The sequence below is a fragment of the Humulus lupulus genome, chromosome 2 (genome assembly GCF_963169125.1).
Source record: "Humulus lupulus chromosome 2, drHumLupu1.1, whole genome shotgun sequence".
NCBI classification, from domain to species: domain Eukaryota; kingdom Viridiplantae; phylum Streptophyta; class Magnoliopsida; order Rosales; family Cannabaceae; genus Humulus; species Humulus lupulus.
In genome coordinates, this window is record NC_084794.1 from 102,652,111 (window position 1) to 102,724,199 (window position 72,089).

Sequence of the window (72,089 nt, forward strand, 5' to 3'; positions counted from 1 at the left end):
TTCGGTTAAGAAGCTTCTAATCTTTCCTAGGATCGTTATGCCTCGACCCTCGCTTGATTCCGACTCCTAGAACTCAAGATTTCTTCAAAAAGCCTTCAAATGGTAAAATGAGCTAACGAAGGAGAGAGGAAATGTTTTCTAACGTACGTTCTATCTGACAAGCTACTTCAAGCTTAAGTAACCTCAAATAAAACCTAGTGCTCGGGGTCCCAAAAACACCCCCGGGGACATTATAGTCAAAACTTCCAGAATTTCCTCCTGATCTCAATAACTCCCAATTTATCATCAAATAAACATTCTTATTACCCAATAATTGACCCCGTTATGAAAAAACCGCTAACTCATAATATAAGATCGTCTCATGCCGAATAGCTCGAATATATCTCCATAATAATGGAATCTCATCCACAAATTACAATATGCACCCATATATACAAATATGCCCTCAATGGCCAAATTACCAAAACATCCTTATAATTACAAATACACCCCATATACATGCATTTATCATCATATAATAGTATAGTTCACATTAACATGCATATAGTCATTAAATATCATAATAAATCAATTATGGCCCTCCCGGCCTCCTAATCAAGGTCCTAAACCTTATTAGGAAATTTGGGGCATTACACTGGTCAGGTTAAGTTATTGGTGAGTTCATTTGAGGATGTGGTAGTGGATGAGATGGGTGTGGGTTTGGATCATAATAAGGCCTAGAGTGTAGTCCATAATGTTAGGAAAACTTATACATGATCATTATTTATTTTCATGTAGATCTAATATTGAACAAGTTAATATGAGACCACCTAGAACATGTTTCTAAAATTGAATTCAAAGAGAAATAATAATAAGAATACTTACATTATATGCAGCGGAATAATAGAGTCCTTCCTTCAGTTCTGTAACCCTTGTATCCTTTCTGTCGCAGAGTATTACTGTAATGACCCAACTAATGCTCCATTCATTCTTAACTGAAAACATAAGGCTAAAACGTTAGCTATACATATAAACATAATAACTATAACATAAACACTTACATGGCGGTTAGATTCGGAGCTTGAGCATGTGTATCAAGGAGAACTTCATGCGAATGAGCCGTTGCTCTGATACCAACTGTAATGGCCCAACTAATTCTAAGACTTTGGACCATTAAAACTACTATACATAGACAATATTCTTAAGAAAACAAACATACGAAACATTCATAACTTTATTAAAAACTATAAAGTAAATGTTGAAATACATAAGTTTGGGGTATGGGATCCCATTGTTTGAAAAATAAAACATAACTTTAACTAAATTTCTTACAAAACTAAGTGTGGAAAATACATAGAAACATAATTAAAAAGACTGAAAATAACGTTGTCCTGGAATTGTTCACGTAGTCCATCGAATCCATTCTTCCTCAATACACAGGCCAAGCTACCACAAATCCTTCTGCCACCATATCTATTTTCCTGCATACATTAAAAATAAAGGAATGAGCCTAATGCCGGGCAAGGAAAATCCACTAACATATATATATATATATATCATAAAACGTAATCGTAAGACTATAACAAAAACATATACTATAAAACATATATCACAATTCTAACCCCTGTACATGGTAAACATTGGGGTTTACTAGCTAAGCAACTATAAGCCTCAAAATACATTGAGATTTGCTAGCTAAGCAGCTATAAGCCCCGAGAAACATAAAAGTATTGGGGTTTGCTATTTAAGCAACTATAAGCCCCCAACAACATATATATCATAACATATAATAACATACCATATTATAACATAATCATATCATATAAGCATATAATAACTATCCTATTTTCCTTACACTACAAGAAAAAATGCTTTTAATAACACCGAAAATGTGTTATCAAAACATACAATAACACTTTCTGATGTGTTAAGACCGACTATGTTATCGTAGGTCAGGGTACTTTACATAACACTTTATCAGTGTTATACAGATGTGTTATTGTATTGTCAACGATAACACAATTTCTGTGTTATTTTAATATATAGATAAGTGTTGAATTATGTTATTTATAGTCGATTATATAACACTTTTTTTGTGTTATACTACACTTTAGTATAACACTTTTTTTGTGTTATACTACACTTTAGTATAACACATTTTTTGTGTTATACTAAACTTTAGTATAACACATTATTTGTGTTATACTACACTTTAGTATAACACGTGTTATATTAGCTTAGAGAAACATAATCTTTTTTTTACTTACACATAACTAGGAAAACAAATATGAAAGTTGAAGCCAAATAAGGTAACATAAATAAATTTTTATTAATTACTCAAATGTAATTACAATATTTAGTCTACTAGTCTAGGCTTAAGAAATCATATTACAACATAATTTATGCCCAATTCAGATTCCTTTATCACTAAATACAAAACAAGAAATGTATACAAAAATTAGTGAAATACATTCTTCCATTCTTTGCATCAATATCTCGATGGCTTTGCAGTTTCTTTGAAAGTGTTATGCTTCAAAAACAGGTCAGTAAATGCCACCCTCAAGTTCTTAACCTCTATATCTAATTCACTTGGTGTCCTTTGCCTGCAAGATCCTAGAAAATGGAGTAGGATCCACCAAAAACTGAGATAAGTCTACAGATCAGTGCTTAAAGTATCATACAAAAATAAAACTGTAAAACCCACATAGCTCTTACCATTTTCTGAAAGTTTTTTCAAGACTACAGTATGTATTCCATCTTTTAGATACCACAAATTGTCAACAACAGCAACTAAATTACTTGTAACTAAACTATACTAAATTTCTATGACTAGAATGATAGTAAATGTAGAAGCAAATATTACATCCTTATGTTAATAAAACAGATCTAATGATCCACAGCACAAAAACCAATTGTTATCTTAAAAAATATAAACCAATTGTTATCCACAACTTAAAATACAACAAAAAAAATTTAGTCTCATAAGAAAAAGCATTCACTGCCCAAAATAGAGGTAGAGATTAGCTAACTTGTGTATATTTCAAAGCATCTATTCAAACCAATCACGTCACAAGGCATATGGAATAAACACCACAAGGCAAAACCAGAAAACTAAAAATAATTAGGAAGCAGCCAATATGGAATAAACACCACAAGGCAAAGCTTTACAACCTTAATTAACAATCAGAATACCTTCAAGACAGACTGCTTATTAGCTTTCTGAATGTTAATATTGGCAAGGAGAAGAATTAGATGTTCCCTCTGGTTGGCAACATTGCCTTCCTGGTTAGAAAACACATTATGAAAATTCAGAGAAGCATCAAAATATGAGCAATGCAGAAGAAAGAGCACATAGTCCAACCATGGAAAACATAAATCAGAAGTACTTGGCAAAAATGGCCTGAATGGACAAGTAAAGTCATATCTCAACCTTTTTCTAGAGATTGTCTAGTCAGAAGCTATCTCCTTTAACATCTATTTTTTTAAGAAAAAAAACCTCAGAGCCATAGATAGTTTTCCAAACCATGAAATAGTCTTAGGAAGGGTACAATAATCAAATTTAGAGCACCATAACACTAGCTGCGGAAATTATTGTTAACTGGACATTTTTTGCCTTTGAAAAAGAGAGTAATGAAAAAAATATTATTTTGTCAGTTAGGGACAAGTAAAGACAGCCATCTAATAGCAACAATGAAATAACAAAAGAACCATATTTTGCTCTCAGAACTGCAATATGAGTTTTGCTCAATACACCAGAGTATACGTTTAGTTCAAATATTGTTAGATATTAGATGTTTCATGACAACCATATATGTGATAATCAGGAAAACCCCACTCTGAACTTTGTCACAGTTGTCTCAAACAAAATGAAGAAAAATTTATATAAGTTTCATGCAAGTCAATACCTGAAATCAAGAATTTCAACATCTAGGAGTAATTATACACAATTATGTTAGGAAAAGAGATGCTTACCGCCCATGTAAAAAGAAGGCTGACTTTTGCCCTTTCCTTTCCTGTGTTCACCAACTGAAAACAGACAAAGTCTACTAAGTAACTTTCTAACAACAATATCAAATTCGTAAATTTATGACTAAAATATCATATTCTAGATCATGCTGAAATATTCACATACTTATTTAAGTTACACTTGAATAGAATTTAAAAATTAATAACAAAATCAATTCACACAGGAGAAAATACAAGGAATGATATTCAACATATAATCACACCGAACAACATACATGAGCAGGGGAATTAATTTCAATAATAAAGAAGGGCAAGAAGAAGCATCGTCTTTTTAAAAACTGTAATCAAAGGACTCATTTAACAATATACCCAAGTAGTAACCTGACACTCATTTCTCTACTTATGCTTGACATAAACGACTCAGCAGAAATTTTAAGCAACTTACTAATTGTTCAACATGGATCCAATTGTTCAACATGGATCCAATTCATCTTCCATTGATCCCATTTTCTGCATGAAGAAGTAAGCAATCCAATTCATGAATCAAGCTTTTGAAACTCATGAAACAACTTTAGTTACTAGTTCAGATCACATCAAACAAATTAGTTTCAAACACTACTATAAATAAGTAAGCAATCCAATTCACCAACATGCATTACTCTTTATGCATACTGTATGATATTGTATCTTAATGGTGAGCTTCATAAGAATCAACTATATGTTCAATATAATTTGACTAGCAAGTTTGAACTCAATTACCTGTACTATATGCCTTTGAGACAAAGTAAGTATTCCAACCAAGCGATAGTACAGAAACTTGAAAATGAAGCCAATACTTTGGAGCTTGTTTTGGTGATTGTCACAAGTAAGCTTGTGCATAGAACTTTCTCAAGTTCTTTGTAACATTGTCTAAACTTAAATACTGTGCCTTAATTCTAGTGTTCTTTTGACCTGAGTCAGTAAAAAATGCATCTAACTCGGTGTCAATAACAAAGGTTCACAAGAAACAGAAAATGAGACATGACAAGCAAATTTCTTTAGCTAAAAAGTACAGGGAATCCATGATTTTCTATTTACATGAAAAAAAAAACACAAAAACACATGTAATTCTACTCCAAACAATATAATTCCTCCCTTTTTCTCTCTACTTGATCAATAATCATGTTCTTCTTTTACTGAACCTTGGAAGACATTTCTTATGCAGCCTAGGATTTGATTTTGAAACCAAAAGACAAACAATCATTCATTTATAAGCTATTTTGGTTGTACAAATTTTAAATTTAATTTCCCTTAAAACCAAATAGATTATTAGATAGATATGCATGAACCTCAGATGAGATGAACCTCATAAGTTGAAAATGAAATTGCTATACAGAAACATCACCATCACTAGTAAACTCAAAACCAGAGAGTACATGATCACCCAAAGACTATGTTTAGTAAAAGGGTTGGAAAAAGACAAGCTTCAGGTCCACAAAAGCACTACTCCTCAAACAAGCCATAACTTGCTAACACTGTCATAGACCCATTACATTTTTCTAGGCCAAATTTACTGTCCATATTAATACTAGTCATAAGAATATCAAATTAAAATAGCATAGAAAGTAAGTTTTTAGGAACTACCAACGCAAAAATTTCTACAAATTCCTTAATTGATTACAAAATAACTACAGCTCTTCTCTCCAATTGAAGAAAAGTATACCTCTCTTTCTCTATATATACACAATATATATATATGTATATATTTATACAATAAAGCCTCTCTGAGACAAAATAGTAGCAATTACTGTGTCATTAAACATAGAGGAAGTATATAAGTGGTATATACTTTCCCCCTCTCCTTTCTTACAATGCTCATTATATCTCATCTCATGCAAGAAATTGTTGTCTTAGCCTAGAAATATATAGCTCACCCTCTAAAACTATCTTGAATACTTCATTAAATAAAATGGCTCATACAACATATTCTATTTGTCCAAGCTCATAATGTATATACAGTTTCTTTGCATCATTTTATCATACACTTGTGGGGCATTGACCATTAGTTAAAGAGTAACATAGACCACAGTTACCTTACACTACCTTGAACCTCAATACAAATAAACATTCCAAAATCTAACCCAGATAACAAATATGCTTCAACAGTTATATATATGCATAAGGACCTACTACAAGATAAAAGATAACAAATATTAAATAAAGATTATAATGGAGATAAGACTCCTCAATTAAAGAAAAGGGAGACAAGACTCCTCAAATAAAGATAGGAGACAAAACTCCTCAAATAAAGCATGGATGCAATTATTACATAAATTTAAATGTAATTATTTTTCATTCTTTTAGCCCAGGCCATTCATTTTAACATGCAACAATTGAAAGGGAAAAAAAAGCTATATAAAAGAAATTATTTATAAGTTACAATATCTTGTATGATGCAGGGCAAACCAAAATTTCAAAGAGAAATGGTGGCTTGTAACAAATCAATATTTTTATCCAACAACTTAACAAACTATCATATGTTGAATGTTCTTTCTGGAATTGAATTTATTTTCTTGTCAAAGCAAACATGCCTAGCTACCACCTTTATTCTCTTTTTTCTTTACTTAAGCTTTGCCCAACTAACTTGCATGATGAATTTATATAATAATGCACCCTTTTATCTCATTACATAAAAAAGTTTATAACTCTTACACAAGGAGAGACCAAATTGGGAATAAATGCTCCATAATCATAATAAATGCAAGTTGATATGCTACCTTATTTCAGAGGAATTGAAGAAAAAATATGGTCAAGCATACATATATATTAAAAAAATATTACCATGTAATTATGAAATCTAAGCAAGCCTCAAATTTTAAGTGATAATCAATCCATTTTGGAAAAAATTTAAGTGCTCAAGGAATACATTGTTGTAGCTAAACCCTTACTATCAATAATTAGATTCATATAGAGCATTTATGAGTACGTGAGTCAGACAAAGAAGAAAACAAAAAAATACAAGCACTTATAAAATTATGAGTCATTTATAGCCAATGATTAAGTCTTGGAAGGGAAATGATCACGAAAGACTACTGTACTAGTAAATCCTTAACAATTCAAACTTAGAATTGTTTAGAAGACCAAGCTTTTCTATTACTTGTAACATGCATGAGAACTAGATTTGCTAAGTGGCCCATTAAAATGTACTAACAAAACACACCCAAAACACATGCAGCTTGACAATTGCAAATGCAACAATGCTCATGTTTCATCAAATAACATATAACTATTGAGATAATTTATTTAATGAGAGTTACTGAAAAGTTAGTACTAACCAGCCCTTGTTCCTATTGATTCCATATCAGAATAATAAACATTATAATAGACATTACAAAGAAAGAAAATAAGTTGGGAAATCTTGTTCTCCCAAACAAAAGAAAGGAAAAAGAAAAGAAAAGAAAATTCAATTTGGTCCATGATTTGAACCAAATAAAAGCTCCTAGAAAAAGCCAATATTAATACCGATTGATTATGATAATACTAAAAATAATAATCAAATCAACCTCCAAACTTTATCTTCTCTAATGGACAAAAACTACATGATCAATTGTTTTCTGGGGAACAGTATATATTGTCTCAGTTTTAAAAAAAAAAAAATTGTACACTTCTCTTTCAAAATTAGACATGTGAGCTTCTTTTTGTTCCCCTTTTAATTAAAATTCAAGAACTACAGTTTCAAGCAGATCAACATAGTTATATTGCACTACGAGAACAATTAATAGGCTTTTATACGTCATCATTTGTAGAGTATCTTCAAAACGTCGCTTTTCACACAAACATGTGCATTAGAATAATCGACACAAAAATGCTATTATGTTCTGTTTTTAATTTGAAGGAATATATCAATAACTAAAGTACATCTAATATCAATAAAGTGCATCCACAAAACACAGATATAAGTTTGAAAAAGTAACACCTAAAACTTATGTTACAAGGCTTCATTATGTATCATTTTAATCATCATATTGTAAAACAATATAAGGAATGTAGGAAATACATCTTTTCATAGTAATTAGTAAATATACCATTTGGTCAATAGTAGCAGTATAAAAAGAAAAATAATGAGTTTTAGAAAGTAGGATTTAAAGTTCAGCTGTAGATACCTAGCACTAGTTGAGGATTCCCAATAAAGGAAAATAAGCCTTTAAGGGATAACAAATGAGAACTAAATAAGTAAATCACTCATCATTCATTATAAACTTACAAGCATGCATGAGAATCCTCCTCGTACATTTTAGCAGGCACTGTCATTCAATGTAGTATTGAAGCAATACCTAAAACAAAATAGACAGAAAAGTAATGCAATTTCAAGAGCATGGAGGAAAAATCTAACATTCACAGAGAAAAGCTTCCTTTGAAGATAAGTGTTGAAACCCCATTTCTCTAGATAGAATTTGAAAATGAATTTGATAACATGAAAAGAAAAAGATAATAATAATAATAATAATAATAATAACAATAAGCAACTAACCACGTGAGGAAAGTCTTGAACTATAGAGTCAAGAACAACATTGTACTTCTCCAAAGATCTTTCAACGAGGATATATGACTGAACATCATCTAAACACTGTAACAAGCAAGATCTAATTAATCAGATTGTACAAAATAAAGAATATGATCTTAATAACAACTTCTTTGTATAATTCAACACTTATATTTTAGGAGAGTCCACATAAACCCAGAAATACACTTATTTAGAGTGTGCTAGGCGGGAGGAAGAAGTGGAAGAAAGGAAAGGAAAGGAAAGGGATGGGATGGGGGTTATTGGATGGATTTGGGTAGGGTGGTTGTTATGGAAAGATTTAGAAGGGAAGCCATTGGGCAATAAGAAACAAAAGATTGCAAAAAGTAATATTAAATTATTAAATATATTTCCAGTTTGCACGAAAATTTGTTTGACAAATATATTTCCAGGGCATCCATTCCAAGATTGAATTAAATATATACAAAAACCATAAATAGGATCATACCGTGTGAATTATAAAACAGGGGTAAAAAAAAAGTTGAAAGAATGTATAAAAGGGGTAGTTTAACTCAGTTACAAAAAGAATTAATCAAGGAAACAAAAAGAAATCATGAAACATAAAGAATAAAACTATTTGCAAACAACTAAAACCAAACAATTTTAGAAAGGGGACCAAAGAAATAAATAAGTCTGTTGCATCCCATTGAGTCCCTAACCCTATGTATAGCCAATAATCCCATTTTATCCAACCAGTACTAGATTTCCAATATAAGCACCAACTGGGGCATAGGACTCCAAAGTCTATTAGGTACCAAATTTCCAGGCGGTATGTCCTGAATCTAAGCATGCACATTAGCCAATCTCAGTCTAATCATAACTATGATTTATCACTAGCTAGAACTTGTTTCAGGACATACAGTAAGAACTTGCACTCTTAACGATGGACCAATTCAACATCAAATACTAACATACAACACAAAAGTGAGCCCCAGTTGATTAAAAAAAAAAACAAATCTTTTGTCTAAATCATTATCTTGATTACTCAATCAACTCATTAGTCATGGAACCCAATAGTGATCTAAGACCTCTTTCTGTTTTTAAGGCCCTTGAGTGGGGACATTGGGAAAATATATAGCCACCAGACTATGGTAGCAACTAAAACCTTGTTATTAATGTACAAACACTTCTGTTACCCCCAAAACACAGGTAAAAATCACATCTTTTTCAAGGAAAATAGTATTAAGGAACAGAATGAAACATCTCTGAAAAATAAAAAAAAGATAAGTAAAAACTGCAAGCAATATTCATTTAGTTACTATATTAGGATTAATATGTACTCTCAGAAAATTATGTTTTTCTATAAGATGGATGCATGTATTTATGTGTTTATTCAACTAAGCCTCAATCAACGAAACTTAAACGAGTACTCTACCTGGACAAACCCATATAGGCCAGGAATGGACATAGCATTTGCACCAAGTACTTTTAATCCAAAGTCAACATGTGGCTGCAAAAAACATTAGAGACAATAATGAAAGAAGACAATACAGATTTTTTTTAAGACAAGACCTAAAAGAGTGCCACAAATATAAATAAGTAAACAAATAAATAAGAGTGCCATCAAATTATAGAACTCAAAACTGATTCTGTATATCTAACCTCTCCTCGAATGATTAGTTGCAATGAGAAATAACTACACTCATAATAGAAAGAGGCCATATGAATCACAATACTGATATGAAAACTTACCAAGAAGATTTTTATACTTCAAGAATTCAACAACTGAGCCCCAAAATTTAGTCTAATGTATCATCAGAGACAGCTTAATAAAAATTTATATATTTATATATATTACATCAAAACAGATATACATGCTTAATAACTTCAATTTAGCATCAAGATGACATGATTTTATGACAAATATAAATCAGAGACGTAAATATGACATGATTTTATAAATTCGATCAAGCACAGAACCATCTACACTGACAGTAACCATTTCCTGCCCAATGACAATTACATGAAGTTTTGAATAAGATGTACATTACCGAAAATAAGATTGCACAAGGGTTCAACAACTTTAAACCTCAGGCTGTGGATAGTCAGCTCTACTTCTGTGCACCGTAGTCAGAATGTCTCGAGAATACCCATTTTCCTGGTACAAATGGAAAAAGAAAAAGAGTCAGAGCACTAAAAATCTTACAGAAAGATTAAATTATCTGGGCCAGGCCTATGGCTACTAAAACTGTCAGTTAGTTTTCACTTAATTTGATCGGGTAAAATGGCATCCTTGTTAAATCAAAAACAAAATTTAGAGCTTTAGTCCCTTTGATAGATTTGTAACAGGAATAGTCCATGCATTATAGACTAATTGTTCCCTTTTTAAAAGTTTACCAAATTGGACTAGTATGCATTTTTTTTGTAATAAAACAGATGGAAAACTAACTGTACAACTTTCAAAATTCTGGGCATACACGTATAGAATTTATAATGAAAATAACATATAACACATCTCTTGTAAGAGTAAAATTAGAGTATGGATGTTCATCTCTTGTAATTTTCCAAACTAAAAAGCATACTTTCTGTCTTAATTATAGAATGAATCATGGACAATAATCAGCAGCTAGGTCAATCATCCTTGTAAAGTATCAGTACTAACAAACCAAACAACAAAAAGAGAGCTCATAATCAATAATTAGACTATAAAATTGCTTTAAAATAAATAATTATACAGTAAAGTTAATGAAAAATCCAAAAACTCACACAAACACAAAAATGAACACAACCCAAATCTAAAGGACTATTATTAATTAAAACTGCCATATTCAAATAATTTAAAATATGAACCTAAACTTGTATCAAAGTAAGAACAAAATAAGTGAGGAAAGAAAGGTGCGAATAGAGAACAGAGAGTATAGAATCACCTTGCTAATTTATTTATATATCAAGATCAAGTATCATAAATGTAGCTCAATTTTGGAAACAAAACTAACATAAACGCTAAAATCAACAACTGAGCTGAGCAAAAGTACCATGAACTCACCTCAATGCACGAAGCCTCATCCGACCCTCCAATCGATGACGACCCTCCCAAGAATTCGGCATCCGCTGCTTGAATCCAACGTGAATGGTCTGGAGTCCCGACTTGGCGAGGATCGAATCGGTCTCATTGCTAGCTCCACCAGCCTCCACCACGATCCAAACGACTTCGTACGGCACCAGCATCAGCGAGTGCATCAGACCAGTCATGTGAAGGGAGTCACCACAATGACGGTTCTAGGGTTCTTAACTCCAAATTGACGCCTCTGCTCCCTCTGAACCGTGTCAATAATCCGGTGCGTCTTCATGACCTCAGTCAGATTTGGATGCAGCCAAGGTCTGATTCGGATCCCGTGGCGGCCAACCACCACACGACTAGTACAACTACCAGTGAGGACAGTCCTATTCATCGGTAATTCATCACCGGAAGGATTCGAACAACGGAGGACTAGAATTTTGGGATTTCAGTGAGAGGTAGGGAGAGCTAGGAGTTTGAGGCTGTGGGGAAATTTCTGGGAAATTTGGAGAATTTCCTCTAGGAAAGTTTGGAAATTTTTTTAGAGGGGTCTCGGAGGTTCGGTAAAATTTCTAAATGTTCGGGAAAATTTGGGGTTTGGGGTTAGATAGATATGAGGGAGACAGAGAGTTAAGAGAGAGAATGAGATATGTACATTTAGAAAATGATAATAGCAAGTGAAATAATACAATATTTGGCACAATTATTTCATTTGCCGCCAATTATTTGTGCGCCATTTTTTTATGTCCTGCCAAATTTTATGTGTTTAGGATAACACTTTTTTAAAAGAGTTATACTTAAATGTTTTGGAAAGGGTTATTTGGTGTAGTGTTACCAAAACTGGGATATGAGAATAAGGACAGGATTTGGAACACGCCTAAAACCAACAATAAGAGAGTGAGTATTTCTAAAGAAAGGGATGATAAAGAAATGAACTAAATCACCAAGATGAAGCTTACTGAAAAGAAACCTTAAGTTCAAAGAACTTAAATACCTAACCAAGAATGGAAACAATGAGTTAGGATTTGAGTAAAGAAAAATATAAGAAACTAATGAACATATAGAAATGAACTAGGAATAGGAATACCTTTGAATGTACTAGAACCGAACTACACCTCGATATAGAAAAACACACTATTTATCTTACTTCTCAAGTGTTTATAAAGCTTAAGATGATAAAGCTTATACCCCAACCCAAGTGTTTATCACTCTATAGTAACCCTAGCAGCTTGAAGGCTCTGAACCCAGCTTGAAGAATTAAAGAAATGGCTGGGTAATAGGTCCTATTTATAGAGTTCAAGGTGTGGAAAGATCTTTTAGCTTGAATAAAATTAATAAATATTACTTGAAAAATATTTGAATATTCATTCAGCAAAGGCTTAAGACTCAGTCAAAACGTTCAGAGACTTGTCAAGAGGTTAAGTGTTGAAAACATAACCCTAGGGCCGATATATCGCCCATTGTAGGCGATATATCGCCTGGGCTTATAACCCAAGGGTTCATCGATGCGTTTGTGCGAAGTTCACATGTTTTTTGTATTCCCCGTGTGGCGATACATCAGCTCCTAGGCTGCAATATATCGGCATACCTGAATATTTTAAACACGTAATTGCACATTATCAACTTAATTTGAAATTATTAAACAAGTTTGACTGAGTAATACGAGATTCCATCAAGTTTTGGAAGGGTCTGGAGCTTCTAGAGACTTCTACTTTTGAATTATCTTCTTAAAAATGCTTAAATCCTCAAATAAACAAGGTTATGACAAATGTCATGCTATTAATGGTCTAGGAAGATTCTAGAGCTTTCTTGAACTTTCTTCTTATTCAAACTATAATTAAATCCTTAAATAAACCTGCATACGCCAAGTGTCATGTTCTTATTAATCCTATCTAAACCTTATAGTATAATAAATGACATCTCTATAATCAGCTATATTAATCAAACCTTATGTTATAATTAATATTCTTAAACTATAGGTTAAACTTATAAAATCTATAAGTGTTGCTACGAGTGTTCAACTAACTCCTGGCTTGAACCAGAATCCACAGTACTAAATATACTATAACTACTACGAGCTATTACTACTACTGTCTAACTAGCTAAGTAAAATTCTGGGACTCTACAATTACCAAGAAACTGAACCGATCTTCAATTTTCTTCACAGCCTTCCAAAGTATCCTTAGAATCACCTAGACTAGGGTGGACAATTCTCAACACATGAGATAGATACAGAAAGAAGAAGAGAAAAGAGTAATGATGCTTAGAAAAGGACTTATATTTAGAGAGAATCTAAAACCTATCTGAAACTTATGTTTCAAAAATATGAACTTATGTTTTCATCTCTCACGTAGCACTCCTTTTATAGACTCAATTAGGTCATTTATTTAATTAAAAAATCAATAAAATAATAGCCAATTAACAGCCCTAGGTCGAAATTATCACGGGCTTTAGGCCCGTGAAATTTCCCATTTGATTATAAGCCCGTTGGACTTAAGGCCTGTATTATTTTCTATTGATTTAATTAATTAAATAAATAAATATTTAAATCCTTTATCAAATTACTTATTTATAATTTGAACCTTGATTTAAACTTACTTATTAGATACCAATTTATCTTTTCTTCTCTAAATTGTATAACTCTGTGAAACTATCCAAAATTGACCAAGTCAACATTGATAATTAAATCAATTAATTGAGACTATCTAGATGATTTTATCCAAGGTACAGTGGGGACCATGGGCCTATGAAATCAAGCTCCAATAAGTTATCATAAATTTAACAAATAAATTTACTAACTTATTAATTCCTCGTGACTCCACTAAAGACTTGGAATTGAACTCTTGAATTCATAGAACGCTCTATAAGCAATATAGATACGTTATTAATTATACATTGTTACAACCATAATTGTCACTCAATCCTCTATAGACAGTCTACAATGAGATGGGACTAAAATACCATTTTACCCTTCATTGTATTTTATCCTTAAAACACTCAGTTCCTTATAAATGATATTTCAGTAAACTAATATTAATTACTGAAGTGAGATCTCTATCATTTAGCACCTTGAACCAAACTAAAAATAAACCATCGTTTCACTTCTTCATCAGAAGATATAGATGTTCATATCTATGATTAACACTCCTACTCAATTATACTACTGAGTTACCAAAATGTAAGTATGGGCTAGTCCGTAGGGTAAGCTGGTAACGAACAAGTGAAAGAACTCAAATATTACAATCAGTTAGAATACTAACTTCTCAGAATTGATATTGAATTGACCTATGGTAACCTATATGATATGACTAGAATAGATAATAACGGCATGTTTACTTATCCTATCTACTGTCAATATCGGTCCTGTCCGATATAACAAATACATCTGATCTTATCTACTTTGCTAATGATATGGAAAGAACATAACACTGCAATGTGTAGGTAGATCATATCGTAGATTGGCAAGTCAGTGTAAATCCTGTGCACTGACTAATCTTATGACTAACTTATTTTAAACATATAATTATATTATATTCCATTGTGATTACATCACTATAAATAGGATTAGCTATATTCTCGAGATTTAATTGAAGTTTATATTAAACAAATAATCATGAAAATAAAACAAGTGAGAAAAGTAATTGACCAAGTCAAAAAAAAATTTCTATTCTTTTATTGATAATAAAATGAGATTACAAAGAAATTGGGTTTTAATTAGGACATAAAAGCCCAACACATAAGTCAGTTGGTGAGGTGGGTGTTGAGGTGGATACTGTGGTTGTAAACCTTGGTTATTTTTCCAAGACAGGTTGGGGTGATTCTTCCACGCAGGAGTATATGTATTTGAGTAAGTGTTGGGTGCAGGTCTTGGAAAGTTACCAGTAGGTTGTGCCTATTCCAAAGGCAAATCATTCACATCTATTGAGAAACTAGCAGTGCTTGGGCATTGCTCATAAGAATGCAGACCCTCACAAATATCATAACTCATTACATTCTGTACTTGCATTACTTGGGCGACGAGGTTATTCTGTTGCAATTGCTTGGTTAGAGATGCCACTTGAGCAGTCAATAAAGCAATAGGATCGACCTATAGGACTCCTGCCACCTTCTTATTCTCACGCTCAGTGGGCCAATTGTAGTTATTCATGGTCATCTCTTCCCATAATTCATAAGCTTCATTAGTGTTTTTTCTCATAAATGCTCCTCCCGATGTTGCATTAATAATTGACCTTGTATTTCCCCCCAAATTATTGTAAAACATGTACACCAACAACCACTTCTCTATTCCATGATGTGGGCACTTCCTTTGCAACTCTTTAAAATGTTCCCAGCATCATATAAAGACTCCCCATCCAACTGATGAAAGTTATTAATCTCTCATCTATATCGGGCTGACTTCGTAGGAGGAAAATATTTACCAAGGAATTTCTGAGCTAAGTCTTCCCAAGTGACTATAGAGTTGGCTTGTAATGAATTCAACCAACTCTTAGCTCTATCTCTTAATGAAAATAGGAATACTCTTAATCTTACAGCATCGTTACTCACCCTGTTCATTTTGAATGTTGTACACAACTCTAAGAAGTTGGTAAAGTGGAGATTTGGATCCTCATTTGGTAATCCCCCGAATTGTACACAATTTTGTACCATCTAAATGATTGAGGGTTTTATCTCAAAATTATTTTCCTTTACAGTAGGAGGACGAATACTTGAATGTATCCCCGTAACAGTAGGGAGTACATAATTTCTCAATGGCGGGTCAGCCTCAGCTGCTACGTTATTCGCATTACCCAGATTTGCATTGTTGTTGACACCATTATTCACATTCTCAGCCATGGAAAAATACAACATTTTCTATATCTTTCGGTTTTGTCTGCACATTCTCTCAATTTCAAGATCTACTGGTATGAGTTCCTTTTGTCTACTTCCCCGCATATACCAATAATTCCTGAGACACAATACAATCACAACCTGTAGAGTCCAAGAACTTTACTTAGCTAATTGTTTAGTAGTATTATAGTATGTTTAGTATTATCTTTGTAACTGTGGATTTTTGGTTCAAACCGGGAATTATTTGGACTCTCATAGTAGTACTTATAGATTTTCTAAGTTTAACCTATAGTTTAAGAATATTAAGTATAACCTAAGGTTTGATTAATGTGACTGATATTAAGGATTATATTTATTATATTATAAGGTTTAGACATCAACCAATAGGATTTTAAGCACATGTTATGAATGGTAATTAAGGATTAAGTATTTTGGAGGATTAAATTAAATAAGGGTAAAGTTTGAATGTTATAGGGTCAGTCAGCAGCTTTGAATACGTTAAGGGCTTAGTCAAGGCTGTTTACTCCATTCAAACTTAGCTAAAAATGTGTAATTTCGTGTTTAATTATTCAGCGTGTGCCGATATATCGCAGCTATAGAGGGCGATATATCGCAGCACGTAAATACGGAAAACACGAAACGATGCACGGTCGCCTCGGGCATACTGGCCCAGGCGATATATCGCCTACAGGGGGCGATATATCGCCTCCTCCAGTATGTTTTCAAACGTTTTTGAATTCATTTCCTTTCAGCCATTCAAACTCCTTCAACAGTCCAGCATCTTTTGAACGAGTCTTCAGCCTCTGCTGAACGATTATTCAAATGATTTTCACCTAAAAAGCCATTATTTTTATTCAAGTAAAATCAAGATATTTTCATTCCCAAAACTCTATAAATAGGACCTAGTACCCAGCCATTACTCACCATTTTCTCTAAGTTCAGAAGCTGCTAGTGTTAAGTGAGTGTGAGAGTATAAACACCTGGTTTGGGAAAAACTATAAGCTTAAACATCATAAGCTTATCAAACACTTTGGGAAGTGAGTTCTATAGTATTTCGGTGGAGGTGTAGATTGGTCTTTCAAGTCTTTGAGGTAACCAAAACTCTTGTTCCTTTCTGTATTATGTTATTTTCTTTCTCATAGTCTTCTACTCAATCTCTAACCTTAATCTTCATTTTGGTTAGGGAATCTAAGTTCTTGAGCACATAAGTTCGGTAAGCATGTTTCTCAAATGGTTCAGTCGTTCCATCTCTTTCATTTCATCTCCTTTCTTTAGACTCACTCTTTCTTATGGTTTTAGGAGTGTTCCAAAAAGTCCCAACTCAGTCCACATATCCCGGTAACTTTGGTAAGGAAAATAGGCTAGAATCAATATGTTATGTGCTTATGTTATCTATATGTTTTATGTTATTAAATGTGTTATGATATGTATGTAGGCTTGGGCATATGACCCATATGGCTAACAAGACCCCAAATGGGTTATGGGCATATGACATACTTAGCTAGTAGGACCCCATTAATTCCATGGGCATATGCTTGTTTAGTCTATGGGACCCCAAGTAATAATGACCATTATAATAAGTGTATGTTATATGTATTATGTTAAGTCTTTATGTTTCTTATGAAATTATGTGTATGACTATGTGTTAGATTTTCCTTGCTGGGCATTAGGCTCATTCCTTTCTGTTTTATGTGCAGGAAAATAAGCTTTAGAGGCGGTAAGATTCGTGACGCTTAGAGGATGTGTATCGATGGTGAATGGAGTCAAGGGGCCAAGCGTTATTCGATTCGAGGATGTAGTCTCATTTTATATATATATTTTTTATGGTTTTACATGTATTTTCCGCATTATTATGTAATGTCTTTTATTTTAAATCATGTTTTGTTTTTAAAGACAATGGGATCCCAAATCCTTCTTAGTATTCTATTTATTTGTAAGTAACTCTTATTTTTACAAGTTACTCAATAAAGTTATGGTATTTTCGTAAAAATGTAAGTTTTATGTATAGTTTCGTTAATGGTCCAAATAGTCTAGAGCAGTGGGTCATTACACAACCCAAATGAGTACTTAACGTAAAAACCAAAGTAGAACAAAAACACAATTAATTTTGATATTAGATATTAGTCCCTAGCAACGTCGCCAAAACTTGATCGGTAAAATATGATGCGCAAGTATACACAATCGATTCAAGTAATATAAACAGTAAATAAGAATCGTTCCCACATAGACTATATCCCAATTACCAATAATTGCTTTTTACTTTCTACTTGGCAAGTAAAATTAAGATGAATAAATCTAACTACAAACACAATTCAAATAATTGTAAACAAAACAATTAATCAAAGGATAAAAATCAATAATAAGAAGACATAGGGTATTAAATTCATCAACTTTTAATTATATTAATTTTACTAATCACTTTTAAATTTCTTTCTTCCTATTCTAATAGTAGGTTAACAAAAATTGATTCCTATTCTTTTTCAAAATATAAGATCTCAACTTATATAGCATGTTTTCTACATCTCTGTGATAAACTTAAACACATAGTAGGCATTAAGCATAGAAACCTAGATGCTACACAAGCCATACAGGTACTTTCATCAAATATGTAACCTATGTCTATATAACGATAGCATATTCAATTCGCATCTTTAGAATTTTGAATCAAAATCATAAATTAAGCAAATATTGATAAGATATTTACTAGCATTAAGCAAACATTATATAGATTAGAATAAAGAAGAAGAATCAATATAACATCATAATAACATTAAATAAAAATCCAAGAGACTACATTAACCCCTAGATAGAGGCTTTAGTTCATACCAGACATGACTAAAACAACAAAATAATTATTCATAAACATAAAGTTCAAAAGCTTGAAAAAGAAATAAAAATATGCAATTGCAGAAAACAAAGTCTTAGAATCAGAATTGCTCTCAAAATTCGTAATTAAAAATCTGACCTATACCTAATTAAAAACTAAAGTATGAATTTATATTAAAAAAAAACTGAATTCTTCTTTATTGGCAAGGTGGGCTGCGATTTTGCCTTTCTTAGGTCACAGCTCGTGTCTTTTTTAAGGCCCTTCAAAATCTAGGTTAGGTCTTCAGGCGCCGCGACCCTCTTCTCCCAGGTCGCGGCCTGCGTGTTGATGCGCCTCCTAGATTTTTCCTCTATTTCTTCTAGCGTCGCGACTCTATTGACCAAGTCGCGGCCCTAAGTCCTTTTAGCAAACCTGCAGCCTCTGACTTTGTTAGGGTTGCGGCCCTTAAGACCATGTCGCAACTCTAATTCTATTTTTTCAGATTTTAACCTTTTGACATCCGTTCTTCCTCAAAAACTCATTATAACTCATCCTTAATGCCAATTTTAGTCGAACAACCACCAAAAGCTCCATTTTTCCACAATATCCTCTTCTTTCACATTTAACTCATGATTCATAGCAGCTACCTACAACAAAGACAAAACACAAGCGTAATCTTGCACAAAACAAACAAAAAGACTCAAGATTACCACAAAAACACATCCTAAAATGACACTAAAATGGAATTATCATTTTGTGAATTTTTGCTAATTTTTTCAAAAGGACCGACTCGTGTCACATATCTCAAATATATCCACATAATAATGTGGTCTCAAACGTATAACACATATAATTACAATTGTACCCTCAATGGGTTAAAACTACAAAAATGCCCTTTCTGACAAAAGCAGGCCTTTAAGCACATTTAATACTCTTAAACATGCATAATCAACCATATAATAATACAGCTCATGTAATTCACATAATCACACACACATATATATATATATTCAATAAAATCACATAATATTACATATAATAACAATTAAGCCCTCCCTGCACACTAATCAAGGCATTAAGCCTTATTAGAAATTTTGAGACTTTACAGTTAATTTACATACATGAGAGGGATGAGTGGTGTCAATGAAGCTCGGGTGGTTAAGACATGAAAAAAGTCTCAATGAGATTACCATTTAAGAAGGCGTTGTGAACATCAACTTTCCAAAGCTTCCTTGGATAAAGCTAAGGTCAATAAAACTCGGATGGTTCCTGGTTTCACAACAGGGAAAAAGTGTCAAAGTAGACAATGCCGACAATTTGAGTGAAACCACGGGCTACAACCCGAAAATTTTAACGTTATATCAATGTACCTGATTTGTATTTGAGCTTAAAAATCCATTTGCAGTCAAAGATATTAGAATTTGAGGATCGAGGAACAACCATCCAAGTGGAATTCTATTTTAAGGCCTATAGTTGAAGTTCCATAGCTGATGGCCAATGTGGAATAGCAAGGGCCTGCTTATAAGATTTTGGAGGTATATATGGATCAGATTTATTTTTAGCAACAAAGACTTTCAGTTTATGAATGCCACACTTTGCTCGAGTCATCATATGATGGATGTTATCAATGGATGTATCCTACAAAGAATTGATGTTAGTAGCATTGTGTTTCTCAGTGATAATTGGAACAGATGGAGGTGGTGAAGGATTAGGTGGAGATGAATAAGAAATCTCATGAACAAAATGAGTAGATGGTGATGAGGAGGATGTGGAGGGTTGATGAGAAGGAGAGACATGTGATGTAGGCGATTAAGTGGAAGATTGGCAAGGTGTATAGGCAAACGATGAAGATGATGAGACATAATGTGGTGGAGTGGATATATTGAATGGTAATATATCTGGAGTGTAAGAAGCATATGAAGAGATATGAGAAGAGGTACTTACAATGAAATATGATAGGAATGAGTTTTCATCAAAAACCACATGTCTGGTGGTGTAAACTTTGTTAGAAGTTAGATCCAAATATATATATATCCCTTATGAGATGAGTTGTAACCAAGGAAAATACATGGAGAAGAACGATATTGAAGCTTGTTTTTGTTATAAGGTCGTAAGAAAGGAAAGCATAAGCAACCAAAGGCACGCATTAGAGAATAATCAGATGATTTATGATAAAGCATTTGAAAGGGGATATATACTATAAAACTTTAGTGGAAAGTCGATTTATGATAGAAGTAGATGCACAAAAAGCATAAAGCCAATAATGTAAAGGAATTAAAGCAAGAGCTTATTGAGGTAGACCTATTTCAACATGTTTATGCTTGCACTCCACAAGACCATTTTGGGCCGAAGTGTAAGGCAAGAGAATCTGTGATTAATACCAGATGCTTGAAGGAAAGGAATGAATGACTTAGATTCACCACCATTATCAGATTGAAGTAATTTAATAGTAGTGTCGAATTGATTTTCAACAAGTATCTTGAATTGCTTAAAGATTGGAAGAGCTTGATCTATAGTTTGTAATGCATATATCCAAGTAAATCTTAAATAGTCATCAACAAACAAGATGAAAAATTGAGAGCCATCTGAGGCTGTGATTGGAGAAGGACCTCAGAGGTCCGTATAAATTAAAGCCAACGATTGTGTGGCATGACATACAAAAAGTGAGAATCTCGTCGCAAGTTAACAAAATGAACAAATGTGACTTTTATCGTATGAATTTTTTTGATTACATTGATGCAAAACTCTTTTAGCAATTTCAGAATTAACGTGTCCCCAAATATCATCAGGGGTCTATTTTACATGATTGAAGGAAAGAGATTTGTGAAAGGTCGAAACCGAGTTGATGACAGTAGACTTATAGGCACATTTATGGTGAAAAAGAGATGAAGCATGGAAGTCTTTGGCAGCTTGAAGAGTGTAGAGACTGTGTTCAAGTGAACCTTGATGCAACAACCTTTTTGAGTGAAGATCCTTGATTTTGTAAGCATTTGAGCAATGAACACATGCTTATCAAGACAAAATTTAGAAATAGAGAGTAGATTAGTGGCTAATTCGGGGACAAGATAGACATTATTTAAATGAAAGGAATGAGTTATAGTTTGAAGATTAGAAGAACCAGTAGAAGAGATAGGAAGAGGGGTACCATTACCAATAGTGACAGATTCGGTACCAGAATGACGAGTAGGGTGATCAAGATGGTTGATAGTGGGAGTGAGATGGTGAGAGCACCAGAATTGAGCAACCATGTGTTATCTATAACTGTGCTAGAAGAGGCTACCATTGCAGAGGTAGTTGATGAGGACATAAGAGCAAAAACAGTTGGTGTTGGGATTATGGTTTACGAAGACAACAAGAATATTATAATTTAAGAGGATTAATCACAATATACTAATATACACAATTGAAGAATAACACAACTTAAATCAAGGGAAAGAGACGACCTTTGAAATGAGAAAACCCTAGTTACATAAAATCATAAGTTTATGGTTTTATGTAACAAATCAATGGAGATGAACATGAAGGCTTGACACAATATAATTTTTGTCCAAAAAACTCTATTCCTAGCCTCTCATAAGAGATTACTTGAAGCTTCTACAATGGTAGAATTTGTCTTGGGAATAACAAGCCTCGGTCTTCAAACAAGTCAAGTTTTCTTGATGAATATCTTGGAGAAAAATAGTCATCTTTGTGAGTTAGAGAGAGAGAGGGTTTTGGAGAGAGAGAGAGAGTAGAGTGATCAATCCACCAAAATCTCAAATGAACCTCTTAAATAGTGTAGAAATTTTCATTAGTGTTAACTAATGTGATTAGAGAATTTTAAAATAAGTTTTGGAGCAAAAACACGTAACTATATGGTTCCATACGAACGACCCACACGAAGCATCGCCTGGCAAACGATGTATCGCCCTCATGGTTTTGCACCTCTTTATGCACAACTAATTTCACTATGTATTTAACCAATCCCAATAATCCCCCACTTGGTTAAATACATCCGCCACCTCTAACTCGATCGATATTAGTGCATAAAATAAAGTACCTTTAAGTTTGATCTTTATCATATTGAAAATACTACAAAGCTTTATCGAAATGCTAAGTATTCTTAAAAGATTGAACCAAAAATTCCTAGTAATAATACTGGTAGTAACTGACACACCTCTACCTGATTAGTTATATGTTCCCACTTTGTGAACTCAACACTATTATGGCCTTGTGCTCATCAACTAATGAACCATCCGAAGAGAAAACTCTTACTCTCTTGAGAGGTGGCTCCACCTCTAGGTTCATATAAGTTAAATTCTTACAACATATTTGCTACCTTCAGAGATGCTTGTTGCTCTTCAGCTGAATTTCATTAAAAGACTTTGGATTAATCCTCATACCCCGTAGCAACAAACTAAAATTTATTCTAGATGGGACTCTAAATTGTTAATGTTGTTAACTATTCCCTTATCAACAACATGTTCTTATCCTTTGAACTCTACAATTGATGTATACAAGCTTGAGTTGGATTGCCATCATTGGGGAATCTATTTGCCAATGAGTTTTAATCCCTTCCCTTTATTTGTAGAACTAACCAAATCTCTCTCTAGATGTTTAGTGAACATATCCGCTAAGTTCTCACACGATTTCACATACGATACTGATATGAATGGCTTATCTCATCAACTCTCTCATGTAGTCATGTCTTAAACTTATATGTATAGACTTCCCATTGTTTATTTTATTGTTAGCTCTAATCAATGTGGCTTGATTATCACAATGCTTTGAGATTGTCGATATGTCAACTATGATTAAAGGCATCTCCATCACGAGATCTCTAAGCCACTCGACCTCTTTGACGGTTGCCACTAGAGCTACAAACATGGACTCCATGGTTGAGTTACATATACATGTTTGTTTCTTTGATCCCCAAGAAATCGCACCCTCACCAAGGGTAAACACCCAACTGGTTGTAGAGAGATTATCTCCTACATCGGATATCCAACTAGCATTGGAATATCCTTCAAGTATATTTGGAAACATTGAATATTTGAGGTATAGTTCTTTAATCCGTTTGAGGTATCCAAAAACTCTTTCTACGACCTTCCATTGTTTGATACTTGGATTGCTAGTAAACCTACTTAGTTTACAAAAAACCGCAAATGCAATATCTGCTCTTGTACAATTTGTGACATACATTAAACTTCCTATTGCACTACTCTAATTGAGTCACCACTCTCCCTTCATTCTTTTCAAGCTTTTGGCTAGAATCTTAGGGCATGTTTGCCTCTTTGATATTAAGATGATCGAATTTGTCAAGCATTTTATCAATATAGTGAGCTCGACTTAAGGCATATCTATACTCATTTCTTCAAACTTTGATACCTAGTATGATATCAACCTCTCCAAGGTCTTTCATCTTGAAAGTAGAAGATATAAACCTCTTTATTTCTGTTATACCTTTTATGTCATTACTTAATATCAACATGTTATTATTGGTTTAATACAGTGAAATTGGTTAGGAATGAAGAGGTGCAAAAACAATAACGGTTCAATTAAAGTCAACATGAGTGGGTTGAATTTTTGTATAGGCATCTATAAATTATCTTTTTGGGTCCAAAGTGTTTCTTTGGAGTATATATACCAAAAAAATTTGGAGGAATTTGGATATGTTTTGGGGAAAGTTTTGGGGTGCCAAGTTAGGTTAATCTGCATTGTGTCACCTCTAGGAGGCGACGTGTCGGTTGGGACTGAAAACCCCATACAAGTGATGCCTAGGCGACGCATTGCTTGGGTGGTCTATACATGACCATACAATGACATGTTTTGGCTCCAAAACTTAATTTAAAATGCTTTACTCTCATTGGTTGAGACTAATAAGGACTCCTATACTATTTAAATGGGCCATTTGAGATTTTGGTGAATTGATCACTCACCTCTCTCTCTCTAAAACCCCATCTCTCTCTAGCTCTCAAGATTACTAGTTGATGGACCCAAAACGGGTATGTTTTAAATATTTATAACTCGCAAGCGCACGAATTGTATTTATAGAATAGTGTTCGTGTAAGCACGAGGTCGAACCCAAAGGAGTTGTCTAAAATCGAAAATAAAACTATTTAAAATCAAAATTAATAAATTCTAACCTAGTTCAGAAGATTGATGAGAATTTGTAACAATAAAAATAAAATAAAAGATAATAATAAAGAAATTAAAGACAATATATATTACTAAATTAATAATTGCAAACAAGATGGTAAAATAAAATTATTAAGGATTAGAATCCACAAAATATAAGTTCAATAATATTTATAAGTACATTAATTCCCAAATTTTAGTAATAGTATAAATTAATCAAACCATCACTTATCCAAACTAGATATTCTATTTAAGCACAAATTTTTATAAAAATATAGGATTTATCTTCACTTTTTAAAATTATAATTTCAAAGCATTTAGTGTAAATCAATCTAATGAAATAACAAATAAATCAATGAACATTATTTATAAGGAAAAACATAATATTTTTGTTCTAAGCATGGATATGTGCAATTTAATGACACATCTTACACAAAGAATATTATGTATTTGCACTAATGAAGAACAAAGTTTAAATATGTGCTAACAATCGAAAATACATGATATTTAAGATGAAAGAATATATTTGAAGAAGAAAATTCCATAAACCTTGTTGCACAAAAATGGGAAATCAACATACAAAATAAACACTATCTAGTTACATATTGTTTCATCATCACCTTAATAATCTTAAAAATATTAGAAACTCATAACTAGAATAGAAAATACAAACAAAAAAATTACAAACATAAATAGGAAAATTTGGAGGATGAACCCCCAAATTTTTCCTCTAAAAATACATAGAAAATAACCAAAAAGAAGAAGAAGAAGAAGAAGAGAATTGAGAGATTTTGAAGGTGTAGAAATTATGGTATAGTAACCTCCTCTCTCCAAATGGACACCACAAATCCCTTATTTATAGCCAAAAATGATGATTAAAATAATCAATTCAAATTAATTAAATTGATTAAATTAATTGAATTAATTATAATATGGAAAATAGAGATAAATTATAGGGTGTAATAATTATGTTTTGGGGTAAAAAGTGTAGAAAGTGAGGTAAAAATGTGGTATTTTTGTCATAGGGGACAAATGATACAAAAGCATTTTTTGTTGGCCTCAAGGAAAGAATGGCATGCATGGGGGGCTGCTGACTTGGGGCAGGGAGGCAGCTGAGGCGTGATGCTGAGGAGTTGGGCCTTGGGTGCAGTTGTGTGAAGAGGGACCAGGCGTGAGGGAGCATTTGAGTTGGCATGAAGCATGCAATTGAAGAGGAAGACTTGGTGGTGTGCTCCTTGATTGATGCAGCTGGAGGGAGCTTCAGGCTTGTGGGTAAGGAGCTTGTTGGGCCTAGAAGGTGGCAGGGCCCATGAGGCTTATGACTTTTGAAAAATGCCATTTTCTTTCCTTTTTTTCAGCTTTATATCTTTTCTTTTCTTTTCTTTTCAAAGCCCACAAATACAATAAATTTCCTACAAAATAAACATAAAATAAATTATAATAAAATATTTTCAATTATAAAATAAATCAATTTAATTCTTTGAAAATATTAATTATAACTTAATTTATATTTTATATTTAAGTTCAATAATACAACATTTTTTTTACCATTAACTTAACAATAATAATTCAAATAATTAACTGCAACATTTTACAACAAAATAAATATAAAAACACACAAAAGTATATAAAATAATGATAAGACTAATAAATTCAAAATTACTTAAAAACTTAATAAATTACTTAAAAACTCAAGAATTAAGCAACAATTATCACATAAAAAGTGGTAAAATAACTCTATTTTGTAGAGTTATCACTAGTTTTCTCCAAGATCTTTATCAAGAAAACTTGACTTGTATGAAGATTCAAGGCTTGCAAATCCCATTCTCATTCTACTTGTAGTAGCTTCAAGCAATCTCTTAGGGGAGGCTAGGAATAGAGATTTTTGGACAACAAATTCTGTTTGTGTCAAGCCTTTGTTATCTACATTGATTCACATGAAGTAATAGACTTACCATTTTATGTAACTAAGGTTCTACATCTCAAAAAGGTCTATTCTATTACTTGATCTTATTTTGTGTTATTCCTCTATTGTAGATTAAATTATCTTGGGTTTGTTCATTTGAATTATAATATTAAAAGTTTGTGTATAGCCATATCCCCAAAAATAAAAGATCTCTATCCCAAACCCTAGTTTTGTCTTCCAAGATTCTCTATCTAAGGTTTTTCTACTAACCAAAGCTATAGAGGAAAGCTCTTCAATCTCAGCCCTCAAGTCTATGTCCCAAGATCTAGTGAGACTAGATCTATTCGATGGCTCAAACATTATGTAATGGCTTTAAAACCCGAGTTTTTGTTAGAACTATGTGCTAGTATAGTACTTTTTTTTCTTTTAGTATTTTATTAAGCTTAGAAGTGAGTTGATTGCATAAGTTTTAGGAAAAGTGACACTTTTACAAATAGATTCGTATTATGGTATTTTAGCAAAACTAAGAATTTTAGACTTTGGATGTTATTGCTTGAGGATTAAGTAAATGATGATATATTTTTTATTATTTTAAGTAAGTGAATTTAGAAAAAAAATATGGATAAACTATAATATGAGATAAACCTTAGATTCTGAATTTTCGTAACTTAAGCACCTACTATGGTATTTTGGTCATAAATTTTGTTTTAAGAGTCCAATTTTTATGGGTAGGATATCGTTGGAAATATCTTTAAAATATCTATAATGGATGTAGAAATAGAGATATTCAAATTCACATTATGTCTAGGCTAAAATTGCATTTTAAGTTACAAGTTTGAAATTATGGGCAGGAAAAAAAATGAATTTTTAAAGAAAACGTGTAAGTGAGAGATTCTAAAGGAGATATTCTAGGTTTTTGGGAATTGAATTCAAATGAGAGAGAGTTAACAGTTGAGAGATTCTTAAGGAGATATTATAGGATTTGAATTTAAACGAGAGAGATAGTTGAGAGATTCTTAAGGAGATATTCTAGGATTTAGGGATTTGAATTCAAATGAGAATTTGTTTGAGTTTTGTTGTTGGATTATTTCCTATAAATAGCCTAGGTAGCTGAAACATTTAGAGTGCAAAAAGGAAGAAACTTGGCCGAGCACTATAGAGAGAAATAGGTGTGAAATCTAAGAAAAAGGGCGATAACAAAAATCAAGAGAAAACAAGTGACATCTTAGGGCTTAGGATTTTGGCTAGTAGGATAATAAAGGTAAGATTTTTTTGTTTTTGGTGATCTGAATAATCTTCTACGTAAGTCATTAATGAAATTTTTGATGACATTAGGATTCAAGAAATTAGCGGCTAAGACGGTGGTCTTCATTGTTTCGATCATATTCTTGGGGTAAGATTTCTATTTTTTTGTTCAATAAGTTGAATTTTATTGAAGGATAGGATTCTAACACATGTTATGGTAAATTTAGGTTCTACGCTTTGCAGTCTCTCATGATCATTTGTTTTTAATATCTGAGGTAAGGAAAATTAAGTAGTTTTAGATTATGACTATAAGTATGTTTTTTTTACACTAACGTTTCAAGTAATAAAGGGTAAGTGTAGTTGGACCTAAGTGATATCCAGGGGCTCAGATGCCCATTTTTATAGACACTTTTACCTGGCACTTGACCGATTCATTTATATTTGGTATGTGTTGACGTGGTTTTTCGCCAACAGTGGATTAAGAAACCCGATAATAGAGATATTAGGGACAACCAACCCCTTCAAGGTTGAAGACTGGCTCAGAAATGTAGAGCCGATCCTAGTGCACATGAACCTCGGCAACGCGGATCACTTATTCTGCATTTCTCTCTTTTTTAGAAGGATGCTAGAATATGGTGGGACTTAGTTCAGCAGACTCATGTCGTCGCCACTATGACTTGGACTAGATTTGTGGAGTTGTTCCACAAGAAGTATTACAACTTGGCGGTCATCCCTACAAGGGTCGAGGAGTTCACCAGTCTGAAGCAGGGAAACTTAACGGTAGTGGAGTATGCTTGACAGTTTGACCGATTAGCCAAGTTTGCACCAACGCTGGTTCCAACAGATTTCTTGAGGGTCACCAAGTTCGTTAGAGGACTCAGACCAAAGATTGAGCTAGGGTTTAAGCTAGCAAACCCTGGAACTACTATTTATGCCGATGCTCTAGAAACGACTATAAAAGTAGAAAGGCTTTAGGCGAATGTTAGCAAGGAGGAGGCCAGTAAGCCTGAGCCTAAACAATAGAGTCAACCTTAGAACGGTTGAAACCACCACAACAACCATCATCCCAGCAACAATAATGGTCAAAAGAGAAGGCATCTTGACAATAAGCAATCTGACAACGATAAGAGAGCACGGACAAACAATGAAGGTAGTAGGTCGGGCTATGTAGAATAACCGCAGTGCTCCAAATGCCAAAAGAAACATCCTGGTGAGTGTCATGCAAACACCAAAGGATGTTACAATTGTGGCCAGGAAGGTTATCGGAAGAGAGAATGTCCCTAGCTCAAGCAAGAAGAGAAAAGGGACAACAAGATTGCTATTCACTTGAGTTCTGTTATCGGACAAAATCTTATTTGGGAGCCCAAAATGACACAAGATGTTCTTCACAACAAAATCCAGGACTCTTTTTGTGGTTATGGTCGCCAAAGGCTCGCCCTCGACCCACTTCGTAAAGTAGTTGATGGCAACAACTGCATAGCGAACTCCTCCTTTTCCTGTTGGTAACAAACCAATCAGGTCGATCCCTCATACTGCAAACAACCAGGGGGTTAAGATCATGGTTAACTCAATGGGCGCTGCCCAAGAAATTGTGGCAAAGCATTGGCACTTGTCGCATTTCTAATTTAGGCCAGAAATGGCCTTGTCTCAATATCTTTATAGCTAAGTTTTGCCCCCCCCCCCCCCCAAGCGTGGTCTTCGTAGAAGCCTTCATGTATCTCTTGTTGGATTTTTGGATTTTTAAACATTCTTAAGGATTTATTTTCATAATTGATATTTAATGCAAATTCTTGATATGTGTGAATGACTATGAGCATGCATAATAAATCGTGGTGATATCAACTAAGAATAAATGCTAGGAAATTATGCAAACCTTTCTCTTATGATGGTTTCTTTCATGTGACTTACAATTTCAACATGTCTTCTAGAGGAGTAGTATGGGGAAGAGATGCAAGAGCTGGCATGGGAAGAGGAAGGGGTCACGGTAGAGGTGCACCTGCCAGCCCTAATATGGCAGATATCCCTGGAGTACAAGAACCCCTTATGCAACTAGTGGCACCAATAGTTGACCTTGCTGCAGAAGTGGCACGATTAAGAGACCAACCAAGACAAAGAAAAGAGGAGCTGGCTCAAGCCCAACAAGCACCGCCAGCACAACAAGAACCTCCAGTGTAGCAAGTGCCTCTAGGGAAACAATGCCCCCAGCTAAACAAGTGCCCTATGCACCACAAATGCCACCATCCTATCCCACAGGCACCAATTGTTTATGGGTTATCTGAGCATGGGTTTGAACCAGTGTATGAACAGTTTTGCAAGCAAACCCCTTCAAACTTTGAAGGGAAAGCAGACCCTATGATAGCTAAGGATTTGCTAAGGTCAGTTGGGGCCATTTTTTAGCACATGGAGCTCAATGACCAACAAAGGGTCTCTTGCGCTGTCTACCTCCTGAAGATGGATGCTTGAATTCGGCGAGACATGGTTAAGCAGACATGGGCTATAGACACCACAACCTGGGCCAACTTTGTACAAACCTTCAGCAAGAAAAACTATAGCGTTGCAGTATTAGCCACCAGGTTGATGAGTTTGTGACACTGACGCAGGTAAGTCTGACAGTCAGTAAGTATGCCCAGAAGTTTGATAGACTAGCAAGGTTTGCACCTAAAATAGTCCGGAATAAAGTCGTGCGAGTTCAGAGATTCGTAAGGGAACTGAAGCCTATGATTGCTGGGGATGTCAAGATTGCTTGTAATGCCCTACTAATCCAAAACCATTACATTGTGTGTTTAAAATAGTACTTAACTCGTTAAGCGAGTCATTTGGACTCAAAAGTGTAATTAAAATTAAATTACAGTTTAAGTACTAAAATTTTTGGTCAAAAGGTATAACCTTTTCATTAAAACTTTAAATATTTACAAGGGATCTCAAAAAAATTTATCAAAATATAATTACATTCTGATGTACAAAATAGTCAGCTTAAGTGACAAAATTGGACTTTTATACTCAAAGTCCCACAAAATATCTCAACCGTGGTAGCTGAGTAGGTCGAACGTGCACGCGTTGCTCTAAAGTTCTCTAACTCATGGCTGGTCGACCTTTCCCTTGCCCTAACCTGCACCATAGAGCACCCGTGAGCCAAGGCCCAGCAAAAAAACCCGACATGGCATAATAAATATCTAATTAATCATAAGCAATAAATAACATGCTTCACAGATAATAAATGTATTCATTCCAATCATAAAACTCATAAATAGGTTTCACAATTTACAAATATGCTCATTTCAAACACATAAAATATTTGCATGGCCCAACCAAGCAGCCTTGTCGAACGGCCTAACCGAGCGAGGCACACCTCCTAACACCAAGCATACAGTCCATGCCTGGTGAGTGGGTACCTCACCCTCAACTTGACCTTGCCTTTACGGGCCACGTTTCGCACGATAGCTGAAGATAGATCATAACGATCATCCACACACAAATCAATGCTAATATGCATAGCAAAAAACCTGCTCTATGTGCATATGCCAATTTTCTTGTCTGGATTCCAAGAATGGAGATATAACGACCCAAGTGTGATTCTGTTCAAGCGTCTTTAGCGAAACCTAAACAAAACCGAACAAAATCTATTAACACCAAGCATAGTTCACAATTATGACTCCAAAATAATCACATCTAAACTTGGCTTAGGTTCCAGGACAATAGAGCTTTCACAAGCTTTCCAACCATATAAAGAACGTCCAAATCCAACATCAGGGTCAAAAGTTATGGTCTAATTACGAAACAAGAAAATCGTGACCTAAAACAGGGTAGGCATCACAACGACCTCTGGTAGGGTCGTGGTGCCACTAAAGTCAGAGAGCTTTTCGGAGCCTAAAAAAGATGCTTTTGCGCCACAATGCTCACCCACTTGAGCTGCGGCGCCACTTCGAAAAAATCCATAAATTTATGCATTTTCTTGCGATTTCTCAACTCAAACTGAACCCAATAAACCCCAAACCTATACCAAGCTCATAAATTATGTACCAAAACAAATATACACATAATAGAACATCCCATAACCACATTTAAATGTCCAAACTCAGTTCCCATATCAAAATCCCACCATTTAGATCAAATTTCCCCAATCCTAAGACTCATCGGTTTTCATGGTTCCAATTCAAAATAAGACTCTATACCAAGACATAAACATGGTTCTAATGCCACTCACTCATTAAAACAACCTAAAGTCCTCAAATTTCAAAAATTCAAACAAAATTCCCTACTTCCTCAAGCACACATGAAGAACACCAAGAACACATACCTTAGATGAGAAATTCTTGGTTTCCAATGGTTGGACCAGATCCAAGTTGCTGAAAAACCTTCCATGGATGCTTAATTTCCCTTCAATATCCTCAATTCTCTTGGAAATTCCTCCAACTTAAGTCTTAGACTTAGCTTTGGTGGCTTGTAGTTTTTTGGTGAGTGTTGAAGAGAACCATCAAGAAGGAAGAGGATAGTTTAGAACGTGTAAGGGATAAACCTTCAGCCCTTGGTTTTCTTTTTCTCTAATCTCATCTCATGGTCAAATGACCATTTTTCCCTATCACCAATTAGCCCTTTGACCACCGACAAGGGCATTTTTGTCATTTCCCCATAATTCCCACTAAACATCAAACTGCACCACTAACCTCCAAATTTATCCACTAGTCCATCAAACACAAAATATTCCACCAATATATTTCATTTCCCAAAAAATATGTAACATTCCTAAAATATCCATAGGCTCGACCCAAGCACTGGCATTTATCCCCATTTTGACTTTTCCGCTTAACCACTCAAACAGATCCACTCATGCCGAAAATCACAAATATATCCACATAGTAATGTTGTCTCAAGCACATAGCATATGGCACGTAGCACATAGAAATTACAAATATACCCGTAACGGGTTAAAATTATGAAAATTCCCCTTTTAAACATAAGCGGGTCTTTAAATACATTTAATACACATAATCATACATACTCAATCATATAATAATATAAATCAATTTATTCACATAATTATCCCACGTGCCCTCCCTGCACGCTAATAAAAGCACTTAATTATATTAGGATTTCGGGACGTTACATGAAAAGTATGGAATTAGCTAGCTTTGCTGAAATTCTGGACAAGGCCTTAGACATTGAATACATGGAGGACCAAATATGTAAGGAAGGGGATTGTAACGCCCTAGATAGCCAAGACCGCCACACTGTGTATTTATAAAGGTGCAGGACTTACTAATCAAGTCATTTAGTTAAAACGTGTCACTAACCATGAACGTGCTAGGGTTAAAAAGGGTTTAGGTCTCAAAAGATACATTTTATATAATTAAACAGTTTTACACATGGGATCCCAAAAAGAAACAGTGTTTAAAAGTTGGTTTACAGAATTTCCTGAATACAGACAACCATCAGCCATTCTAAGGCAAAACAAACATTTCTGGTTCCCCTGTTCCTGCCTTCCCCTCAATCATGGCGGCTGAGCAGCTTGTCATGTACAATCAGCTCATAGAGCTCTCTAAGTCAGGGCTGATCAAGTTTGCCCTTGCCTTTACCTGCACCACGTAGCACCCGTGAGCCAATGCTCAGCAAGAAAACATAATATGCATCACAAACAACAATAACAGATAATTAACCCTTTAGGCATGATCAAACACTTAACACTCATATTAACCACATAACATGTACTCAGAATCAAAGATGCAATTAAACGTTAATAACAATCAGGTTACATGATTATCAGGGCCGACAACTTAGGCCGCACCCTCTGTTTACCCCACTGACTCTGGCCCGCTTAAACCGAGCTCAGTGCATAATAAGATGTCCTCGGCTACAAGTGGCCGAGCCGCGCCCTGTGCGCTAGTGTAACCTTGGCGCTCTTAGGCCATTGGTTTACTATTTACATGGAATAATACCATCCTTTCAAAGCATACATATTAGGGAACCCTTAGTCCCATTACAATTACACAACCGGGTGCAGTTTTCTTACCTTTAATTTCCACGCTCACTGACTACGAGCAACGTCCCTCGAGCACGATCTGTTTCCTGATTCCTAGCTCAACACCTAGTCACAACCAAGGTAATAAATTCCATTAATATCCTAATAAAGGTTTCCAGGTATAGTTCTAGCATCCGGGACATCGAATTCCGCCAAGCACGGTGGTGGAATCGATCCCGAGCACCCTAAGTTAGATTCCTGCGCTTAAAATCCCCAAAAGATCAAGAATGCACCTAAGGGCTGCGGCCCTTGAAACCTAGCCGCAGCCCGCCCCTGAAACAAAACCCAAGCCCCTCAGTAGGCAGACACACACTGCGACCCTGCCCTGTGGCGCCGCGACGCTCCCCTTTGGCCGAGCCTCCCTGACTTCTTCGCTTCGTAGGGCCGCAACGCTCTAGAACAAAGCCGCGGCCCAACCCTTCATGCTCAGAAAATCAACCATATCTAACATCCTAACCTTATTCAAAATCACTCCAAAGCACCCTAATTCAAAACCCATTAATCACAAAACTTTGAACATGATTTTAACAGCATAATCCAACAGAAATCCAGCTTAAAAACCTACTAAAATCCCATTTTGATTCCTGAAACCCAGCAGTTCAAAACACCAAAAACTAGTCATGCAAACTCAGATTTTAACCTCTAAATTACAAATTGAAGCTTACCTTCTTTGTTGAACCTCTTCCTTAACAGATTCCCGAGCTAAAATCCAAGCTTCTCAACTTTAATTCAACCCTTAAACATCAAAACCATAAACACCCTTATTACTCAGCCAAAACTCAGAGTTCTAATGCTCAAAAATATGATTCAGCCCTTACCTTAATCTTGGTTGAGTTTCCCTAGCTGAGCAATAGATTAAACCTTCAAGATTCCAGCCCAAACCACTGAATTCCCAGCTGATTTCCCTTAAATTCCAGTGGTTTTTTCTTTGAGAGAGAGAAGAGAAGGAAGAGAAGAGCAAAATAGGTTGGTTTGTGTTTTATTCTACTGGTTTATATTTTGTTTAGTCTAACCCTTGGCTAATTAAGTCAATCCCGAGGCTCGGGGTGCCGGAAACATCCCCGAGGGCAAAACGGTAAAATTCCCCAATATTCCCGCCTAAGCTTCCTAACCTCAAATATATCTCCATATATTTATTTCCATAACCCGATAACCCAGATAATCATCTAATACCCGAATTACCCCTTGACTTGCCCCAAGTCAAATATTAAGCCCCGTTGTGACTTTCCCGCCATCTAGCTCCCTACGATCGCCTCAAGTCGTACATTGCAGATCTACCCACATAATAATGTGGTTCTCACGTATTTAACATTTAACCACACTTACATTCATATAATCACACAAGCATGCTTATCATACAATCATGCATTAATTCAATGAATTCATACACAAACCAATTACGCCCTCCTGACACACTAATCAAGGCCCTTAAGCCATATTAGTGATTTTGGGTCATTACAGGGATGCAAGGAGAGAGGTTAATAAGAATAAAGCCTTATAGGAGAGTAACAAGAGAAAGGCCCAAGATGGTCAAAACAGTGGCACTAACAAAAGGCCAAGGTCACAACTCCCAGCAATAATCACATTAACTATAACAACAACCACAACCGTGAAAACCACTAGAATTGTAGACTCGAGCTTCCTAATTTCCCCAAGTGTTCATGCAAACATACAAGAGAATTTCAAGCAGGCTCAAACAAGTGCTTCAAGTGTGGTTAATGAGGTCACTTGAAGAGAGATTGCCCACAGTGGAGGGCGGGAGCTGGACAGGGAAATAATGGTAATCTAATACCAGTTAGGGTCTTTGCACTGACACATGGGGAGGCAGCCAACAGTAACACGGTCGTCACAGGTCAACTTTCTATTTTTGGTGTGTTGTGTAGATTCCTTATTGATTCTGGAGCGACTCATTCTTATGTTGCCTTGAAAATAATTGATAGTTTAGGTTTTCCTTGAGAACGTTTTGGGAATAGTTTTAGTATGGTGTTACCATCAGGTGATGTGAGGTTATGTTGTCATTTAGGTGGTTACAATCAGTTTCTATAATGATCGAGGGAAGGGAATGTCCAGCAGACCTTATAGAACTATATATGTCAGGCTATGATGTGATTCTTGTCATGGATTGGTTAACAAAATTTGGAGCTACTATTGATTGTAGAAGGAAAATAGTAATGTTTAAACCAGACGAAGGTGAATCTTTTTCTTTTAAGGGAGAATTGACGGGATTTTGAATGCCTATCATCTCGGTGTTGAAACCTTGGAATAGATGCAGCATGGGTGTTCGACATACTTAGCAAGTGTTGGGGATAAGTCCAGAGAAATAGAATTGAGGCCAGAAAATATTCACATAGTCTGTGAATTTCCGGAAGTGTTTCCCAAAGGCCTACCAGGACTACCTCGAACAGAGAAATCGAGTTTGTAATCAAAATTGCACCGGAAACGACACCAATATCTAAGGCACCCTACAAAATGGCACCATCAAAGTTAAAGGAACTTAAGTCATGAGTTACAAGAGTTATTGGACAAGGGTTTTATTCGACCTAGCCATTCTCCATGGGGGGCACCAGTGTTGTTTGTAAAGAAGAAAGACAGAAGTATGAGAATGTGAATCGATTATTGAGAACTCAATAATGTCACAATCAAGAATAAGTATCCATTGCCTAGGATAGATGACATTTTTGATCAAATGCATGGGGCAACAATGTTCTCTAAGATTGATCTACGATCTGGTTACCATCAGTTGAGAGTAAAGGAGGAGGATGTTCCCAAGACTGCATTCAAGACTCGTTATGGGCACTACGAGTTTTTCGTGATGTAGTTTGGCCTCACCAATGCCCCAGCAACATTCATTGATATGATGAATAGGGTATTTAAGGATTTCTTTGAAAATTTTGTAGGGTGTTCATAGATGATATCCTAATTTACTCTAAGACCAAGGAGAAACATGGGGATTATTAGAGGCTGACACTCAACAGACTTAGAGAGAATAAGCTTTATGCTAAATTCTCAAAATGTGAATTCTGGTTAGAACATGTAACATTCCTTGGACATATAGTGTCCAAGGATGGAATAGAAGTGGACCCAACTAAGATTGAGGCTATAAGAGATTGTCCGGAGCTAAGGAATGCATCTGAGGTCTGGAGTTTCTTAGGATTGGTGGGTTATTACCAGAAGTTCGTTGAGGGTTTTTCCAAGATCGCAATGCCCTTGAAAAATTTGACCTGCAAGCATCAGAAGTTCACCTGGACCGAGAAATGTGAAGAAAGTTTTCAGACCATGAAAGACAAATTGATCTCTGCACCCATTCATTGTGTTCCTACTGAAGGATGAAAATTTGTGGTGTATTGTGATGCATCCAAGAACGGATTGGGGTGCATGATACAGAATGGTAAAGTAGTGGCATAGGCATTGAGACATCTTAAGGAGTATGAATAGAGGTATTAGACTCATGACCCAGAGCTAGCAGTAGTAGTGTTTGCACTAAAGATTTGGAGACACCACTTTTACAGTGATAAGTGCGAGATTTACACCAACCACAAGAGTATGAAATAATTCTTCATTCAAAAGGAATTGAATATGAGGTAACGAAGGTAGTTTGAACTAGTAAAGGGCTATGGTTGCAAAATTCTATACCATCCAGGCAGAGACATGGAAGTGTCTTGGCACTCAGTACTATAGAAGCGCCATTGTAAAGAGAGATTATAAGTGCTGGAATAGAACTAGTGACAGGAGGCCTAGCGAATCTCACCCTATAGTCCACTTTACTAGATCAAATTAGGGAAGGACAGAAGGTGGTTGAAGCCATAGTGAAATAAGAGGTTTTAGTACAGGAAAATGGTGACAGTGACTTCCCATGTCCAAGGGAGGGCTACTGTGATACAAGGATAGAATATGTGTACTTAATGATGATGAACTTAAGGCAAGTATTATGAAAGAGGAGCACACGACACCCTATTCTTACATCCATGATCCAAGAAGATGTACTAAGATTTGAAGGCTTTGTACTGGTGGTCGGGGATGAAGAGAGATATAGCAGAGTTCGTTGCTAAATGCCTGACTTGTCAGCAAGTGAAAGCAGAGCACTACATGTAACGCCCTACTACCCTAGAGTCGTTACCACGTGGTTTTAAAATGTGTACTTGACTTGCTAATTAAGGTGTTAGACCCAAAAGTGTAATTAAATTAACTTAAAGACTCATTTAATAAAACTTTCATGTAAAAGGTTTAAACTTTTATTAATATCATAAAAAGAGTTACATTGGGATCCCAAAATGTTGTTTCAAACATATTTACAACTCAAAAGTGACTGTACAGTCGACCTAGGTGATAAAATCACACATTTACACTGTGCTCCTCAAAAGTACCCCAACCATGGTGGCAAGGTAGGCCAAACATGTATGCACCACTCCATGCCCTCCAACTCATGGTTGGTTGGCCTTTCCCCTGCCTTTACCTCCACCATAGAGCACCTGTGAGCCAAGGCCCAGCAAGAAAACTTCGCTAGCATAACATATAAAATAACTAATTTCAATAATTGCATAACAAATCAAACACAATAGACAATCCACATGTTCCCATTAAAATTCACAACAGCGGCCTAAGTCGGTCAAGGTGCGTTACCAGGCACCAAATTCACGATCCTAGCCTAGCGGGTGTGTACAACACCCTTAGATGGCCTTGCCATGGCAGCTGTCGATGCCAAAAATCCACCAAGAAAAAAAAATCCCCAGTACATGGTTAAAATACAAGGCTAAAGGTCACTTAGTCACATTATCAGGCTCAGACCTATAAGTCTTGTGGAACCGGGAGATTGTCCCAAGGGAAGCATCACCTTGTGAGCCGTGAAGTATGGCCTTTGTGGATGCTCAATATTCCATGCTTGTAAAAGATCCAAAGCGTGTGCCAAGGTCCCATAAATGCCTATGTACATACCTGTGCATACATCCCTAGGTGTGTATTGGGGAGCCTTGCCAGGCAAAGCCCCAGCAGGCGTGCAACATGAGACCCTCGCCCAGCCTCACGTGGGCCACCTCGCACGCCTCACCCCAGCCTCGCGTAGGCCGCCTCGCACGCCTCGCGTGGGCTGCCTCGCGCGCCTCGCGTGGGCTGCCTCGCGCGCCTCGCCCAGTGCCTAGTGTACACCGCCTCGCGCGCCTCGCCCCAGCCTCGCATGGGCCGCCTCGCCTAGCGCCTAGTGCACACCACCTCGCGTGCCTCGCGCCCAGCCTTGCGTGGGCTGCCTTGCGCGCCTCGCCTAGCGTCTAGTGGACACCGCCTCGCCCCAGCCTCGCGTGGGCCACCTCGCGTGCCTCGCGCCCAGCCTCGCGTGGGCTGCCTCGCGCGCCTCGCCCAACGCCTAGTACACACTACCTCGCGTGCCACGCCCTAGCCTCGCCACGGTTGCGTCGCGAGGGTCTCGTGAGGGAGCATCTTGCACCCTCCGCCTCGAGATGGCATCCCCTATGGAGACATGTGGAAACCCCACCATCTAGCAGTAAAAGCTCAAGTATGATTCATAAAGGATATGTTAGCACAATCTTGTACGGAGTACGGCTTTTAAGACCCCGTACGCTTGACCATGGCATTCATGCAAGACAAGTAGTTTGAGCACTAGGAGAGAGGGCCTGGCCTGCATGCTCCCAACCAGACATCAGATTCGACACCACTACCACCTGCGTCACTCCTCTGACAGTCGTACGGTCGAGTAGTGGAGGCATCCTCATGGTACCTGGCCATGTACTTGTACCAACAACACCACCTCTGAAACCACTCTCCTGACAGTGTACTTATGTACCACCTGGTCCACTGGACCACAGTGTATCTAGGGCCATTAGAGCCCACTATATAATGACCCCCAATTCCACATAGGGAGGGGTTAGAAAATTCATTGTATGCAGAGGCTATTGAGAAATATACAAAGGCTTGCTCTATTGTTGATCTGTGTTTGCTTTTCCTTAAAGTTTATTCTAAGTTCTTATATAAACATCACCTGACTTACCTTTGAGTTTCCCAATCTAATTTCGTTGACGAGATTTCACCGTCAAAAACAGCTTGCATTCAACATGCTTAATGTCGATCCTGGCCCTTGCCCCTCCCGGCCTTTGCCGTTCAGTCACAAACACATATATGACATAACAGTTACAACATTTACATATAACACTAAGCGCAATACAAGCACAGATAATCAGGCCATGCCCTGCTCTACGGACACAGACAATTTTCTTACCTTGAGTCCCGAGCAAACAGTATAAGGTGATCCCAAGCACGGTCCTTAATCCCAAGCCTTAGCGGTATAACCTATTCACAACGCAATAGAAGATAACCATCAAAACCTAGACTATTTAAGAGTTTCAAGGTATAATTCTATCATTGAGGATCTCGAATTCTACTAAACCGAGTAGTAGAATCCTTCCCGAGCCTTTAGGTTTGAGTTCCTGAGCTTAAACACCTTAATTGGCCAATGTTCTCTATTTAAGCCGCGACACTCCTAGAAAGCATCGCGACCCTCTATAATTTAGAGAGACTAAGCCCTCATTTCCCTAGACACGCGTCGCGACGCAACCCACCTAGCGTCGTGGTGCTAAGGTGGTTTATAAAACCCCTTAGGCCTCTGAGTTCATGCGGGCCGTGACACTCCAAGAACAGCGTCACGGTGTGACCCTGCGAACCTAGAAGAATAGCAATTTTAAAAATCACAATCTTCTCCAAATCCACTCCAAACTCAGTTTTTATCCCAAATAGACAACCCAAACCAATCCAGCAATTCTGATACACGATAGATAACAACCTATAACTTCTAAAACACAGCAATTACAACTTAAGGTCCTAGAAACATAATCCATCATGAACACTACAGAAAGTTACAAGTGAAGGGCTTATACCTCTGAATCTCTTAGTAGAATTCGAATCCTCTTAGCTGTTGGTACTCCTTAGTTATCTTGAGTCCTCAATTCTAACTCAGTTCACCACTAGATTAAGAGCCCTAATAATTTCCACACTTCCTAGCTTGAGAGAGAGAACTTAGAAGGAGAGAGGGAGAGAGCTAGTGTTATGATAGAGTGACTAAACCTTCAGCAAAGGGTCACCCCTTATTCTAATTTTATGGTCAAATGACCAATTATTCCCCCAGCCCCTCTTAACCTTCAAGGCAGCCTTCAATGGTAAAATGGTAACTAGCCGCATTTCTAGCTAATCCTCAAATTGCACTATAAATCACTGATTAATCTTGACATACCAAATTCATCACAAAATAACTACTCGTTACCCAATAAATCTCGAATACTCACTAGGTTTTCCAAAATACCCCTAGGCTCACATCGAGCCGGGTATTTAACTCCGTTGTGACTATTATGCTAATTCGCTCACTAAGATCGCCTTGGACCACACATCTCAAATGTATCCCCATAACACTGGGGTCTCACTCATAACACATACGTAATACAAATACACCCTCAACGGGTCAAAAATTACAAATATGCCCCAATTTACAGAAACAGATCCACATGCATATTTAGTACACATAAACATGCATAACTATTCACATTACAATATAAATCATTTATACCGCATAATCACACATATATTCAATTAATTCCACATATAAATCTGATTATGCCCTCCTCGCATAGTAATCAAGGCACTCGGCCTTAATAGAAAATTTGGGGCGTTACACCAAAGGCCATCAAGGTTACTACAACCACTCTACATTCTAGAATGGAAGTGGGAAGACATAGCAATGGACTTTGTGATAGGGTTACCTAGGACCACAAAACGACATGACTCTGTATGGATAATAGTGGATAAACTCACCAAGTTTGCTCATTTCTTACCAGTCAAGATGACCAATTCAGCAGACCAGTATGCAGAGTGTTAGTATTAATGCCTTAAAGCATGTAAAGACACTTTATTGAATTAAATAAAAAGAACAATTTTCTTATATGTTTGAATATTATAATTATCGTTTGAATTAATTATATGATAATATCAAGAAAATTCACTATTCATTCATGAGAATATGATATTGTATTAGTACGAGAGAATTAAGATCATATATAATGAATAAAATAGTCAGTAGCATATTAAACTAAGGAATCTTTAATGAATGGTTACTAGTGTGGTTTACTAAGCATATGGGATGCAAGTGATCTAGATTCAGAATACTGATGTAGATAGACATCTTAGTAAATGTGTTGTATATAATAGAGATTATATATGACTGGACCGATAAGAATTAATTATCTTTATAAACTTACTGTTTGACATAAAAAATTGATTCTTATCATAATAGATGATCATTTGTAGATCAGTCTAAATCTTGAGTATTCATGAACTCCTTTTTGGGTTTATTGGATCTTTTGATTCACTCGTTAAGGTTTCTTAGTATAATGAGGCTAATGACTTTTGTTTTGGAGATTCAATATCATGAATGGCTAGGGACATGAATTACAATAATGGAATCCATACTTTCTAACAGATTGAATATTGGTTCCCTTAAGGGTTAATTCTGGAACTAAATAGTTATTTAGCTCAAATCTATAATTTGATTATAGATTAATTATTCTCTAGTGCATTAATGGTACTTAAGGATCAAGAGGTAATTAGAAGGGTAAAACGGTAATCTTGACCAACTCTAATTAACGAACCAATAAATGGAGGACAAAACTACATTTATTGATTATATCAATGGACTACAAGAGAAAACCATGTAAATATAATTCTATAAACACTTAGAGTGCAATTCCATATTTATAGTGGAGTTATCATGGAATTAATAAATAAGATTGTTAGATTAAAGAGTTTGATTAATAATATGGTTTATTGCAACTTCGTATTATAGGTCCATGGTTCCCAGATCACCTCTGTCCTAAACTGTCAATGGTGAGGATGTCAAAAGAAAGATTTGTAGAGAGAAATACTTAATTGCAAATGAATTAATTTTCCAGGGCAATGAAATAATTATGTGATAGTTATGGGCACTTGATTAATTATGAATTAATTAATTATTTAACTATATAATTTATATTTTGAAAAACTATAGGTTAAAATAAATATTAATCTTGTTTGGATTAATATATAAAGATATATTAATAATTATCTTATTTATAATAAGATATTTATTTATTTAAAACTGATATTTTAAGATAAAGTTAGTTTTGAATTAATTGATATTTATTTTGGGATAATTATATTGTCTTAAATAAACAAATGAGAAAAATAGGGAAAACCCTAATGTGGCTCAAGCCACTCACTATGAGTGGCGCCACACAGGGATATTTTCTATCCCTGGTGTGAATATGGGAAATTCATTGAAGAAGCAAGGCACCCAAGAAGAGGGCCTCGCATAGAGAGGCCCAACACGCCACATGTCAGCCAAGCATCTCGCATAGCTCCTCGTGGAGTTCAAGTGCCTCACGCAGCGAGGCCCCACGTGTTGTAGCCAGCCAAGTGCCTCACGCACCCCTCACGATGCCCAAGTGCCTCGCACAGCGAGGCCGTACATGCTACAGCCAGCCGAGTGCCTCACGCACCCCTCGCAACACCAAGTTCCTCGCAAAGTGAGACCCCACATGCTGCAGTCAGCCAAGTGCCTCGCGCACCGCTCGTGACACCCAATGCCTTGCACAGCGAGGCCCCACATGCTGCAGCCGGCTGAGTGCCTCGTGCACCCCTCGCGATGCCAAATGCCTCGCACAACGAGCCCCACACACTGCAGCCAGCCGAGTGCCTCGTGCACCCCTCGCGATGCCCAAGTGCCGCGCCGTCTTGCTCATAATGTGTTGACACGGCCTATGAGCTGAAGACACTTCGCCAGTATGTAAAATATGCAAAGGGCCTCATTGCCATGATGTTAGGGCATGAAGGAGAGCCACACGTAGTGAGGGCTTCATTTCCTCATCACGTACCATATGTCCCAAGCCTCCCAAGAGGAGAAGGAGAACTAGTACATGTGTTCAACACTTAGCAAAATATTAGAAGGCGATGAGAGAAGATATATTTAGGAAGTGTGAGAAGGACCTTCAAGTACAGGGCACATGAATAGGTATGAGATGTACGACCCTGAGGGAGGCAAGGGCGAGATTCTGACATCAATGCTCGACAAGTAGAGGTGGTACGAATCAGTACAAGAAGTGGTGGCATGACCTGCATACCTCTGACCTCGTATCGACAACCATCACCATGACCCTCTGCTCCTTCACACCATGCACTACTACTCTGACAGGGTACCAACGTATGATCTTGTCCCTTGGGACCACCTTGTATCAGAGGCCATTACGACCCTTCTGTAAATAGGCTTCGACCCCTCAAATGAGGGGGTTGGAAAAATTCTTTGTAAACGGAGATAGTAAAGCAATATACGATATTTTCCTCCATTGTTGTTCTAAATCTCTCTTTCTTAAGTTTTTTTTTAAGTCCTACCTACACAATTTTTGTAACAAGCTTTGAGTTTTCCATCCATATATCGTTGACGAGTTCTTGCTGTAAACAATTTGGCGCCGTCTGTGGGAAGAACAAGTATCAAGCCAATGTACTTTCATCACTTCTAGCAAGGAAAAATGCCAAGGCGTTCGAAACGCCTACATCAACTACATGATGTTGAGGTTCGTCTGGATGGAGAACAGCTGAGGGCCTCCAGAAAAGACCCTCCTCTGCCTAAGCATGGAAATATGCTAGAGAAACATCCTACCCAAAGAAAGGAGAAGGAAACATCATCACTAGCTGTCCAACCGGCGGAGGTTATTCAGAGCCACCAGCGCACCTACATCCTCGGGCCCCGGTGGCACCACGCTTTGGCCACCGAGACCTGGGTCCCTCTATGCACAGGCCAGGCAAGAGTCCTTGAGTGCACTCGGTGAGTTACAACTCAAGGACTCGCTTCTATGAGGACGAGATTGGCGAGTTACACAAAAAGAATCGAAGGCTGGAAACCACACTAGAGAACATGCAGGAGGTTTTAAGCAGCCTTCTGCAAGGAAAGTCGAGCATGCCCCTTCCCAAGCATAAAGAGAAAGAGCGTGAAAGAGGGGAAACCAATGTCCCCGTAGACGATGGGAGAACTCGACTTTCCACCAGCAACACTCCCCAGACAATGTACCATGAGGAACCTAGGCCGGCAAAGTACCTCCAGTAGCAAAGATGGAGAGACGACGCTAGTCGTAAGAACGAAGCCGAAGTCACCTCTAAGGAGGTTCCCCCTGACCTAAGAGAAAAGCTCAATGGAAGGAGGTCAAAAGTAAGGACGACACCTCATATAGCCCCTACGAAGGGCAGAGAGAAGAGAAATTCCAACCCTACCGAGTTAAGGGACTCCTTGAATAGGAGGCGGCAGGAGCTAGATACGAGATGGGGAGCCCTCGAAGCAAAATTGTCACAGCGTCTGGGGGGCACATTACTGATGAAGAGTTCGACTATGAGTCACCCTTCATGCGAGAAATCCAGCTTGAACGACTCCCTGCTAAGTTTAAAGAACCTCATATGACCCTATATGAGGGCACTTCGGACCCCAAGTACCACTTAGATGCCTTCAACAATTTAATGAAGCTGAGAGGGATCAATAGCAGAGCAAGGTGTCATTGTTTTGCTGTCACGCTGAAAGGGCCTACATACAAGTTGTTCAAGAGGCTGAGGTCGGGGACCATTAGGTCATGGCAACAATTTTCTGATGAGTTTCTCCAACAAAATCATGTCGTGCATTATTACACCATGCAAAGCACTAGAGTCGCTAACATAAAGCAAGGTGAAGGAGAAAGCCTGAAGAGCTATATCCATAGGTTCAACATGGAGGCAGCTAAAGTGGGAAGTCTGATCATGGGAGAACTCAAGATGGCAATTGGAGTGCATCCAGGCAGTAAGCTTTGGGATAATATGCTCAAAAGGGAGGTCACCGACTTAGAGGACTTCTACGAAAGAGCACAAAAGTACATTCATGTCGAGGATGGCCATGAGAACCTAAAGGCAGGGAAAAGTGAATCCCACGTCAAGCCCTGAGCCCATGAAGGTTCAAATGGCGCTAAAAAGAAGAGGGTGTACGAGGGCCAAGAGATGACACTAGAGAAGGCCCAAATGTGGAGGCGACCCTAGGCAAACATCTTACACCTTCTATACAAACCTGACAGACACCAGACAATATATCTACCTCACGAATGATGGCCAAGTTCCCTTCAAGAGGCCCCCGCCGATGAGAAAAGATTGATCCAAAAGGGACCTTAGCAAATACTGTCAGTACCACAAGGACATTGGCCATACCATAGCAGAGTGAACACATTTGAAAGTGGAAATTAAGGAGCTCATATGAAGGGGGCACCTGGGCAGATATGTCAGAAAGGAAAATAAAAAAACGGAGGACGCGCCGACATCACCTCAGGCCTGATAAAGAGCTCTGGATGTACAAGGAGAAGTGAGGACGATCTTCAAAGGCCTGGGATTTGGAGGAGAGTCCAGGAAGGGGCGAGACAAGTACGCTAGAGAAGCCAGGCGAAGTCCACCACCGTGTGTCATGAGCCTGGGGCAACGGCCCCTGAAGAGTTTTAAGGGAGAAAATGACTCAATTACTTTGACGGAGGAGGATGTACGAGGGGTGCATTTCCCCCACAATGATCCTTTGGTGCTGATCATCCAACTGGCCAATATAAGGGTACATCAGGTCCTCATAGACAATGGAAGTTCCATGGACATCTTGTATCACCCTGCCTTGGAGAAGATGGGATTGGGCGCCAGACACTTGAAACCCTGCCATTCCTCCTTATACGGATTCATAGGGAACTCGATACAACCTTTATGAGTGATCGAATTGGCCCTCACCATGGAAGAACAGCCCAGAAAAACTACTATCATGGAAAACTTCGTCGTGGTAGATTGTGCTTCGACTTTCAATGTGGTATTGGGGAGACCATCCCTCAGAGAATTGAAAGCAATAACTTTAATATATCACCTAGATGTCAAATTTCCAAATCCTAGGGGAATTGCGAGTATGAAAGGGGAACAAAAAGAAGTGAGGGAGTGTTATAACACATCCCTTATCACGTCTGTAAAGCCCTGAGAATCGATGGAAATGGTAATGCATGAAGGCACAAACCCGTTGGAACTAGACCCTCGAGTCACAGAGGAGCTAGGGGCCGAACTTGTGGAAGAGTTAGAAGAAATCATTGTTATGGAAGAACCATTGCGAAAGTTGAAGGTGGGAAAAAACCTTCAAGATGACAGAAAGGAGAAATTGGTGAGGTTCTTGAAGGATAATCTAGATGTATTCGCTTGGAGTCACGTAGACATGGTGGGGGTAGATCCTTCCATCATGTGCCACCATTTAAATATCAAACTCGAGGCAGGGCCAGTAAGTCAAAAGAGACGAGCGCTCGACCTAGAAAGGTATGCAGCATTGAAGGAGGAGGTCGACAAATTGAAGGCAAATGGGTTCATTCGCGAAGCATTCTACCCTATGTGGGTCTCGAACCCCGTACTAGTCCCAAAACCAAATGTGAAATGGAGGACCTGTGTGGACTTCTCTAACCTTAATAGGGCTTGTCCTAAGGATAGCTTCCCGCTTCCAAGAATAGATCAATTGGTGGATGCGATAGCCAGACATGAGTTACTAAGCTTTATGGATGCTTACTCTGGACACAACCTGATACCCATGAACCTCGCTGATGAAGAGCATACTTCATTCATAACGGATAAAGGACTCTACTGCTACAAAGTGATGCATTTTGGATTGAAGAATGCAGGTGCAACCTACCAAAGATTGGTGAATAAGATGTTCACTAACCAGATAGGAAGGAACATGGAGGTATATGTTGACGATATGTTGGTGAAGACCAAAAATGTCGAAGAACGCAATGGGGACCTGAGTGAGATTTTCGACACACTCCAAAGATACCGGATGAAGCTGAATCCACTCAAGTGCACTTTCAGAGTCTCTTCGTGAAAGTTCTTCGGTTTCATGGTCAACTCCAGAGGCATTGAAGCTAACCCTGACAAAATAAAGGAACTAGTAGAAATGAATCCACCCAAGAGCAAGAAAGAGGTACAATGTCTAATGGGAAGGGTGGCAGCACTCAACAGATTTATTTCAAGGTCCACAGACAAGTGCCTCCCCTTCTTCAACATCCTAAAAGGGAGCAAAAATTTCTCTTGGGATGGAGAGTGCGAGGAAGCCTTTGCCAAGTTGAAGGAGCACCTAGGGAAGCCACCCTTGTTGGCTAAACCCGAGAAGTCTGAAAAGCTATACTTATACTTGGCAGTATTCGAGCATGCCATAAGCACTGCCCTAGTTAAAGGAGAAAAGAAGCACCAACAACCCGTGTAATGCATCAGTAAACGGTTGGTAGACGCAGAGACCCGATACCCAGAGATAGAGAAGTTAGCATATGCCTTAGTTGTGGCCTCAAGAAAGTTAAAGCCCTACTTCCACGCCCATGCGATTGAGGTATTCACTGATAACCCCTTGAGACAGGTCTTGCACAAACTTGAAACCTCGGGGAGACTGATGAAATGGTCAATTGAGTTAAGTCAATTCAACATCACATATACCCCAAGGACCTCCATCAATGGACAAGTGCTCGCAGACTTCATAGTTGAGTTCACCTATCGGCCAAATGAAGAAGGAGATATAGGAGGGAGAGAATCGGTTGGTAAGGAAGAGGAAAGAAAGTTTGAGGAATGGTGCCTCCACGTGGATGGGGCATCCAATGAAGGGGGAGCTAGAGCGGGTATCTTGATGACTTGCCCCAGAGGACACAATATGTATTGTGCGATAAGATTTGGATTTGAAGCCTCGAACAATGAGCCGGAGTATGAAACGCTTCTAGCCGGGTTGCAATTGGCAAAGGGGCTAAAGGTAACACATTTACACATTTTTAGCGAATCACAGTTGGTGGTATTCCAGGTGAAGGGCGAGTATCAAGCGAGGGGTCCTAAGATGGCCACATACCTAACAAGAGTAAAAGGCTGTCTAGAGAAATTGGAGGGGTATAACATATAGAAAATCCCAAGAGAGAGGAATACCCACGCCGATGCCCTCGCAAAGCTAGCATCCACAAAGGATGGAGATATACTCGAGTCTGTACCTGTGGAGTACTTATCCAGGCCAAGCATCACTGAAGCAGAGGTTCACATAATCAACACCCCAAAAGAATCATGTGTCGACCCAATTATGAAATACCTAAAGGATGAAGCTCTACCAACAAACAAGAGAGAAGCTCGGAGGCTGGCATATAAAGCTGCCCGGTACACCCTAGTAGACAGAGTCTTGTACAAGAGAGGATTTTCTGTGCCGCTCTTGTGGTGTGTTGAAGAAGAGGGAGCAATGAAAGTTCATTATGAAATACACGAGGGCGAATGTTGTAACCATGCGAGTGGGTCATCTACGACCAGGAAAGCCATGAGACAGGGGTACTACTGGCCCTCTATGGATAAGGATGCAAGTGACTTTGCAAGAAAGTGTGACAAATGTCAGAGACACGCAACTACTCCCGGAAGCCCCCAAATGAGCTAACTAGCCTAACCACCCCTTGTCTTTCCCGTAGGCAGAGGAGGAGCCAAGTACGCAGTCGTAGCGGTTGATTACTTCACTAAGTGGGTTGAAGCAGAACCTCTAATTAAAATAATGGCCAAGCAAATCACCACCTTTGTCAACAAGTCCATTGTTTGCAGGTATGGAGTGCCTTAGAAAATCATTTCTGACAACGACACCCAGTTTGAAGGGGAAACATTCGAGGAGTACTGTAAGGAGAAGCTTCCCACCTGTTGTGCATTCGCAGGCCAATGGGAAAGTGGAGGCCATTAACATAGTCCTCAAGAAGAACCTAAAAATGAAGCTAGAAAAATTGAAGGGAGTTGGGTCAAGGAGCTACCACTGTCCTTTGGGCCTATAGGACCACGCCCCACTCAACCACTAGGGTGACCCCTTTTTCCTTAGCATATGGATGCGAGGTTGTCCTCCCGGTTGAGATGAAGGTTAACTCCTTCAGGATACAGGCATACGAGGACCAAGTCAACCATGCGGCAATCGCTGAAAACTTAGATATGTTAGAAGAAAGAAGGGAAAAGGTGCAACTAAGAGTGGCGGTATACCAGCAACGGGCAGCGAGATACTACAACTCCAGGGTACGAGAAAGAATGTTCAGGGTAGGAGTCTTGGTGCTGAGAAAAGTACTCCCTAACACATGAGACCCAGGGGTGGGGTACTAGGGGCGAACTAGGAAGGACCCTACCAAGTCGCCTAGTGCATACCGCCGAACACTTATAAACTAGCACACATGGATGACACTATAATACCCCGAGCATGGAACACGGAACACCTCAAGAAATACTACCAATAAGACTTTCATATCCAATGCAAAGAATATCCGTATTTATTTTATTGTATGTTATGCTAACTTCAACAGATAGGAATCAAATAGGTTACCCAGATAACCTCACAAGTAGATGTAATCGTTTCATATATGTCTTTGTAATATGCCTACTATGAATGAAAGTATTCCCTACTTCGCATGCTACATTTCTTCCCTATGCAAGGATTCACCAAAGTGCTTGATGGAATAAATTTCACCAAGCACTTGGGGGCAGGACAAGAGGCACGCATATATACAAAAAAGAATAAAGTCGGCAAGTTGTCTCTTATATTAAAAAAGATTAGCTACCCTTATGAATATCAAGGGAATAATTTTTTTTTACAAAGATGACCTCCAACCAAAGGCTGACACCCCCACAGGGGGTGAGGCTGTAAGGAAGGCATATCCCAATAAGTCTAGAACGACTGATAACTCTAGGATTTAGAGTTATTTTCACATCTTTAAACTTAATTTTTGAACCAAACAAAAGAGTAATGAGTTTTTATTTCCTGTAATTGTGTTCAATTTAGTGTGTCTGTGTAGCTAGGGACCTTGTGTTTGCATTGTCATATTTTTCAGTGTTTTTTATGTAAATTTCTGTGTTGTATTAATCAGGAAAGGGAAGCTTACAAAACAGGAGCTGAGGGAACTGTAAATCAAAGGGAAATGTTGCTGAAAAGGGGAGGATGCTAACTCAACAATGCTGTAGCAGTCAGTCTTAGCAATTAAACTGAAGCTAGAGAAAAAGGACTTCGTGAAAACAATGCTCCAGCTGGATTAAATGAAGTAGAAAGGTGGCAAGTGTACTGAGTACTGAGTCAGCTGAGTATGTGGGACAAAGTACATGTAGGCAAATGATCTGGATTGTCCAATTAGGGTAAAGGAAAGTACCCTAGAATTAAAAGGGGGCCGTATTATTCTGGGATTTTGGACCATTTTAGAAAGGGAGAGAACTTCTGGCTAAGTACAGAGGAGGTTTCAGGGAGAAGATTTGAGAAGAGTACGACCAAAAGAGAAGAAAGAAGGCTGATGCCATAAGGGGGATTTGAGCTCACAACTCATTCGTCCTACACCATCTCTTTCTTTTTGTATTAATTTCATCTAATTTCTGCAAACTCCATGGATTACTTCTGTATTATTTTCATGTTTAAGTTTGCAACTATGAACTAATTTCTTAAGGGCTAGGGTGATTATGAACCCTCAAGTGTGAACTCAATATACAAATGCAATGGCTAAGTGATTATGTCTTTGTTCAATTGAATGTGCTTTACTGTTATTGAATGTTAATTATTGGCCATTTTTAGCATGTGCTAAGCTAGATCTAACTTGGAAGAGGGAAGTCTAGCTGAACCCATTCAATTGATGCAAGAGATTCATCTAGTTTTAGGTGATTGTGAGTAGTAGAATAGGAATGTTTTGCTACCTTGCATAACGTCAGATTTGATGCTTAATTGAATGTTTATAATCTGGTTTCATGCAGGAATGTATAGAAGGGGAGTATAGACATTAGATTGCACATTTTGGGAAAAACTTGCTGGGTTTTACGAAATTTGTTAACACTGTCATAATTGCTAACCCATTGCTGTAACAACTGGAACGAACCGAGGGGAATTAATCACCCGAACCCATTTTTCTTATATCTGAAAACCACCCAGTATTTTGTCATTTTAATCTCTGATTTTTGGTTTAATTCCTTTGTTTGTCTAAAATTATTTTCAGAGTTAATTACCCACTCTTTCCTTTGTTTTGGTTACTATTTTATAAGTTGTTTTTGGTTGATTTTACATTAATTTAGTTGAAAAGTCCCTGTGGAGACGAACTTTGATACATTATCACTGTATTACTTGTTGTCGATTGTGTATACTTGCGCATATTTTAATCGTTAGAAAATTCACAACAAGTTTTTGGCGCCGTTGCCGGGGACTTTAAAATTAAATTCTGTTTTATCAACTATTTGACAATTTATTTTCATTGTTTTTAACCTTGTTGGTTCGGGTTGTGAAATCTCAGGTACCTACAGTGTATGAACCAGCAAGAGGACAGTGAACTTGCTCCTATTGACCCCGAGATCGAACGCACTTTCAGAAAAAGGAGAAAAGATCAAAAGGCTAAAAGTCGAGGCACTATGGCTGAACGTGTTGAAGATGAGGGGGATGGCCAGCAAGTTACTAATCCCATTGTTTTGGCGGATGACAGAGCCAGAGCAATACGGGAATACGCTGCCCCCATGTTTAATGAGTTAAATCCAGGCATTGTGAGGCCGGAAATACAAGCAGCTCAATTCGAGCTCAAGCCGGTCATGTTTCAAATGCTCCAAACCGTGGGGCAGTTCAGCGGGATTCCAACGGAGGATCCTCACCTTCACCTTCGTTCATTCTTGGAGGTGAGCGATTCTTTTAAGCTTCAAGGAGTGAGTGAAGAAGCATTAAGGCTGAAGCTATTTCCATTCTCATTAAGAGACCGAGCTAGATCATGGCTCAACACTTTGCCTCCTGATTCCGTCACAAATTGGAATGATCTTGCTGAAAAGTTTCTGCGCAAATATTTCCCTCCCACCAGAAATGCAAAGTTTAGAAGTGAGATTATGTCATTTCAGCAGCTGGAAGATGAGTCCACTAGTGACGCGTGGGAAAGATTCAAAGAGCTTTTAAGAAAATGTCCACACCACGGTATCCCACACTGTATACAGATGGAGACCTTCTATAATGGCCTCAATGCAGCTTCTAGAATGGTATTGGACGCTTCAGCCAATGGAGCCATTCTTTCCAAGTCTTACAACGAAGCATTTGAGATTTTGGAAAGGATCGCAAGTAATAACTATCAATGGTCAAACACTAGAGCTCCTACAAGTAGGAAGGTGGCGGGAGTTCTTGAAGTAGATGCACTAACGGCTCTAACAGCTCAAATGGCCTCAATGACCAACATCTTGAAGAATATGAGTTTGGGAGGAAGTATTCAGCCAGCTGCTGCCATTCAAAGTGCAGAAGTGTCATGCGTGTACTGTGGGGACGGGCATACTTTTGAGAATTGCCCTTCAAATCCAGCCTCAGTTTGTTATGTGGGAAATCAGAATTTCAACCGCAACAACAACCCATATTCGAACACTTACAATCCAGCATGGAAGAATCATCCTAATCTGTCATGGGGGGGTCAAGGAGCAAGTTCAAGCACAGCACCAGCACAAGGAAGACAAGCATATCCACCAGGTTTTTCACAGCAGCCAAGACCTGCACAACATGTTCAAAACTCCCAGCCGAACTCTTTGGAGAATCTAATGAGGGAGTATATGGCTAAGAATGATGCAGTAATACAGAGCCAAGCAGCTTCTCTTCGTAATCTTGAGATGCAGCTCGGCCAGCTAGCCAATGAAATGAAAACTAGGCCGCAAGGATCTTTGCCTAGTGATACAGAAAATCCAAGGAGAGATGGGAAAGAACACTGTAAAGCTATTCAGCTGCGGAATGGTAAAAATCTGGGAAATTCTGAGGAAATACAGGGTAGTGGAGAGCCCACTTCAATCCAAAGTGAAGGAGAAACAAGTAACAAAACTGCCCAGGAAATTGCTGAAACTGGCCCAGTTGCTACAGCAAGGGGTCAACAAACTGCTCCAGTAAATTCTGGTCCTAAACCGCCCCTTCCATTTCCGCAGCGATTTCGCAAACAACAACAGGATGGTCAGTTCAGAAAGTTTTTGGATGTACTGAAACAGTTGCACATTAATATCCCCTTGGTCGAAGCATTGGAGCAAATGCCGAATTATGTCAAGTTCTTAAAGGATATTTTGACAAAGAAAAGGCGATTGGGGGAGTTTGAAACTGTGGCTCTCACAGAAGGATGTAGCGCGATGTTGAAAAGCAAATCCCTCCTAAGTTAAAAGATCCTGGCAGTTTCACGATTCCGTGTTCTATTGGAGGTAGAGATGTTGGAAGAGCATTATGCGATTTGGGCGCTAGCATCAACCTTATGCCTATGTCAATCTTCAAAAAGTTGGGTATTGGTGAAGCACGACCCACTACCGTTACATTACAGCTTGCGGACAGATCTATGGCTCATCCCGAGGGCAAGATTGAAGATGTGTTAGTTCAAGTGGATAAATTTATATTTCCGGCGGATTTCATCATTTTAGACTATGAAGCGGATAGAGAGGTGCCTATAATCTTGGGTAGGCCTTTCCTTGCTATAGGGCGTACTCTTATTGACGTGCAAAATGGTGAACTTACCATGAGGGTGAATGACCAACAAATCACCTTTAGTGTGTTTAAAGCTATGAAATTCCCGGATGAAGTGGAAGAATGCTCTAGAGTTGACGTTGTTGATACTTTGGTAGCTGAGAAGTTCAATAAAAGGGTGGAAAAAGCTGCTATGGGAACCCAGATTTTTGGAGATGAGGAGGAGTATAGCAGTGAAGATGAAGAGATGCTTACATGGGTAGATTCTTGCCAACCAACCAAGAAATTTAGTAAGGTGTTTGAAACTCTAAATCTGCCAGAAAAGCACTTTCAGGCCCCTAAACCATCTGTTGAAGAACCACCCCAGCTGGAGTTAAAGCCACTGCCAAGTCATTTAAAGTATGTGTACTTGGGCGACAATGATACTTTACCTGTGATAATATCTAGCTGTCTGGAGTCTGTTGCTGAAGAGGCATTGCTGAAACTGCTGAAGCAGCATAAAAGGGCGATTGGATGGACAATGGCTGATATTCAAGGGATTAGTCCAGCGCTTTGTATGCATAAAATCTTGCTGGAATCTGATTGTACTAGTTCTGTGGAGCAGCAAAGGCGTTTGAATCCAGTAATGAAAGATGTAGTTCGAAAAGAGGTCATTAAGTGGCTTGACTATGGGATTATTTATCCAATTTCTGACAGCAAGTGGGTGAGTCCTGTCCAATGTGTTCCGAAGAAAGGGGGCGTTACAGTAGTTACTAATGATAACAATGAGCTTATTCCCACTCGTACAGTCACCGGATGGCGGGTTTGCATGGATTACAGAAAACTCAACAAGGCCACTAGAAAGGATCATTTCCCTTTGCCCTTCATCGACCAAATGTTGGACCGCTTGGCGGGAAAGGAGTTCTTCTGTTTTCTTGACGGGTATTCTGGGTATAATCAAATTTCTATAGCGCCGGAGGACCAAGAGAAGACCACTTTCACCTGTCCATACGGCACATTCGCGTTTAGAAGAATGCCTTTCGGTTTGTGCAATGCACCGGCCACATTTCAGCGGTGCATGATGGCGATTTTTTCAGATATGGCTGAGAGTATTTTGGAGATATTCATGGACGATTTCTCCGTCTATGGGGATTCATTTGAAGGTTGCTTGGAGAATTTAGAAAAAGTCTTAAAGAGGTGTGAAGAAACTCATCTAGTGTTGAACTGGGAAAAATGCCATTTCATGGTGCAAGAAGGCATTGTGTTGGGGCATAAAGTGTCTAGCAAGGGGATAGAGGTTGACAAGGCTAAACTGGAAGTTATTGAGAAACTACCAGCCCCTACCACAGTAAAAGGCATTAGAAGTTTCCTCGGTCATGCTGGCTTTTACAGGCGTTTTATCAAGGATTTTTCGAAGGTGTCCAAACCTTTATGCAGCTTGCTGGAGCAAAATAGGCCTTTTGATTTTACTGATGAATGTCAAGAGGCATTTCTGAGATTGAAGTCAGCCCTTGTTACAGCACCAGTGATCACAGCTCCTGACTGGTCTCTACCTTTTGAACTTATGTGCGATGCTAGCGACTTCGCTATTGGGGCTGTTCTTGGGCAGCGGAAGAACAAAATTTTTCATTCTATTTACTATGCAAGCAAAACATTGGTGGATGCCCAGATTAATTACACTACAACAGAAAAAGAGCTGCTGGCCGTGATCTTTGCCTTTGAAAAATTTCGCTCCTATCTTGTGGGGACTAAAGTTATTGTGTACACGGACCACTCCGCTATCAAGTATTTGATAGCCAAAAAGGATTCTAAACCGAGGCTTATACGTTGGGTTCTCTTGCTGCAAGAATTCGATTTAGAAATCCAAGATAGGAAAGGCACTGAAAATCAAGTAGCGGACCATTTATCAAGGCTGGAATCAAGCACTTACAGCAGCAATTCAGAGGAAAAATTGCAGATTCAAGACACTTTTCCTGATGAGCAATTGCTGGCTGTGGAACAAGAGGAAGTACCATGGTATGCGGATATCGTGAACTTTTTAGTTGGGGGCGTGTATCCACCAGATTTTACCAAACAGCAGCTCAAAAAGTTCCTACATGATGTCAGATTTTATTGTTGGGATGAACCTTACTTATATAAACAGTGCCCAGATCGAATAATGCGAAGATGTGTCCCAGGAAGTGAAGTTTCCAGCATTTTAGAGAGCTGCCATTCAGCCCCTTATGGTGGTCATTTTGGTGGGCAACGAACTGCTGCCAAAATATTTCAGTCAGGATACTATTGGCCTTCTATTTTCAAGGATGCCCATAATTTTGTTCAACATTGTGATCGCTGCCAGCGAGTGGGCAATATCTCCGCTAGGAATGAAATGCCTCTTAATTGCATTTTGGAGGTGGAATTGTTTGACGTGTGGGGTATCGACTTTATGGGTCCCTTCCCGCAATCTTTTGGGAATCTCTACATTCTAGTGGCGGTGGATTATGTATCGAAATGGGTAGAGGCAATTGCTAGTCCGACAAATGATGCTAGAGTGGTTATGAAGTTCCTTCATAAACATGTGTTTACAAGGTTTGGGACACCTAGAGCCTTGATTAGCGATGAGGGAACACACTTCGTGAACAAAGTCTTGGCTGCCCTCTTGGCAAAGTACAGTGTTAAACATAAAATTGCCACTGCCTATCACCCACAGACCAACGGGCAAGCTGAAATATCGAATCGAGAAATTAAAGGCATTTTGGAGAAAGTTGTAAATCCAAGCAGAAAGGATTGGTCCCAGCGCCTAGACGATGCACTTTGGGCTTACCGGACAGCTTATAAAACTCCACTAGACATGTCCCCTTATCGCCTAGTTTATGGGAAGGCATGTCATCTTCCTGTAGAACTAGAGCATAAGGCGTTTTGGGCGTTGAAGAAGTTAAATTTGGATCTTGTAGTGGCTGGAGAAGCAAGAAAGTTGCAACTGAATGAATTAGATGAGATGCGGCTGTTTGCTTATGAAAACGCCAAGCTATATAAAGAGAAAACAAAGAGGTGGCATGATCAAAGAATTAAGGAGCGGGTGTTTGAAAAGAACCAGAAGGTTTTGTTGTTTAATTCCAGGTTGAAACTGTTTCCTGGCAAGCTAAAATCCCGTTGGTCGGGCCCCTTCACAGTGACTAAAGTCTACCCCTTTGGAGCTGTTTTAATTCGCGAAGATCAGTCTGGGAGGGAGTTCACAGTTAACGGACAGCGGCTGAAGCATTATTCTGATAGGGGGACCATTTTAGAAAGGGAGAGAACTTCTGGCTAAGTACAGAGGAGGTTTCAGGGAGAAGATTTGAGAAGAGTACGACCAAAAGAGAAGAAAGAAGGCTGATGCCATAATGGGGATTTGAGCTCACAACTCATTCGTCCTACACCATCTCTTTCTTTTTGTATTAATTTCATCTAATTTCTGCAAACTCCATGGATTACTTCTGTATTATTTTCATGTTCCTAAAAGACACCCTTGTAAAAATAGAACTATGCTTAATGAAGAGAAGGGCGCTTCTCGCACAAAATTACAAGCGCGCGTAAAGAATATAAAAAGGATACCAAGAACCAAAAGGGTTAATATTTCCTTACAGGTATAGTCAGGGTGCACAAAAAAGACTATTGTCATCAGCCCAAAGAAGACCTAAGGAATTCATCAAAATAATAATAATAATAATAATAATAATAAGAGAGACTTATCAAAGTCCCTTAAGCTTGATAATCAAAAGATAATGACAAAGGCTAGAAAGGCCAATGCATCCTCATAGTCGATATGAAAAATAAGCCAGGACTTTGAAATCAAGAGTCCCACATACCATTAGAGACTTATGAGGAGTTCCATAAAAAAAAAAATATATATATATATATGGAAGGTTACACAATAGCAACATATATGTATACAAATAAGCCTTGAAGAAGGGTCTACGGGTTTCCACTCCGACCTTTCCACTCGGAAATTTTCCCAGTCGCATACTCTCCAATGGGAGACAAGTCGATGTCAGAATTGATCCTCCACACAGTGTGCAATGTGCACTCAATTATTTCGTTCTCGGCATTTACAAGTTCAGCCTCAAGCGCATTCATCTTCTCGTTTAGAGTGTGGATAGTAGCTTCAAGACTAGTATTGGAGTGAGAGGTCGAAGCATCCTTGGCCAGTGCAACATCCCTCTGGCAAACTGCTTCAACAAGTTGGCCCTCCAAATCGCAGACTCGTGTGGAAAAACTATCCTTCTCTGCCTCAGCCTGTAAGAGATTCTTCATTGCCCCCTCAAGCTCGAGCTGTAGCTGTTGTGTGGATGAGGAGCTTGAGGCGACAAGTCGATGACCCAGGATGGAAGCCTAAGTAAGGACAAAGAAACAAAATAAAACATCAATGGTCAGGCGATATCAAAACTGAAAAACACACATTAAGTGTTTTGACAAGTGCCTGCATAGAGGTTCGCATATAAGCCTCACCCAACTCGGCATTTGGAATGTCATACATAGACCCCCACCCACCTTCAGGAATGTTGCCCATGTAGCGGTTCATGGCCTTTCCATACTGGCTCGCCAAAGGATGGCCTCTAGAAGCAGAAGTATAAGCTCGGCTGGGGGAGGCATGTATACCCGTCGAGGCAACCTTATACAAGGAAGGAGACTGAGATGGTCTTGATCCATCCGCAGAGGCATGGGGGGAAGAGGGGCACGAAGTTACCTCTTTAGGTAAAAAGGCACCTGGAGACGCCTGTCCCAAACGCCCCCCAATGGTGGAATGGCATTACCAAAAGAAGGTAGGATAAAGTTCCTCCTCGAGATAGAAGGGGGGGGGGGGGCGGGGGGAGCGTGGGTGTTGAAAGAAAACTTGCCACTAAGCACCGAAGGTGGAACCCGAGAAGTAACACCGTCAGTGTGTTCATCATCAGCAACATCCCTAGTCCCACTGGCCATGGACCGTAAACATGAATAATTCTCGGACTCCACCTTGACCTCATCTTCCGTTTCCATCTGGTCACCTAATGAGTTGTCATAATCTTTATCACTTTCCTCATCATAACCGTCTTCATCACCACCTAATACCCATGGGATGGTAGATTTGGACGAGACGGAGCATAAGGAAACAACTTGATCTGGAGATAGCAGCTTGTATGAATAAAGATTGTCCTCCATAAAAAGGTCACAAACCTGTTTGTGCAAGGCCAGCACACCCAGGATCTTTGCCACTCGATCGCGGGCCGTCGAACTCAAGGTAGGGCCGACAACCCCTTCAAGGCCTGTGGTCAAGAAAAAAGAAATAACCATAGTTAGATAAACCAGAAAAGGGGGGTAAAGAAAAATGTCATACATCTGCAACCAAAATGGGAATAAGCTTACTTGAAGTGTTGAAATGCGTATGTTGAGTGGACACACTGTTGGTGAAGAAAAATTCATTCTTCCACGAGCCCCTATTGGAAATGGAACCCTCCACGAGGGGACACCCAGTAAGAGCCACAACTTTCTAGAGTTGATAGAAGTCGGGGGCTGTTGGGTTCGCCCTAAAGGTATAAAGGTGGTGGACCTCACTCATGGAAGGCCCCCTAGAGTGCACTTTCTTGTATGATATGTATAAACAACTAAGCACAATCCAAGAGTTGGGAGACAATTGGAGGGGTGCCAACTCAAAATAGTTTAGTACCTTAACAAAAAAAGGGTGAAGCGACAAGACTCCACCCGATTTGATTATTGAGTCGCTGAAAGCAACGCGGCCCTGAGGTGGCTTAGATGCACGGTCCTTGCAAGATGGAATAATGAAGCTGATGTCTAGCGATAGTTGGTGGGCCTTCAGCATGTTGGCAAGCTTAACCTGGCTAAGAGTGGACATGATGCCCACATCCTCAAAATTTTCAAAAGTCCCCCTCGACATTTTTGGTACCTGGACAGAGACAAGCAGTTTGTGAGTGATTGAATTTATCAATCCCCCAGAAGGCCCTCTACGTGTCTTACATCTACCCACACACTGCTTGACCCTATGACGTACGACTGAGGGTAGGTGAGGAAACGTGGGAAAAACCATAGAAAGAAACTCAGGTTCAAGTGGATCACAATTAGCACCCCTACGGGTAGGACCCCCATAGCTTGAGGATTCGTCACCATAGAAAGAAGGAGGTTCAGGTGGCAGGTTTTCCTCTAGGCAAACGATTTCAGCTATACAATCCAGAAGGGTTGATTTTAGTTAGGAGACATACGTTTCATGCCACGGGGAGAAACCTAAACCCTCACCACTAGTAATAGATTCGAGTTCATTCTCAAGGCCCCATGCCTTCTGCCTAAGGTAAAATAACCTTTGTAGGTAGAGCATTCACACACCCCCAATGTTAGGGGGTTTGCAAATGTCAGCCTTAGAGTTGGAGGATGACAACTCGATAAATTCAACACTAGGTGGATCTTTAGAACACTGCCCAGATGCCATGGGCCAGCTAAGACTCAATGACGTTTGTGCATGAAGACAACCCTATATCTACAACATAAATATAATGGGTGTAAGAAAAGGACCCATGCATATGTGCCTAATGAGCTGTGAGAATAAAGAAAAAAAAAAGAGAGAAAAAACCTCTATGGAACGGGTACATACCAACCTATGACCCTACCCTCATATAAAAGATAAAGGAGACATGTGTATCATTGGGGAAATAAGGTATACCTGGGTACGTATATGTGGATCTGCAGATGTGCGAGGACGGGCTTCTAGGCATGTAAAGAAGGGTTGAGCGACAAGCAAGAGCGGACCTTTAGCAGCAAGAGAACGCCTTGCACCACTACAATGCAAACCTGGCCTAAGAGAGAGAACAAGTAAAAAAAAATGAATGAATAAATGAAAAGAGGCAAACATCACCTCAAAAATACCTTTATGGGGGATAGAACCTTGGAGCTCCTAGATATGGCTTGAAGGAGATACCACTAGGCTAAACAACTTTTGGTGTGAAGAGGTGAGTTCAAGTCTTGGGGTATCTATAAGGAAAGTCAAAACTTTCTAGCCATTGGAACAAATTTAGATGGATGGTGGAGATCAAGAGTCTTGGTAATCTTGGGATCCGCGATTGGAAATGATTGGCTCTCATCACATCTTAAGGATATGCTTGGATCACCACCAAAGTTAGTTGGCTTTTTGTGTTTCTTTAAGAATTACAAAGAAACACACCACAAAGGTCCATTTTGTATTTCCTCATTCACTCCAAGAAAGCATTCAAAAGGTCAGCCTTCCCCGCCCCTTCAAGGAAAACGAAGCATAAAATCCATTCAAATCACACAAAGACCATATGAAAGAGTCTATGAACACATTCAAGAGAACACTCATAAACTCGGGGGCAAGTGTGAATATGGGAAATTCATTGAAGAATCAAGGCACCCAAGAAGAGGGCCTCGCATAGCGAGGCTCAACATGCCGCATGTCAGCCAAGCATCTCGCGTAGCTCCTCGCGGAGTCCAAGTGCCTCACGCAGCGAGGCCCCACGTGTTGTAGCCAGCAAAGTACCTCGCGCACCCCTCGCGTTGCCCAAGTGTCTCGTACAGCGAGGCCCCACATGCTATAGCCAGCCGAGTGCCTCGCGCACCCCTCGCGATGCCAAGTGCCTCGCACAACGAGACCCCACATGCTACAGTCAGCTGAGTGCCTCGCACACCCCTCGCGACGCCCAATGCCTCACACAGCGAGGCCCCACACGATGCAGCCAGTCAAGTGCCTTGTGCACCCATTGCGATGCCAAGTGCCTCGCACAGCGAGACCTAACACGCTGCAGCCAGCCGAGTGCCTCGTGCACCCCTCGCGACACCCAAGTGCCTCACCGTGTTGCTCATATTGTGGTGACCCTGCCTATGAGCGGAAGACACTTCGGCCATATGTAAAATATGCAAAGGGCCTCGTTTCCATGATGCCAGGGCATGCAGGAGAGCCACATGTAGTGAGGGCTTCATTGCCTCATCACGTACCATATGTCCCAAGCCTCCCAAGTAGAGAAGGAGAACTAGTAAATGTGTCCAACACTTAGCAAAATATTAGAAGGCGATGAGTGAAGATATATTTTGGAAGTGTGAGAAGGACCTTCAAGTACAGGGCACATGAAGAGGTATTAGGTGTACAACCCTGAGGGAGGCAAGGGCGTGATTTCAACATCAGTGTCCGACAAGTAGTGGTGGTACGAATCAGTATAAGAAGTGGTGGCATGACCTGCATACCTCTGACCCTGTACTGACAATTGACACCACGACCCTCTGCTCCTCTACACATGCACCACTACTCTAATAGGGTACCAACGTACAATCTTTTCCCTATGGATCACCTTGTATTAGAGACCATTAGAACCCATCTATAAATAGGCTTTGACCCCTCAAATGAGGGGGTTGGAAAAATTCTTTGTAAACAGAGATAGTAAAGCACTATACGATATTTTCCTCAATTGTTGTTCTGCATCTCTCTTTCTTAAGTTTATCCTAAGTCCTCCTACACAGTTTTCGTAACAAGATTTGAGTTTTCCATCCATATATCGTTGACGAGTTCTTGTCGTCAACACCTGAGATTTGAATTTTGAATTTCAAATAATTTGTTTATTTAATTATTATTTTTAAATATGATTTAAATTGAATAATTAAATAAGATTATAACTGATCTTATTTTAATAAAAATAAAGACCAATTAAATTATTTAATTATCTTTATAAACCTAAAAAGAAACTATTGTTAGACACAGCCTCTCTCAGAAACAAAAGCAATAGTTTTTCCTAAACCTGAAAAACTATTCAATTCCTCTTCTTTATATCAAACCCTTTTAGATCTCATGTGTTGAGTACATCTAGAGAGCCATAAATAATATTTTGAATCCTACGTGCCCACACATGTCCTTGTGTGTTTGAGGATTGGTCTAGAAGATCAAGGTGTGAGTCTTCAGAATTTGGATAGGAGGATCGTTGATTTTATACAAAAATATTCAAGGACACTTGATAGGCTACAAGAGGTAATCTCTAATCTGATTGTATGTGATTTAATATATTTATATATGTGTGTGTATGATCTTGGTTGGTATTAATAATTATTCCCCGCTGCGTATCTCTGATTTGCCAGCGAGATTGTCAGAGTTCACGGGGTACCAAAGTCGATAGTTTCTGATAGGGGTTCAGTGTTTACTTCAAAACTCCTGGAAAGGACTGCAAAAAGTGATGTGTAACGCTTTACTTCCTTAGAGTTGTTACTAAGTGAGTTTAAAACATGCATTTAACTCGCTCATCAAGGTTTTAGGGTGAAAGTGTAATTAAATCATAAACAAAGTCATAAGATTTGAAAATAATTCCATTTACTGAAAATCATAAAGAGTTTAGCATTTGGGATCCAAAAATACGGTCTAGAAATATTTACAACTCAAAAATATAACTAAGTCGGCTAAACGACAAAATCTATGTTTAGTAAAATCATCTCCCAAAATACCCCTGGCCGTGGCAGCCAGGCAGGCCAAACATGTACGCGCCGCTTCACGCTCTCTGTACTCATGGTTGGTCGACTTTCCCCTTGCCCTTACCTGCACCACAGAGCACCCGTGAGCCGAAGCCCAGCAAGAAAACCCTCACAAGCAGATAACATATGCATATTTAACATTCAACATATAATCAAAGCCATCACCAGGCTAATCACGTACGACCATATCGTCCTAGGCGCTTTACCAGGCCCTGGGTTCACGGTCCACACCGCGAGGATATCCCAGGTATCCTTTAGGATCTCGCCCTGGCAACTCACACTCCGCGTGCTAAACGTTGCTCCCGGCCCCTTGCTGTTCCTGGCCTTCGCTGTTCTAGGCCCTCGCCGTTCCTGGCTCTTTCCATTTATTCACATATATGCACACATAGCATAATTAAACATATACTTAAACATGAATAAACTCAATCAAAGGGCTACGCCCTGCAACACAATCATATAAGGTCGTGCCCTGCAACACAAGCTCTACAGATACAGCAGTTTTCTTACCTGTGTCCCGAGCTTTCAAAGCACCGATATCCCAATCACAGTCCCCTAGTCCGAGCCTCACCGAAACCCTTAGAGCTTGGTTAGATCCCTGAATTAGTCCTCTAAATTCTAGCTTTGAGTTCCTCCTTTGCTTCCAAGAACATCAGCTTTCTTCCTCCTCTTCTTCTCTTGGCTCTTGCTTCCCTCTAGAGTTCCAAAGACAATTCAAGCATAAGCCAAAGTGAAGAAACGTGAAGCACTTTACCCCTGCCAATTCTAGCTTATTATTTAAGTCAATTTCCCTTTTTGCCCTTTAAACCTATCATTAACCCTTAAGTAATCCCAAGGGCAATTTGGTCATTTCCCAAATCCCGTTAAGTCCCCGAGGGAAAAATTATAAATTCCCCCAATGTTCCCTCCTAGACATTCTATCCTCAAAAATATCTCCAAATATTTATTTCCACAACCCGATAACCCCATAAAACATCTAATACCCGAAATACCCCTCGACTCGCCCCGAGTCGGATTTTCGACCTCGCTGTGACTTTCTAGCTAACAGCTCCCTAGGACTATCTCGGATCGTGCAACACAAATATATCACAATGATTACAATTATCACATTTATGCCCTCAACGGGCTAACAGTACAAACATGCCCCTAATAACCAAGCAGGACCCACATGCATATTTAATTCAACTAAACATGCATCTCTAATCACATATTCACACAGATTCACATATTATAACAAAAAATCATTTATTGCTCTCCAGGTGTAACGCCCTGGATAGCCAAGGTCGTTACATTGTGAGTTTACAAATGTGAAAGACTTGCTAATCAAGTCATTTAGTTAGAAACGTGTTACTAAAACTACAGTTGAACTAGGGTTAAAAGATTTAGGTCGTAAAAGTTCCATTTCTTATAATCAAACATTTTTACATGGGATCCCAAAAGTAGTAGCGTTAAACGTTACCTTACAAAATTTTAGGATAAAAGTATAGTTGCTAGCCCCTCTAAGGGAAAAACAAACATTTAGGCTTTTCTCGTCCTGTATTGCTCCTCGGCCGTGGCAGCCGATCAGCTAACTATGTACATTAAGCCTTAAAGCTCTCCATCTCAGGACTGGTCCACTTTGCCCTTGCATTTTCCTGCACCACGCAACACCCGTGAGCCAAGACCCCTCCTAATGAGAATTTCGTCCTCGAAATTTACCTGAATAGTTCGGCATACTGATCCCGCATCGCTGACTCAAGCTCCCAAGTCGCCTCCTCGACCCTACTATTCCCCCACAACGCCTTAACAAGAGGAATTGTCTTATTCCGTAGTACTTTATCCTTTCGATCCAAAATCTGAACCAGTTGCTCCTCATAAGCTAAATATGTCTGCAATTCCAAGTCTTCATACCTCAACACATGTGTCGCATCTGAGACGTACTTTCGGAGCATAGAAACATGGAATACGTCATGAACTCCCGACAACGATGGTGGAAAGGCTAACTTGTAAGCCACCTGATCGATCCTTTCCAGGATCTCAAAAAGTCTGATGAACCTAGGGCTTAGCTTGCCCTTCTTCCCAAACCCTTTCACCCCTCGCAATGGTGAAACTCGGAGAAATACGTGGTCCCCAACCTAGAACTCCACGTCCCTATGATTGGGATCAGCGTAGCTCTTCTATCTGCTCTATGAGGTGAGCATCCTAGCTCGAATCTTCTCAATAGCTTCACTTGTCTTCTGAACCATATCTGGACCCAAATACTTCCTCTCACCCATTTCATCCCAATGAATGGGTTATCTACACTTCCTCCCATATAACATCTCATAGGGAGCCACTCCAATCGTTGATTGGTAACTATTGTTATATGAAAATTCAATCAACGAGAGATACTTACTCCAAGATCCCTCGAAGTCAATCACACATGCTTGAAGCATATCCTCCAATACATGAATCGTCCGCTCAGATTGTCCATCAGTCTGAGGATGAAAGTCTATGTTGAACTTCATCTAAGTTCCCATAGCCCTCCCCAAAACTTGGAGGTAAAGATAGGATCCCGGTCTAACACTATATACTTAGGAACCCCATGAAGGCGTACGATCTCCCTCACATACAACTCTGCATACTGATCCACAGTATATGTCGACTTCATTGGAAGAAAATAGGCTGACTTGGTGTATCTATCCACTATTACCCACCCCAAGTCATGAAGCCCTACTGTTCTGGGTAAATCTCCCACAAAATTCATCGTAATATCCTCTCATTTCCACTCGGGAATACCCAAAGGCTAAAGCAACCCTGCCGGTCGCTGATGCTCAGTCTTCACCTGCTGACAGGTTAAACATCTGGCTACGTACTCCACCACATCCTTCTTCATCCCGGGCCACCAATATAACGTCTGTAAATCCTGGTACATCTTCGTGGTACTCGGGTGAAGTGAGTACGGCGTCGTACGTGACTCATCCAATATCTATCATCGAATCCCCTCATCAGCTAGAACACAAATCCGCCCCTGATATCGAAGCAAACCAACCTCAGAAATAGAATAGTCCTTAGCTACTCCTGCTAAGACATTCTCTTTAACCTCCTGTAACTGAGCGTCTACCAATTGGCCTTCTTTAATCCGCTCTAGCAGGGTCGACTACAGAGTAATATTGGCTAATCGGCCTACCACCGATTCTATCCCCGCTCTGACCATCTCATCAGCTAACTCTCTCGAGATCTGGGTGGAACTATATAACTGACCTGGGCCTCTCCGGCTCAATGCATCTGCCATTGGGTTTCCCCGGATGGTAAAGAATATCACAATCATAGTCTTTCACCAACTCTAGCCAACGTCTCTGCCTCATGTTCAGGTCCATCTGTGTGAAGAAATACTTCAAGCTCTTGTGATCGATGTATATCTCGCACTTCTCCCCATATAGATAATGTCGCCAAACCTTCAGTGAAAATACCACCGCTACTAACTCCAAATCATGGGTAAGATACCACTGCTCATACTCCTTCAGGTGTCGTGATGCATATGTTATAACCTTCTCATTCTGCTTCAACACACAACCTAAACCCAACCTCGACGCATTGTAGTAGACAACAAACTTCCCTTCCCCCGAAGGAAGACTCAACACAGGTGCAGTAATAAGTCATCGCTTGAACTCTTGGAAACTGTTCTCACACTTGTCCGACCAGATAAAGTTCAAATTCATCTGTGTCAATTCTGTCATCGGTGTCGCTATCTTCGAGAAGCCTTCCACAAATCGTCTTTAATAACCCGCTAGACCAAGAAAACTCTGCACCTCCGAGGCGTTCCTTGGCCTCGACCAATCCCTAAATGCCTCCACCTTAGATGGATCCACCTTAATCCCATGTGCACCAACAATATGTCCAAGGAATGTCACTTCTGGTAGCAAAAATTCACATTTCTTAAACTTGGCGTACAACTAGTGCTCCCTTAACCTCTGTAGAACCTGTCGAAGATGAAACTCGTGCTCTGCCTTTGAACTGGAGTACACAGATGTAACGTCCTACGTTTTTGGGTACCTTTAAACGACTCGGGTCGGGATTTTTCCCCCGGGTTAAGAATATTATTTTAAATAATATTATATTTTGTTTGTAAGTATTCCATTAGTTATTGCTAGCCAAAATATGAATTTTGTGATTTTAAAAGTCAAGATAAGACTTTCGGTCCTGGACCGACACAAAAACCCTGATCAGGTAAAAATCTCGGAAAATAAAATGAAAAATCATGGCAATTATATTTTGGGCATAAAATACATTCATAAAATTTAAAGTTTGGTCAAAAATAATAAACCTAAAAGAAAATGGAAATTTTAAGGCATTTTGTGGTAAATGCCTAATTTTGCCGAAATGGGGAATTTTATTCCATGAATGGACCTTAGGTTAAATTTTATTATGTGATTAATTAAATTAAATGTGAAAGACATTAAATTTAATCAATTAATGTTAAGTTTGGTGATTAAAACTTAATAAGAGTGAAAAAATGTGTCAAAAGCCAATTTGGACTTTTCTTCTTATGAAACCTTTATTAACCTTTAAAAAAAATATATTAATGATCACATATATAGCAAAGGGTGGCCGGCCATGTGCTATTTTAGAGTGGTGTGAACCCAACTTAATAAAGATAAAATCTCATTTTAAGTAAGTCAAGTCAAGTGGGCAAGTGGGAGTAAAACACTTGAGTGTTTTTGAGATAAATTAGATACCATAAACTCTTCTAACCCCCCCCCCCCCCTAAGAAACTGACCACTCACTTCACTCTCTCACTATCATATTTTTTTTTTACTCTCTCAAGTTGTCTCTCAATATTCAACCTCAAGAACACCAAGGAAAACTTGGAGGCTAAGTCTTGGTCTAGGAAGTATTTTCCCTAAGGTAAAGCTTCACTAATCTAGGCTTTTGTAAAGTTTTAATCATAGAGTTTCAAATAGCTAATTACCTATGTTGTTGGGGGAAGTTGGTTAGGGTTTTTGAAAGGTTTTGGAGGAGCCAAAGCTAATAGGAAGGTCAAAACCTTAAGCAAGAACACCAAAGAGGTAAAAAGTTTACTTTTGATGGTTTTGTTGTAGGGTTTTTAGTTTTAAGCATTATTTTGTATATTTAATGCTTAAAGTTTCTTGTTGGTGATGTAATAAGGTTATGGTAGTTGTTTAATAATTTTTATGATGCATGTGTATTGATTTTTGAAAATGGGAACCAAAACCCCCAAGGGTTTTGTAGGATACCCTAAAACAAAACATGTTTTGAGCTGTGACTTCCAAGGGGTCAAGCAGCCACTGTATATTTTTTTTGTAAAATTAAATTGTACTGTGATGTTTTTGAGATTGAGTACATAAAATTGAGCTTTTGAAACACTAAAAAATGTTTAGAAATGAGTAAGTTATGCTATTTCAAAGATTAGGTAAAAAAACTGTTTTTTCGTATTCTTATTTTCGGAAACAAGTTTGGACAGCCACTGTATAGGGAAAATGAACCCAGTTTTTTCTAAAATTTTGTGGACATATTTCTGGAATAACCTATTATTCCACTGTAAAATTTGGTAAGAAAATATTGAACGGTTTGAAAGTTATTAACTGTCAAAGTTTGGAAGAAAAAAAATAAGGACTTGAAAATAAGGTCATTTTTACCTCATTGTTGGAAAATGATTTCACCAATAAAAAATGCTCATTTTGACCTAAGATTTTACAAAGACCTAAATGGCATAACAAAAATGGAATTGGGAAATTTTGGTAACAATTGGGTAAGTAAATTTCAAGTTATGAACTAACGAAGTATGTAGTTAAAAATGTGAAAAATAGACTTTTCACACTTAGTGTAAAAATGAGATTTTGGAACATAAGGTAAAAAGTAAAATTTTGCTTATTTCAAGATATAAATTGGTAAGTCTTGAAATCATATTTTCACTAAAATTACCCCTTTGAGTTTAAATGAATTATTTTTATTAAAGAGCTTTTATTCTTTCTAAAAATAAGAGATTTAATTTATTAATAGTTAATAAATTAAAAGAGGGTTTAAAACCCTATAATTTGAGAAAATAATTAAATGAATTATTTTTCTAGTAAGTGAAATTGATTAATTGATTTTGGAAAATTAATTAGTCAAGATGGGAAATTTTTAACGGTTTTCCTAATTAAGACAAATTAGGCAATTTTCTTAAAACGGTTTTTAGATATTAAAACCTTAAGAAAAATAAAAGGAAAATTTAAAGAGTTTATTTTCTTTAAAAATAATTAAGGAATTTATTTGTATTTTCTGGATATAATACCGGCTAAAATCTTACATATTTTAACCGACTAGTCGAAAGTGCGGGTTAATAGTGATACCTTGAAAGAATAAGATTTTTAGCGGGTTGTGGGGAAATACCATTGTGATACCCGAGCCTAGGTATCGAGACCTTAGGATAGGTCTCCCCGAGACTTAGGGTTTAGTCTCGAATATTTTGTATGACTTTCCTTAATAGGTTTAAAACCAAATAAGGATTATAAATCCTTACAAATGACTTTTATTAAAATGACCAAACTGCCCAAAATAATAATAATGAATTATGAGTGCCATAATTAATCCGAGTATACTGTATGGATAACTACAGTATTGGCTAAGCGTAACTGGACTGAACGTTGGAGGGTGAAAACCTGCTGAGCGCTAAGGACTCCAAGTAAGTCAACTTATATTGTATGGCTGCAACATGAAATGATTATTGTCTTGTATGTTAGTATAGGGATACATGCACATATATAGGCTGTCATAGAAAGTTGCTTAGAGACGTTAGTCTAGTGAGTGCTGATTTAGAAAATATGAACGGTAGAAGTCCGTCATATCCTAGACGGTTGATCCCCGTCACACTGCTTGATTTTATTTATGTCCGGTTCATTACCGCGATGAGTGGCCATGAGATGAGGATAAGCTGGTTAAACCTAGGGGCGCCAAGATAAATGGGACCTAGGGGCCCTCATGCTTACTTAATCATTGGACGGTTAGAATCCGAGCAAGTGCTCTGATAAGTTATTCCCGGATAGCAGCCGTGAATATTTGCCATTCAGTGAGAGTGCCTAGAGATACTAGGGGTTGCCAAGATTGAGTGAGGCTGAACACCCTAGGGGCAACTGCTCACCACCACCACTGATTAACATAGAAGTCTCCGTAAAACCGTGTAAATTGGATTACACTCTTGAATAAGTAGCGATGCCCTAGGTAACACGATAGTTACCCTTGATGAGAATATTTATTGGCTAGATCTTAGTGTGGAGACTCGGTTCTCTTTTACAGATTAGCAATTATGTTGGAGGGCGTGTTACGCCTGAATTGTTGGAAATTGTCGACCGTTGGTCTCGAATTATATGGTGATATAATATATCTTCTTGCTCTGGGATTTTCTGAGTGTAGGGATATAATTGTTGATAAGATATAGTTGTGATATAATATATTTGCTTGCTCTGGGATTTTTTGAGTGCAGGGATATAATTGTTGATAAGAATTAGCTGTGATATAATATATCTGCTTGTTCTGGGATTTTTCTGAGTGCAGGATTTTTATCTAGATATGAATTAATTTATCCTTGGTTATCAAGCATGACCATAAGTTTTCCAGGACGCTTTAGCATTCTTGAAATTGATTGTGTAGGGTCCAAATGGGTCCGGATCCCTATTTCTCTACCTGCTTTGTTTGAAAGTTGATCTTACTAAGCGTTTTCGCTTACCTAGTTGTTTCATGTTGTAGGTAAGGGCAAGGGCAGGGCTGAG

At 38.4% G+C, this 72,089-nt stretch overlaps 2 long non-coding RNA genes and 2 other non-coding genes across 4 annotated transcripts; 1 reads left to right on the forward strand and 3 right to left on the reverse strand.

Moving 5' to 3' along the window:
* Positions 1-2,289: 2,289 nt before the first annotated feature.
* Positions 2,290-4,120, reverse strand: LOC133816229 (uncharacterized). Its single transcript, XR_009885095.1, has 2 exons — positions 3,952-4,120; positions 2,290-3,261 (listed from the first exon to the last, which is right to left on the reverse strand). It is a non-coding gene; the product is annotated as an uncharacterized LOC133816229 (long non-coding RNA).
* Positions 4,121-9,714: 5,594 nt separating this feature from the next.
* Positions 9,715-11,699, reverse strand: LOC133816230 (uncharacterized). Its single transcript, XR_009885096.1, has 3 exons — positions 11,493-11,699; positions 10,498-10,604; positions 9,715-9,956 (listed from the first exon to the last, which is right to left on the reverse strand). It is a non-coding gene; the product is annotated as an uncharacterized LOC133816230 (long non-coding RNA).
* Positions 11,700-15,787: 4,088 nt separating this feature from the next.
* LOC133820212 (small nucleolar RNA R71) lies at positions 15,788-15,892 on the forward strand. The gene has a single exon (XR_009886637.1). It is a non-coding gene; the product is annotated as a small nucleolar RNA R71 (small nucleolar RNA).
* Positions 15,893-53,312: 37,420 nt separating this feature from the next.
* LOC133820097 (small nucleolar RNA R71) lies at positions 53,313-53,419 on the reverse strand. The gene has a single exon (XR_009886531.1). It is a non-coding gene; the product is annotated as a small nucleolar RNA R71 (small nucleolar RNA).
* Positions 53,420-72,089: the final 18,670 nt, after the last annotated feature.